The sequence below is a fragment of the Hetaerina americana genome, unplaced genomic scaffold, assembly GCF_022747635.1.
Source record: "Hetaerina americana unplaced genomic scaffold, ioHetAmer1.1.p SCAF_7, whole genome shotgun sequence".
Classification (NCBI taxonomy): domain Eukaryota; kingdom Metazoa; phylum Arthropoda; class Insecta; order Odonata; family Calopterygidae; genus Hetaerina; species Hetaerina americana.
Window position 1 is genome coordinate 39,898,936 of NW_027287316.1, and position 72,089 is coordinate 39,971,024.

Below are 72,089 nucleotides of genomic sequence, written 5' to 3' on the forward strand. Positions count from 1 at the left end.
AGAGAGAGAAGGTGAGGCAAGAATCTTCCCTATTTATTTAAGTTAAAGAAATGATCAATGTTTTAGATGATTTTTAAGGTATTTCATATTATTCTTATAATAGTGCACGGGCCACAGAGGCTCTTTCCAGAATTAGTTCAGTAAAAATTATGCCTTTTAATGTCGGTGTGTATATTTCAGCACAGGAAGTTGGGTGTACGCATGGCCAATATATTATTATTGCGGCTCTTGAGGGCTCACAAAATTGGAAAACTGGAAATGGTTCAATTCACATTATAGTTGAAATACATTAAAATTATCATTTAAAATAGGTACTGCCAACCGTAATTAGGAATGTGATAAAATATAAAAAGGTGCATTAATTGCGAACTTTCTTCTGATCCCTACTCTCCTGAGTAATACTGTGTGTTTCTACGGATACTGTATTCATTAACACATGACATTCTTGACTATTTTACGATAATACTTGAATATTTGTTAATTGTATCTCAACTATTGTATGATAACACAGGAAAAATACAGTCTTAAAATTATTCTATTAACTTAAATTTCAATCATTTCCTTCCGTTATATACAAAATTATAGTCTTTGCTTTTATCTCAAGTTATTAGAACTGCAATCAAAATAGTGATACCATATGAAATGTAATATAATTACATTATGACTCCGACTGTAATATAAATTTAAATTAATTTATCGAGATCTTAGAGAGTTTTTGATCATTCAAATCCATTTTGTTTATTCCCTAATGGTTAAATTGTATTTTTTGATTCATTAAAAATTTGAGAACGCTTTATTAATCATTAAAATTTATGGCTAATAAATAAAATTGATATTTTAAACCGAAATACGATTAGACTTTGGTGATTGTAACATTACCCCAGGAGTCCTCTAATGGCGCGCTATACTTATTCCATTCAATGCTACGGCAAACGGCTTTCGAGCGATGGAGTTCAAAGGAGTGAAAGATAACGATTTCAAAATGCATGTTAAATCCCGCCCCTGTATATACGCAACACACCACACGCCGGGAAATTCACTTACTGAGGGGGTGGTGGGGGTTGGCATTCGATATCCACGCACTCCAAAAACGAAAACAAAAATACGGTTCATTGGACCTTAATAATATTGAAGAACTGAGGCGACTACTATTCTTCGAAGTAAAAAATCCTAATCTCAATAAGTAATGTGGAAATTTTCATGTAGAGAAATAATTAAATTTAAAATGTATGTGTGGTATTATTAACTGATGGAATATTTATACAATATTTTACATTAATATTTATTATAAATCACAATAATAAATTCAGGGCAAAGCGTTTCATTAGTATTAAGGCCAAAGGGAGAGTAAACATAATTTAGGTGACCGCGTAACCCTGAATTCGGATTACTTCGGGTGACCATTTTTAAGAATTGATAGCTATAAGGAAAACACTTATAATCGTTCTAGTAATATTTCTTTCCTTGCGTGATGCATAAAATGCCATATAAAATGCGTGATTCCATTGTATTATTTATTACACCACTCCTGCCTCTGCGATGCGAATTCTAAAAAAGCAATAATTATATAGATATTATTGATGTCCGAATGTCTTGTTGCGATCAATGTTAATTTCAAATGTTAGACTCTGCAACGACACACATGACTGGAAAAAACCAAGATCATCAGTTTTAAACATTGCTTTTCTATTTCGCGCTATACTGATCTTTAGCAGACAGGTTGAGTGGTAATCCTTCATTCTCACATTTTACGGGATATGTGCACTAAAATGCATAGAATGAAATTAAAGATCGAAAATTGGGATCATGAATATTAAAGAGTCAACAGAACACCGAATGCCCTTGTTCACTTACAATACGTACGCTAGGGCCGAACTATTGCCGAACACATGTCAGGATGGCCGAGCGGTCTAAGGCGCCAGGCTCAAGATTGCTCTTACTTGCCAAAAGCAAGTGCTTGTGAATTCTGGTCCTCGTAAGAGGGCGTGGGTTCGAATCCCACTTCTGACAAAATTTTGGCAAACAATTCTTATACGCAGCTGAATGAGAGTAAATTTATTGATTCGAGAAACTAATAATATTAAGAAAATAGGCTTCAGCATTTATGTTTACTTTATTTATCGGGCAATTTTACATTTTAGACATGGAGATTCATTTTCTACATTTAAATAAATAAAATATCGAATGCAACGGAACCATACTGTTCATCAAAACATCATTCACCATGTTCCATTAAAAGATGCAGAACAAATCCTTCTTTTGAGAAGTTCCAAAATGTTCCTGTTTTCTTGAAGAAGAACAGATAATCTACAAGTCTAAAATGTAAGAATTAATTGTCAGATAAATAAAGTAGACAAATGCTGAAGTCTCTTTTCTTAACATTATTAGTTTATCGCATCAATTAATACTACTTCTCACATTCTGCTACTCAAAAGAATTGTTTGAAAAAGTTTTGTCAGAAATGGGATTCGAACCCACGCCCTCTTACGAGGACCAGAATTCACAAGTACGAGGGTCATCCGGAAAGTAGTACCCGTTCGTGAAATAAAGACACAAAAGTAAATATTAACAAACATAAAAAATTTTATTTGAAAGAGGATACTTTAAACTACTTCTCAACATAATCTCCAAGCAAATTAAGGCATTTGTCATAACGTGTGACAAGTTTCTGTATTCCTGCTGCATAGTCCTTCGCCGCCAGCTCATTGAGATACGCGAGGGACCCATCTTGCACAAATTTTCGCATAATGCAGATGGTGTTTAACAATTTCATGAACAATTGTTCGAGAAACATTGGGAAAATGCTCACAGATGTCATCAATTGTGACGCGCCGATCGTTCCTCACGAATTCGTCAACTGAGCTCACCAGTTGGTCTGTAATGACAGACGGTCTCCCCGAACGCTCATCGTCGTGTGTGTTCCCCCTCCCCATGTTGAAGTTGCGACACCACCGCCGAACAGACGACTCGTCCATTACATTGTCTCCATACACCTCCTTTAATTGGCGATGAATATCACATGGGCGAACGTTTCTTGCATTGAGGAATTTAATCACTGCCCTCACTTCACAACTGGCGGCGTTCTCAATTTTTTTAAACATTGTAAACAATCACAGAAACAACACAGGCAATGCTAGCGTCACGCAACTTGGCTCAGAGAAGGCAGACAAGCCACTGAAGCTATCTGACCTTGTCCAGCGGCTACTCGCGTCGTCAGCACTTCATGCGGCACGAACGGGTACTACTTTCCGGATGACCCTCGTACTTGTTTTTGGCAAATAAGAGCAATCTTGAGTCTGGCGCCTTAGACCGCTCGGCCATCCTGGCTACAAATTGAAACCGGATCTGGCGTTGTGTTGTCTCAGCATTTACGATCACATTTTTCAATCTTTAAACTCATTCTATGCCTCTCGGTGTACATACGCCATAAAATTTGAGAATGGGAGATAAAAACTCAGCATTTCAGCTAAAGATCCGGATGAGGTGAAAGAAAAAAGCAATGGTTAAAACCAATTGCCTGTCTTTGTTTCCGGTGAGATGCACCGTTGGAGAAACCAACATTTGTCAGGCACATTCATCGAAACAAGGTATTCGGACATCAGTGACATGACTTGGTAAGGATTCGCAATCTCGATGCAGGAGTTGTGTGAAACATAATTAAATAGAACCTCACACTAATAACAAATTTTATGCGTCGCTTACCAAAATAAATCTATACAGTTACCGCTTTGAGTATTTAATTTAAACTAAATTAATTACGACACTCTTTACTTTGCCTTCTTAGAGAGGAAATATATTACTTTTATAAATCACAGCTATAGATAGAATGATATTTTAAGCTCATTTAAATGTGCGTTATTTCCAATACTGGCGCGTGTCAGGAGCGCCTGGTAGTCGGATGAACCCGAACAGTGCCTTTCCGGAAGACAAATATCGTGAGCCATATCGTGTTTTTCAAATGCCCAATGGTCAGGGAATTAATTGTATGTTTTATAAATTCTGTATTATAATTCAAACACAGTGTCGTAGTCATTTAGTTTGTGAGTCATACCTCTGTCTACTCCAAAGAGCATCTTGTAGGCTAATCTCTTAGATATTTGGACAAAATATTGGATTGGAGTAAGAAATAGGGATTAGTACTGAATACAAGCAAATAAGCAGTTTTTAAATTGTGGGAAAACAGAAGTGATGAGCAGGACATACATCATACTATATAATAGAGGGTCCAATGCTAACTACGGCAGAATATGTTGAATATTTGGGGCTGGTCCTATCACCACGTCTTTCATCGAGTGAACATATCAAGAGAATATGCAGGACCGCCTTAAAGAAGCTCGGCTTCATTTAATGGGTGGTGGGGAAATGAAGTGCGAAAGTTAAAGAGGGGTGTTATTTCTCTTTAGTTAGGCCCCATTTGGACTACGCCGCAAGTATTTGGGATCCTTGGGAGAAATATTTCATAAAATAATAAGATAACGTTCAAAGAAAATCAGCTAAATTCGTCAAAAGTTGTCACGATAAGAAGGCTAGCGTGTCAGGCCTTTTTAGATGAATTAAGCTGGGAGCCGCTTGTGACGCGAAGAGAGAAGGCGAGACTTTGAACAAGACTCAAAACCCACGAGTGCCACTGTGACACAAAGGAAATCATAACGGCCCCACACTATTTAGGTAGGTTAGATCACAAAAATAAGATAAAGAAGAAAGACTCCAGTACAGTACTCGTTATTTCCTCAGACAATCAGGAATCATAACATTAAAAAATCGAATTCATAGAAAAAATAGTAAAAGATTCAATTATAAGCGAATCTAAGATTAAAAGCTGCGTACACGTCTATTGAATTCGTAGATGCATGTGCTTGCGTATATTAGTTGCTTGTGCATGCATTAGCATGTTTGTAAGTTAAAATAAGTATTTCACGAATATCGCCTGTGCGGGTGTGCATTAGCATGTTTTAATTTATTCTGCATGAAATTGCATTCCATTTTACCGGTGGTGTCCCAACAACACACGCCATTTCGGCAGCTTGCGGGGTATTGTATGGATGTAGATGAAAAACTACTGTAGAAATTTGCACAAAAAATAAACAAAATATATTATTTACAAATACCCAGATTGTTTAACAGCTCCTACGATATAAAATTCGGGTGTTGTCGCTGGGTACATTCGCTGCATAGTGGAATCGTTTTCAGGGGCTTAATTTTGTGTGCTTTTACAGTGAACGCAATTTGTTAATTTTAAGCATTAACGCCAATTTCAGGCGACAAAAATTGTTTTTCCCCTCTGATCTACATCTTGTGAATAAACGGATAACACCATACCCAGTGCAAGTTTTTTTGCCGCGCGAAGTTATTCCTAGATTTTTTTCGAATCCTGCCGGCGAGAGAGGACAGTAGAATATCACGTCATAGAAAATCTCTTAAATTTCAGCCAGCCTTACGAAATAGCCATTTTTGACTTATAAATGGGAGATCACTGCCATATATAGTATAAACAAAATTGGATGCAAAAGATTAATCAAGGCACGATTGGTTCCGAAAATTCCGTGATATCTGAGATATTATTATTGAAAATTGTAATTTTCTCCATTTGTTGACACAAGCAGGAGGATTATTACTAAATGCCACCAAAGCGGCTGATGTTTCAAGTACGCATTATTACTCTAATCGTCCTGCTAAAAAAAGTGCCATGGAAATAAGCTATATCAGGAGAAGGATCTGAACTCAGGCTATTTTTCGAGAATCATAAAACACAAGACTTTGCACAGAAAATAAAAGGCCTATCGTGAGACTTACACCTAACACATACGCCTTACGATACTCCACTCGGCCATCCAGATTCTTTAGACGTCAACGTCCAGCTCAAGATTACATATTAAGTACAGTGCACGCGCATTTATGATGTTCTGTCAGCACAGATAATCAGTTCTAAGAATTGCTTTTCTCCTCCACGTTATCCGCACCTTGAGTAGAAATGTTGAGTAACATTGATTAATCGTCACCTCACATGGTAACTGCGTGCAGTAGCGTAGATGGAGTTTAGAGATTGAAAAACCTTGTAATAAATGTTTACGAGATAGCAGAAAGTCATAGTAGAGTATACACTGTTCACATTTAGTCCTCAGCCAGAATAATCATAAAAAGTGTCGGCATGTCTGAGCTGTCTCAGGCGCCAGATTCAAAATGTACATCGTTTGTGAAGAGGTTGTGATTTATGGTGACGGTAAGGGACGGGGCTTCAAACCTCACTCCTGACAATACCATTTTATGTAATTCTCCCAGCAGATTGCAGAAAGAAAAATATGTATTGATGCGAAATATTAATTACTAGCCATCTATCTACTCTTGTTTTGGTAAAACCAATTGCGATGGTATAATATTTTTTTGCTATACACTAATATAATATCTCACCTTGCTCAGATCTCCAGTGATATACTGGCGATGTTGCAGCAAGTGTTATGCCTTTATAGAGCCCTTAAGTCCTGTCTTTGAGTTCATGATATGGGTGACCTCTGTTTTTTTTCTGTAAATATCTTCCAATCTTGATAAATAGGATATCTTCTACGTCAGGACCAAAGTACCATTTGAAAATATTTATTTCCTGCTTTATGTATTCATCTAGTTTCTTTGTCTCCTGGAAGTATCAATGATACCCTGCAATGATAATTTTTACTGGAAATATTAAATAGGCAAAAATGGGAAAGTCATTCAATAGCTCGTACTTAGTAATATTTTCTACTTTTCTGTAAATGCTTATGACTTGCTGAACATTGCCTTTTGCTAACCAACCAAATTCTGTCTTCCTACTTTGAGAGGAGCTACCAAAATATTCAGCTTATCATGGTTTGGTTTCCTATTTTTATTTTATACTTCTATGTTCAATTATTTTAAAATAGCATGTCTTACTAGAAAAAAGCCATTGGTTATCAACAGCTTAGAATTCTCTTGTGCATGTTTTGGTTAAAGTGGAGCTGTAGTATTGATACAAAAATAAAAAAACAACAGCTTCATATTCCAAAAAGAAAAGAGTTTATTTCAACCAGTATTGTTACCCTAATGTCTTCAGAAGTGGCGTTCTATATGGTTATTTATTGTCTTCTCTTATTCGCATTTTAGAGAAGACAATAACCAATCATGTAGAACGCCACTTCTTTACACATTAGGGTAACAAAACTGTTGAAATAAACTTTCCTCTACTAAGTACATGGTATTTTTAAAAACTTGTCTAGCATAACTGTCCTTGAATAGTAGAATAATAAACACCACAATGAAAATTTCAATGATGTGCATGCAAATAAATTCATTTTTATGAAATTAAAATATTGATTCCTTTGAAATAGTTATTCTGTATACATTGGGCATATATATTATATACATATACATATATATATACATATATATATATATATATATATATATATATATATATATATATATATATATATATATATATATATATATATATATATATACATATATGTGTGTGTACCCAAGCTTAAGTGATTTTTCAGGTACCAGATCTTCCTGGGAAACCATAACCGGCACAGAGAAAAGAACTGGCCCCCCTTCCCTTACGTGTGAATTTCACATGCCTTCGGGCTTAGTACTGGGTGAAATCTACCATCTCCTACCAAACCGACCTTCGGGTTGATTACTGTGTTTATGTTTTTTACATGTCTGTGTGTGTGTGTGTGTATATATGTGTCAGTAGTCCAACGCTCTACTCCCTGGGCTACCACGACCCATGTATATATATATATATATTTATCTTTTTTTCTTGCTGATTAATGGTTGTAAATGGGATGGGGATTAGCTTGTTTTGTGAAAGAGATTTGTGTTTTGAAGTCTGATTTTATCTATTATCTTTTGCGATTATTTGAGACTTGTGTGCCACCTGACAATGTCTATCAGCACATGTGTATTTTAATAATAATAATAATATATATATATGTGTATATATATATATATATATATATATATATATATATATACACATATATACATTATATATGTAATTATATATATGTATATGGTCTAAAAATCTACCTCTGTGTTTTTATATATTTATGCGTCGCCGAAGAGCATTCAATTTCGAAGATATTTTTATATATGTATATATATAAACCATAAACAATGATCAACCTGAAGGTCAGTTTGGTAGGTGATGGTAGAGTTCACCCAAAACTAAGCTCGATGGTGTGTGAAATTCATATATCAGGGTAGGGGGGCAAGTTCATTTCCTGGAGCTGGTTATGGTTTTTCAGGAAGATCTGGTACCTGAAAAGTCACACAGCTTGGGTGGAGCTGCAGGTGCCCATATATATATATATATATATATATATATATATATATATATATATATATATATATATATATATAGTTATTTACAAAGAATTTTAAAAGGTAGAGTTCCAATAGTCACAATCACCAAATAAAATCAGCACAAATAAGAGTGAGAATAATGCTTTGTTACATTGAGCTGACATGCTACTTTGACTGCTATCTCACTCTCAGAACATTTTTTATGTGTTAATCTTGACAATTTTTGCCACTGAGAAGGACTTGCTCTCAACCTTATAATTAACTCCTTGGTAGCCTCTTGAAGTGGAGAGGCAAATTTGACAACAATCACACTTCAATAGCCAGGACACCATTGTGTCATTATAGCTTGTCTCAGCTTATGTTGTGTAATTTCAGCAACTTTTTTGCAATGAATTATAATGCAAAATGCTCCATCATTTTCTGGCCTGAACAGATTAGTGGCATTTTATCAATGACACTTGCCAATGAAGTGAGCAAGAAAAGCTGTGTCACTTGAGACATTGCATGTCAGGTTACATGATGAACCTTTCTCTGGTCAAGGACATATGAACATTTAGAATTAGGCTAGTAATCCAAGACAGTCTTCAGAGTGGATTAAATACAAAATTATGGGATTGCAACTTAATCCATTGTGAAATTCCTTACAAATGAAGAGACATTGGTACATTTTCAACTTATTTGGTCTTATTCAAATACATCAAAGTCAATATTGGTTTCATCATGTAGGATATATTTGTGCGTGACCGGACACAGTCCAAGAGGTTAAAGCCAACTTTTAAACACATAGGTTGTTTATACCTTGACAAATTCCAAAGAATTTGGAATTTGTCCATGCACAACTACGAATGCTTGTGACATTGTATGCACGGTATTTCGTCACAACATCTTGTTCCTTTAAAGCCCCCAAAATTTCTGAGTTTAGGAGGACACATTGATAGCTTAACTGGCTAAAGTACTCGACCGGACATTGAGAGATCCGGGTTTTGAATCCCGGTCAGGGCTAATGATTTTTACACTCTGAAATTGTTGCATTGAAATGCACATCAGCCGATGACTCTGTTAAAAGTTACTGTTGCAGCATCGCCCACAGTTTCTTCAGAATCTTTGATGCTGATAAACTGTGAGTGTGGATTGTTTGCATTAATGGCCAATGTGTGAGTTACAAAAGTAGGCATGCATCAATGCAAATATTTTTCGGTATTCAGTCAGGTGCACACAGTGTGTCAATCATTGTGCTTTATAAGTGATTCACACAGAAAATAATTTCATGAATAATCGCTTTTATTACAGCAAAGAACACATTCCTAAGGAAATCCAGTGACAACCCAAGGCTTATATAGCAAATTTATACTGAAAGAGTACCAAAAAACAAGCAGCCAACCCTTCTTGGACCAATAGTCCTACCAGAGCAAATTCCAAATATTTCCAGGCATAACATAACTGCACACTGTTTCATAAGTTCTGGCAGAAAACTTGGATGTTTTAAGTTATGAGTAACCTAGACCAAATGAATATTTATTCCTTTTCTTAGGCCAATTCAATTTCTGTTGGTTTAATCTATTGGAGGAAGCTGGAAGCAGACCGTTGTCCATATTGGCTCATGTACATCCCTGGAATATCCTGAGTATTTTGTATGTTAATGCTTGGTCCAAATAATAAGCTTTTATTTTCCTCCGTCATATTACACCATTAAATTCATTTCAATTAATCATAAATATAATAATATCCTCATCTGGTATTTTATTATTTAAACACTTGATATTTAAAGTATAAAATTATTAAACAGACAACAATGTATCCCACTGCTGAGATAATAAATAAAACATTGATAATTAATTAGGTACAAATAAACATTTCAAACTAACCTATCTAATATGTAAATTGCAATCTCCAAAAATCACTTCCTTGTTTCTTTTCCTCAAATTTATCAAAGAAAGGGAGTATTATCACATTATATATAATGAAAAAATGGAACCAAACTTCAGTCTTTTCATAACTTTCACAGTAATTATTGCATGCATCTAGGAAGCCAATATTTCTCAAATTATCACTTACATCTAAATTAAATTATACATTCTTTTAAGTGCAAAGAATAATGGCTTCCTCATTAACCCCACAACACACAAATAATCTATGTAATCTAATTTAAGTAGAGTTATTCAAATCATTAAAATTCAGATCATTAATTGGCATTGAATCATTGGAGCGACCATTGTTCTCAGTTACAAATACTAGTAATTTCAACTTGTAATCAAAATATAACTAGGTATTTGGTTTAATTATTTTCACTAACAGTGCAGCCTTAATGATATGAACATATTTAATGAAAAATGTCCAAGTCATTCCATGCATCAATTATTTCATTTTAGAAATAATCCATTCAGTACTTAACACCCACCAATAGTATGATCATTTGGTCTTCTCAAAAGAATATTGAGGGCAATTAATTTGTCTGAAAAGAGTTTAACACCATTGTCCATCTGATCCTTTCAGTAAAAATGGGCTTTCTTCAAGAGGGGTGGCCAACATTTTTGTCTGCTTCTTGGTCCTTCTTAGCATAGTAATTAACTGGTGGGCCTGATGAAGAAAATAATTAGAGTAAAACATAAAAATAAATCCTTTCAACTGAAAAAAATCTGTATATTCTTAATATGGATATCTTTTTTATAAAATTCATGTTCAAAAAGTATTTGGAATATATCTAGAGGCGTAAGATGGGGAATCATATGAGAGGAGAAAAGAAAGGGGGTAGTGTAATTATAAGAGAATGGACCTTATTCAATTGATAGTTAAATTTGAAAATAATGCATGGGTAATAAATCACAGAGATTAAACTCACAACATTAGGTCCATATTGAATTTTCAAACTAATTATTGCTGTTCTTAGACCATTTCCAATCATCCCAGAAACAACTAGAATGGAAGAGTGAAACCAAAAGCAATCCAGAAACAGTGGATGTAAAGGAAAGCCATTTTATTTTGTAATGTCATAAAAGAAGAAATGAAAAAGGCTTTGGGAGAAAACTGAGGAGAGAGTGTTAAGCAATTGAAAAACTGGTGTACACAATGTGACAAACTGTGACACCATGGGAAGAATCTGAAATAATCAACTGCAAAAAACTGTGAACAAAAGCAGTCTTAGCCATCAAAATCAATTCTAGAAAATTACATAATAATGGCTCTTACTCACCAATTAAACTTAGCACAATGGGTAAGAAAATGAGCCCATGGCCAGCACCAATCAGGACAATCCCCAAGTACATGCGGAAGTAGAATATTTGGAATATCTGAGATTTTGCAAATGCTAACACGACAATTCCAGCAAACTTTGTCAGTGTGATGCCAGATAAAACCTGAAAGATGCAAAGAGGTAAGAACTTTGTTATTTAAAAGTGAAAAGGAATGAAAAATACATATCATAGATGCTAATGAGTCTTAATTTTATGCATTTCATCGAAAACTTATCATATTTTCCCTCTGCAGATCAATAATAATGTCAATAAAAGTATTTCATTCAGTACTTATTTTCAATAGGCTAACTGAAGCATGCAAAATAATTACATTTGAAAAAGATTAATTACATTTATTTTACAATCTTTAAACAAAATGAACCCCTGCTGAGCTTTCATAATGTAATGTGAAAACATTAAAGTAAGAATATAATAATTATGACAGTTTCATAATTTGATTCATTTTATGATTGGTACAATGACCATCCATTGCCTATGTGCATAATAATTACCTGTAACCTTAGTATTAAAAATTACAGCCTTTATACCAATAAAATGTGCTCAGTAAATACATAAATACCTCTTTGTATGAGTGAGTGGTGAATTCCCTCGATAAACAAATTTTGATATTTTTTTAGAAATATATAACAAATGCTGATTTTAAAGAATTTACATGAAAAGTATGAAAACTTATGAATCCAGATTTCAATATGAATTTCTGATTTTTATTTTTGATGATAGATATCATGAGAAAAGTATGAGATATTTTTCAGACTGAATTTCCATCTTCCTTGCAAAATAATGCATTAACTTTAAGAAAAAAATAGGCAAAGCACAACGGATCATTATTGACAAGACTACGAAAAGCCTATCAGGTGGCCTGTCAACTATACTTTTCAAACAGGCCTCCAGAGTATCATTATATTTATGCTGGTTACATTTTTACTCTAAAATTTTCTTATCAGTCTCAAGTGAGGTTTTTGATAATTCTAAGAAATAGAAATGTTTCCAGTAGAACATTGGAATGTGCCAAACTACCAGGAAAGACTAGCCAAATTATTTGTCATTAGACTGATGACTTTGAAGATTACTGACAGCCAGCTACAAACCTTAGTGGCTTATTGAGACTGTTCAACAAATTTTGCATGATTATGAAGGTTCCTAGAAAGTAATCCCCCCTTTGTTCAACTTATATATGTACCTCAAAGGATCATGACAAATGTCATCAAAGCTGCGAAAATCTCTCACATTAATCAAGATAATTATCATAAATTATTTTCAGAATTTAAAATCTTGGTTACTGCAATTTCCAAAGTTCAATTTTTATGAAGTATAGGTATAATTATATTTTATATTCAGAGATGACCTTGTTATAAAATAACTATATGAAACACCCTAGGTTTTTAGCCCAGAATGAAATATTGTATCAGCATTATAACATATATACATCTAATCCATAATCTATAAGCTATCCCTAGTATATGGATTTCCTTACAGAAACTCCAGTCTTTACAAGAGCAACTTTGGCTCTGTTCACCCGGTCTCCATCAGTAGCTTGACTAAATGAGTGCAGGATATGGCTGCAAAACTCCACACTTATCCCAACAGCCTAAGAGAGATGTAAAAATGAAGTGAATAAAAATTAAATGAAATTATTTGTGGTAAAAATGATGTACCCACCCTAAAAGCAATAGCAAAATAATTGGATGCACATACAGCATATGAACAGTAGAATACCTATGTTAAATCCAATACTAATTTTAAAATGCATCTCCTCTTCTCACTAATATATATATGATTATTATTTCAGCAAGGGCTCAATATTGCATAATAATTTTGCCCTCTACTTGGCTTGTTTATCTTAATTGTCAAAATTATGTGGTGCTATCATTTCATTAAGCATCTCGGTACCAAACTTGGGAGGTAACTCTTAATAGTTTGATCATATTATCATTTTATAAAATTTCTCAGCACTATTTAAAGTTCCATACACCTGGGAGATAATGTTTGAGAGATACATCACTTGATTTAGAATATGTAATGATTGAAGAAAGATTATGAGAGGGAGGGATGGAAAGGTGAGGAAATGTAGGTCTGTTACATTGAGGATTTCCTAAGCTTATTCAATATGTGATGCATATTTCCAAATATATGAATGTGCGCTCATTAAAAACTTGCAAAACCAAGACTCAAACTAGTTCCCTATTGTTACCTACCCAAGCCATCATTCATGAGAAAAATCCTTTGATAAACAATTTGATTGAAATACTGTATTAATTAATTAAATTTACTATTTGAACATACACTCTATAGGCTAATACACTCTTGATAACCATGAATTAGTCCTCCATCAGGAACATACACAAATTAAAGGAGAACAATTTTTAGCTAGAGCATGGGGGTTGGAAAGCTGAAAGTTTCTGAAGTGAGCAGAGAAATGTAATCCAATATTTTTAAAATCATCACTTCAATATGATATTTTGATTCTCCTAGAGAAATCTGAAATTTGCATTTGATCATGGCAATTGTTCTATTGTGTATCATGGCAATTTTGAAAATTTGTTCTTGACTTTTTCATAAGTTTGATCCAGTTAATACTGAGTTAAGTATAGGTGAACTATTGACTATGGGAATGCATCTTTTTTGAGATGCCATTGGTTTGATTCTTGATGCCTGGATGATTTCCCATAAGATAAAATGAGAGGAGTAATCCCATTGTTCATGGAAATGTATGAGTATTTGTAAATTAATAAGAATGATTCTTTCCATGCAAAATTCTAAGAGTGAAATCCAAAGTTTATTGATACGTTGTTTATTTATAATTCTGTAAGTAATTTACTAATATCCATGGTATATTAGATATAATACTGAAGATAGAAAAGTTCTCTTTCAACTGCTTGGACAATTTTTTTCATGTGGTTACAATAGCCCTTATGGTTCTTACAGCTAATAGTAATGATAGAGTTATTTATTTCAAACAAATAAGTTTTGCCATCTCAGTGACGAATTTCTTTCATAAGGTTATGGAAAAAATTACAATTTATTACAGTGTAAAGTGTCGCATCAGAGTAATTATATATTACAGAGAAGCTCTTTTCTAATGGTTTTCAATTTGATCAGTTGGATGTAGTAGGTCCCTACATCTGAAAAAAAATTAATATAGGTCATAAAAATGAGTTCCAGGGAAGTTGCAATATTTGTGTAGACTTCACTTCTCTACAATTTATCCTTAAAACAGTGTTGCAACACATTTTGTCATGTCTTTACATATAACTTTGTGCAGAAAAGTTGTCATTTTTATTGAAAATATGGCTCTGGGACTGGAAGTGGAATGTATTGAGAAGGAAGGATGGAGAAGAGAGTGAACTAACTAGTGCTAATTTTGTGTAGTAAAAAGAGTGAAGGCCACCTGTGTGGAAAGATTATTTCCTAGACAGTAAAAATTTTCCCCGTGATGCATCACCATGGAAATGTATTTAATTTGCATGCTACCATGGAGTTAAAAAGGCTAAAAAATGGATTAAATGCCTTCTTTGTTTTAGCATGACTACAACAATTACAAAATATAACTTAAGTCCTTATTTCTGCTGCATATGAAGGGTGTGAATGCAGTTAAAATTATATTGGAGAGTGTAAATACTGTTTGTATCACAAATAATACATGGACTTCAAGGATCCTGGAGACATATGACCCAAACAAAACTCATTTCCTCACCAATAACTCCTAACTACAGTCTATGCTATTGGTGGTTGAACAAGTTAATGCAGCACAAAAGCAAGAATTTAGCCGCCGAAATCAGGAGAATAATGGAAGACTTTTCTTTTACCCAAAATTACACGGTGGAATTAACCAAAAATGATGCCATTACAAGAAGTGCTGTCACAAATGAGTCAGGGAGAAAGCAATTTGACTATTTTCTCTTCATTCATACACCATGTTTTGAGCAAGCACTTTAATGGGATTTGAACACCTCTGTTATTATTAACAAATATTTTTGAGACTGAGGGGATGACCCAAGTTATTTGAGCAAAGGATGATTCTGGTCTCTCAAAAATTCAGTTACTCTCAGACCTCCATTGTATTCAATCTGTGAATATGTATGCTCTGCTCCCAAACCTCTATTGCCTTCATTTGCTTGATTTCTCCTATGGCTTTTCCCATACTTAATCCTTTGTCTCATATTATGTTTCCTCCATTTCCTCATCTCCCTACTTCCTTCTCTCTCTCTCTCCATTGTCTTTCCTTAACCTTTCCTCTTTCTTATCTATCAGTGTCATTTGCTTCATCTTCTTGTCATCAGGAGGACATTTCTTTAAGGGGCTATCAAGGCTCTTTTAAATAATTTATCAAAAGAAATCGATGACAGACAGCAGATTCATCTGCTCTGTTTGGAGTAAAACAAATCATGTTATTGCAAGGAATATTTTTATAATATTTTTGTGATCATTATTTAACAGAAAAAAGTTATAACTTGAGAATTAAAAATATTTGCTTAGATTTCATCAAGAAAATTTCTCCTGAAAACCCAATTTCCCCTTAAGACTCATTTTACTTAAAAGATAAGCCCCAACTATTAAAATAAACAGCAATTATTCTTGTTATTTCATCATCCTGGAAACCACATGTATCTCTTCATATTTGAGCCATGGGATTGCTTCTATATGATACTATTTCTGTGGACTGTCAAATACTACATCATTAAGTGATAGTCTCTTCCATGTGCATCAGATATAGTATGCACGGCAACATCAAGTTTGATCTGTCAAATAGGAAGTTTACCCTCCCATTTCAGCATTAGAGCCACCCAAACAAAAATGAAGACCCAGTTAAAAAGATAAATTGATAAAAATCACTAATGATTAAGAGGCTTGCGCTTGAAAATTCAAATTAAATCAATAAATGCCTACCAGTACTAGGTTAACTAGAGAGACAGCATTGAGGGTGATATTCCACCAGTACATCATTCCAAACAGGTCCACTATCACACATACAATGGTGCATAGAAGAATCACGGAGGATATGATGGAGAATCCTGTTACAATCAAGGTAACAATTCCAACTGCAGCCAAGGAAATACCCAGCGAGAATGCAGTATCATCCCATATGGTCAAATATTGCTCATAGAAAACGTAGAAGACACTGAAAAGAAACGTGTATGGATTTCAGTAATTATGGATATGTCATGTAACACTAAGCCAGCACTATACTGAAACTTGTAAGATATTTTAAAACTGAGGTTATTTATCTGTACTTATTATAAATATTGAAGTAATTTAAAGGGATAATAATTGTGAGTAGGTCCCCGAAATACATATAATTCTGAAAAATGTTAAGTATAAACGGGGCATCAATTTCTAAGACTGACAATGTTGGGCCACTCACTCCAAGTGACGGAAGAAATAATGTGGTTGTGGTGATAGTCCAAATGCATTTTATTATATATTCTCTACCTATAAGGAAATACTGAGACAGGATTCCCACCATCTCCATTCCCACGAAGACCATCATTTATGGTTACAGTGATATTTTTGGCAATTATTCTTGCTTGTCTCATGGCCTCATAATAATCCTTGGATGTCTTCAAAATTGTATGATAAGCCATAAAAGAGGAATCAGTTACTTTTGCTTCAGTTCCAGTCACTATATAGTTCACACCCTGGAAATGAGGAAATCTTAGAAAATAAGATGGGCATTTCATCATTCAAAGCTAAGCAATCACAAATGTTCACTTATTGTTCTCAACATATGGACATGATAATTAAGTTGATGGAGGATATACAATGCAATACAGCAAACCCATAATAATTCAGAATATGTAAGAAAATGTTAGGATGAAATTAGGTGAATCCAGACTATGCAGGGATTTGGTGCCTGCTATCCCAATTGAGTATTTTCCCGACTATTCTTGTGCACATTTAATGATTGATGACTTCCAGTAATTCTGATTGATACACTGAAGGCCCCATGGGTAAAAAGATGCAATTTAAGAATAAAATAATGTTATATGGATATAATAAATTAAAGATTTCCCCAAAAAATATTAAATCAGTATTAATTTTTGAGCAACTTCAATCTAAACAATGTTAATGTACACTTTGGTTGTTAAGTTATCCTCTACAATATATACAATATATATATATATATATATATATATATATATATATATATATATATATATATATATATATATATATATATATATATATCTACGTGGCTGTTTTGAAAAGTTTCTTACCACCAAAATTTGAGAAAATTTCAGAAAAAATATCTTGCATCTTTGTCAGGTCAGAAACTTTTCATACCACCCATGTATATATATATTTATAGACATGGATCGTGGTAATTCAGGGGTAGAGCATTGGACTACACACAGGAGGGCCCAGGTTCGATTCCCGGGCAAACCTCTCTGGGCATCCTCAGCTCCACCCAAGTTATGTGATTTTTTAGGCACTAGATCTTCCTGGCAGGTTTCCTTGAAACCATAACTGGCACCAGGAAAGACATTGGCCCCCCTACCCTGATGTGTGGCCCACCGTTGCGCTTAGTGCTGGGTTAACTCTACCATCACCTACCATTGGGTTGACTACTGTGTTTATGGTTTTCATATTTTTTATTGAGTTATCTACCTGTTAAGGTAGGTTTTGCATGGACACAACTACCAAATTAATATTTTGTTTCTCTTAACAAAACATAACCTAACATCCTACTCTAAAAATCCCTCTTCATTTCTGTGTATTTTATTCTTCCCTTCATCCCATCCAATATCACTATCCTATTCCAGCCCTTTCCTTGTTCTCTCCTCTATTACAGTCTTCAAAACCCCACTGCTGATTGATATCCTTTTCATCCATTTTTCCTTCCTCCTTATGATTTCTCCCAACAATCCCCTCTCCTTGCCCACCATACCTGCCTGCCCCGTTGGTGGCAGGTTAATTTTCTCTCCTACCAACCCTGAGGTAACGGGTTTGATTCCCGCCGAGGTGGATTTTCCTCCATCTAGGGCTTGGTTGTATGTGATTTTCTTCAATGTAATGTCTGTAATGAAAGGGTTAGGTGGTAGAAGGGACTATAAGTCTAAACCTTGCCCAATTAAGCCGATAAATAAATAAATAAAATAAAATACCTAGCACATTCTCATTTGTATTCCTTTCCATCCACTTTACCTTCTCCATCACACCCAAATTTCAAAAGCCTTCAATCTATGTACATCCTTCAGCTCAATTGACCATGTTTCCACACCATTCATAGCTACGCTCCAATTCAAGGTTTGGCAAGTCTTTTCTTAACATTCTAACTCAGTGTCCCTGTCATCAACTCCCTTATAAGAAGGGCATTTAATCATTGCCTTCTTAGTTCCCCCTTGTAAAAGCCTCTTTGCAAGTGCAATTTTTCTCCTTATGCCCCTATTACTTTGACCATGTTGGTCCTGAACACTTCCAAGATACGTAAACTGTTCTACCTGCTCTCGTTTTTGTCCTCCTATTTTAACATTAAGCTAAGCTTTTCTCTTTCTTGTTCCTTGAATGATCCTTATCCCATAGCTATCACACTGAGTTTCCAATTCAATCAGCAATGCTTGCAACCCCTTGGCTGACTGAAAAACTAAAGCTTGGTCATCAGCAAACCTAACTGATTTTATGAATTCCTCGCCCACATTCATTCCTACCTCCAATTCTTCCAATGCCTCCTAATCATTTCCTCTATATGCAGGTTGAACTGCAATGGTGATAATGGGCAACCCTGCCTTACACCTCTTCCTAACATTGCCCATCCAGACTCCCCGTTCCCCACTCGCACCTGAGCAGTCTGAGACATGTAGAGGTAGCAGATTAGCCTCCTGTCCCTCCAATCTATTCCTATTTTCTTCAATATAGTATACTCATTAGTTTTTCCCAATATATATATATATATATATATATATATATATATATATATATATATATATATATATATATATATATATATATATATATATATATATACATATACACACGAGGGTCATCCGGAAAGTAGTACCCGTTCGTGAAATAAAGACACAAAAGTAAATATTAACAAACATAAAAAATTTTATTTGAAAGAGGATACTTTAAACTACTTCTCAACATAATCTCCAAGCAAATTAAGGCATTTGTCATAACGTGTGACAAGTTTCTGTATTCCTGCTGCATAGTCCTTCGCCGCCAGCTCATTGAGATACGCGAGGGACCCATCTTGCACAAATTTTTGCATAATGCAGATGGTGTTTAACAATTTCATGAACAATTGTTCGAGAAACATTGGGAAAATGCTCACACAAGCTGTGAGAGTCAACGATATTTGGTAACAATTTAAATAGAGTAATTATTGCATCAAATTCACTATCTTACCTGGCCATAGGCTGCATGTCCACCTTTTGCACAACTTGCATCAGGATTATCCATCAAGAAGTATGTTAAATAGTGATCAAATGCATTCACCGGTGGTCTCATGTTATTATCTAAGATCACATTGCAGTCCTTACATCCAACTGAAAGTATGCCATAATATGTTCAGTAAAAAGTTTGAGATTATGCATGAATGTGGAGCCTGATAGTCTCCACATGGAGTGTAGAACAAGGTGACAGGACACCAGAGTTATATTATGTGAATATGAGTACATAATTATGAAATATCTTAGGAAGAAATGGTAGATGGTGGCAATGTATCTTCAGCTTTACTTAAATTATTTGAATTGAATCATTATTTATAAGCTGTAGAGCAGTCATATCATAAAGATCAGACTCTTACATTTGACATGCGGACAGAAAGTATGATTTTTAGTAACTTTGCAGCATCCATCAATTGCAATCCAATCTAAGTAGTCATCAACCCAAGAGGATGCTGGAGAGGCAATGTATGTGCTGAAACAAACAAGAGTGGAAGGAAATTAAGACACGATTTCAATTGTGCATTTTAAACATGAACATTATATTTAAGTGAAGAAATTTTCTAAATATGACAATTATAAAGTTAATTATCTGATTCAGCAATAGAAAAGTTAGCCTCAACAAAATAACACATCAATTAACAATTAATGGGCAATTTGTTTGCTAAAGAAAACTTTTAATTGATTGACTTATACAATTTGAATTAAATTGTTTAAATTTAATTATTTTGAAAACTGTTAGTGTTTAAAGTTATACAATTAAAAAAATTTTAGCGCAACAAAACCAATTTATAAAGCTAATTATTTTCATTCTTGGCATAGACATAAGTAATTATCATGGTTGTTCCATTTCAAACAAAAAAATGTGTTTTTCTTTCAATTCATTTCTACCTCTTCCTTCTCTCATTGAGAATATATTTCAGTACTTTTTTACTGAGGAACATACTTCCCCATTAAGATAACACACATACTTCATAGACATTCTGGGCTAACTTTATTTATTAAAATCAATGTATTGTGAATTTTAGAATATTTCATTCCATGCAAGCAGCATAGAAGTATGTAAATCCAGGGTCCAATCAAGGTGTCAACCTAATCAGTAGACTACTGCTATGAATGATCAAGATGTCAACCCTTATGTGTTTGTAGGGAAGACAACTAAAATGTTTTAAAAAGTATTTTAATGAGTTAAGAAAAAAGTTAAGCTTCAAAACATCAGCCAGAATGGAGACTCACCCAATGGAAGACCCAAGAAATTTCTAATAATAATTAGTTTCAATCAATTCATTTGCCTTGTAACAATCACAAGAAGAAATATTAAAGAAATCCATATGAAAAGTTTAAGAGAGACATTTAGGTTTGGTTAAACTGGATAAATTTCCTGCAGTTGTTTGATATCTTCTTTTAAAAGCATTCCTTTGACAAGCATATTCATTCATACATAATATGTATTTATTTTGTTGTACTTTCATGGTACTCATTATTAATTCAAAGAAAATGTCATCACTTTTTTGAAAACATACTTACATATTTGATTGCCTGGATGCCTGGTTTATTTGGGCACTTAAGGACTGAAGATCACAGTTCTGTCCTCCACAGATCATATTCTGTACGCCAAAATTTGAATAATTTAGACCAGATGTGACCACAAAGTAAACTGGTGGACCAATAGCTAATAGGTCTTTCATAAACTGTAAATGCAAACAATAGTTCCAAATTAATGCTTATTTCAGATATTTCTTTTTCTTTAAAATGCTCGTTTTTCCCTAGTAATCTATTTGGTAGCACATGTAAGTAGTAAGAAAACGTGTATTTTGAGATATAAGTTGCATGGATTTGTATTCACAGAAATGTACTTCCAATTTCCTGCACTTGGATCTTAAATCTTAAAAAAATCAAAGGTAATGAGAGTCTCAAGAGTCAAGGAGCCAAAGATAAACAATAAAATTTGGGGTTATAAACTAGAAGAGTTAACACAATCCATATATTTGAAAGTGTTTTGGAGGAGGGTGGGCGAAGTCATATATATATATATATATATATATATATATATATATATATATATATATATATATATATATATATATATATATATATATATATATATATATATATATATATATATATATATATATATATATATATATATATATATATATATATATATATATATAAAGCATCAATGGACATTTTAGGCTAAGAAGCATTTACAATGAGGCTGGAGTTAATGAGAGGTGCCTTGAGTGAATATTAAGGAAAAGACTATTGAAAATTAAAATATTGAGCATAGTTTTGTACGACTCGGAAATTTGGTCCTATAGGCAAGAGGATAAGCATGGTTGGGAGACTTTTGAGATGGATTGAGATGGGCGTAGAGAAGAATGGAGAAAATAAAGTATGTGGAATGGGAAATAAATGATGAAGTCCTTGGCATGCTAGAAGAAGTTAAATTGTTGGCTTGTGTTACATAATCTTAATTTAATACACAAACAATTTGGAGAGTTGCAGGGTGATAATGGGAGGGTTGCATTAATTGACTTCTGCTGGAAGGAGGATTTGTGGAGAGGAAGAGAATCAATTGGCAAGTGAGAAGAGGGCAAGGTTTATGCTAGGGGTTGAAGAGGTAGACAGGATAAGGGGTTTAAAGAGTATGAAAAGGAATATGAAAGAAGTTGGAGGAGTTTAAGTCTGGAGCTGAAGACATTAAATCTCATGGGTTGGAAAGAAAATTCTGTTGTGATGAATTCAAGAGTCACAATTCTCCCACCCAAAATCTTCAATCTCTCTTTAAAATATGAACTTGAAAGAGACTCAGTAATCATCATCAACCAGGGGCGTATTTACCAGTACGCCAACTACGCCATGGCATAGGGCGGCAGATCCCAGGGGGCAGCACAAGTCCTGGAATTTTTATTTCATCAATTTATTCAATTTTTTTTAATGCGAACATATTGATTCAAAATCCCGTGAGTTTTCTTTTTTAGAAAAAAGGTTCCACCATAGGCAGCCAGGAGCACGAATCGTGTGTTAACATTATTCATTGTCTTGCGAATGATCACGCTATTCCTTTTTTGCTAGTTCCTATTGTTAAGTACAAGGACCTTGTGGACACATTGAATTTGGTTCGCATTATTCAGAAAATTAATTCCTTAAGGGGGCGGCAGACATTGACTATAGTGTAGGGTGGCAAATGGGGTTAATACGCCCCTGTCATCAACACACCGATTGGGCTAAGTCATTTAACCCTTCATCCTGGAAATCAATGCCAAAAGTAAATGGTTCTTATAAATATACATGTGATTGAGTTTTAAAGAAAGATATTGTTAGACTGGAAGATATAATTTTAAACTCACCAAGAAATACTTCAAAACAAAAGAGTCCTCCGGCATTGACAATTCTTGATCAAGACCAGGCTCTACCTGTATGAAAAACAATTTTCAATTGAAATCAGTGCAATGCCTCTTTCTGTAGCTGTCACATTTCGCATGTCAAAATCCAAACATATCAACTTACAATATAAATATTCACAGTTATTTATTTCAAAGACTATATGTATGTTTTGGCAGTTTTTATCTCAGGCTATTTCGTTTAAGCTCCAAATAAGTCATTTAAAATTGGCCTTCACAATGTAAGAATTTTTATGTGGGTTAACACTATTGAAATATAGTTGCTTGCAATGAAATCCAAAGCACCATAGACATAAAAGAGTTATACCTCCGCAAGAAATCAAAGACATTTTGTCAATTCAGTTTACTTAACCATTGTTATTCCATGGTCAAATTATCACTCTATACTTAAATATTTAATCCATAAATTTAACTTATTTTCATAGATTTTTGGGAAAACTTGTTTAAAGTGACTCATCTTTGTTTCAATCATTACTCTATCGAACACACTTAGTATTATATCTATGAACATATGAGATGATTTACGTGATCAAATGCCTTACACATGAGAAGAGTACCACCTGAAAACCATATTTTATCAAGTGATAATTTAAGGAGATAGGCATGGATATCAGAACTTCAAACAAAGTAATGTGGTGCTGTTCATGCATAAATAAAGAGGTTTCTAATTAATCAACATACTAGAGACTTGAAGAGACTATTCTACCTTTTTAATCAAATGGAAACAATTTCAAAACATAAATGTACTCACCTTTGTAAGAACAGAGAGAGAAACGAAGAACCAAGCAACAAATAATGTGCCCAGAATGAAGCGAACAACACCTTTCATAAGAAAAGGTGCATAGATTTTATGGAAAAAGGCACGGAGCAAGCCATCTTGCTGTGCATCCTTTAGCCAGTGCTTTGAGGATTTTCCTTCATTGGTGAAGTTTGGAGAAGTACTCCATACTTGAGAAGATTTTACTGGTGTTTTCAATTGTAAGAAGCAGAGAATATCAATGCGATTGGACTGTAAAATCAAGAGAGTTACATAAATATCCTTCCCAATATAAAATGACATGAAATTTATTTGTGTTCCCCATATAAAATCAAAAAGGGAGTTCCTAGATTGTTCACTAGGAACTCAACAGGCAAGATTAGATACAGTTGGCATATTTTGCATCTATTTTTGAGTTAATATTTTTAATTCATATCATTTACACATCTGTAAGTACTTACAGTTTGCCTTTGGTCATCCAATGACATGAGTGCAATAAATGCAGTTATCTGTAAGAAGAAGTCTATGAGGAGGGCCACTGCGGCATAAAGAGCAAAGGTTCGGACAGCTGGCATACCAGAAATTCCACCTAAAAGTGCACAAAAAGTAAAGAATGCATAGTGCTAATCCTATAATAAATGACTGTCAAAACATTCCATTTAAAAACTGAAACTAATTAGAGCACTAAACTACTTCCCTTAACACATAACATGCTAGAAGACATTTTTTTAAATATAGACTGGACTACATTCCAAAAAAACAGTAATGAAAACTCAATCACCATTTTCCAAATGCATCAACAGCAAATGAAGATATATGTTCCACTCAGTGATGGTATGAAATTATTTTATGTAAAAGGACCAGCGTGGAATGTAAACTAATGTCTCGTACGTTAATTTGCAAAATATCTCATTGTGAATAATTTGTGAAATTGATGAGTGATTTAATTTGAAAAAAGTGAAATTTAAAAAAAAAATATGGGGTTTCTAAGTACCTAACAGATTTACAGGGAGCAATGGATGGTTTCAGTCATTCAACAGAGGTAAAACATTAAGGGTACATGGCAAGGTACATGAAGAAATTAAAAGGCATGTGAATGTCTATAGAAAGATTGTTGGTAGTATATATGGAGTTATAAAAAAAAAGAATTTTTGTCTAAGCAAGCAAAGATGGTAGTACATAGGTGTGTTCCTTCACACATAACTACACAGAAGCGAACAATTAGGATTCCAGGATAAGCAGGCATAAAAGTCATTAGCATTCAATGAATAAAGGGTATTTGAAGAGTGTGTGTGGCAGAAATAGGATAAATAGGGATATAAATGACAATGAAATATGGTCATGAAATAGTGTTGATTAGATATACCAGTAATAAATAAGTATGAAAGAAGTATGCTTTTCTGATTTGGACATATTGAGGGAAAGGATGAGAGTCAAACCATGAAACAGATGCATGAGAAGAGTACATGCATGGTTTGAGAGGGGGCTGAGGGCTGAGAAGATGGAGAAAGTCATGGATGAATGTGATTGAAGAGACTCTCAAGACAAGGAATATCTCCAGTCTCACGGTCAATAGAGCATGCATTTAACAACATGCATGACAATCCATGAATGTAAAAATGGCAAAAGAAGTAGAGACCAAAATGGAAGAAGTCTTTCAACTCAGCAGGAAAACATGATTTGAATGGCTTAGTTTCTCACCCCCATTGAATGGTGACTATTGACACAGAGTTTCCTGCAGTGCTCTGGCTTAATAAAGTTAAATTTCAAGCATCACATTATGCGATCACTGATTTGAATGAGGGATCTACCCTTAGAATTTAGTGGCATAAATAGCATAATTAAACCTTTTTTGAACCAGGTTGGATTGGAATCAAATTAATAATTAGTTGCAACATATAATGATTGCTATACTTGTGAATTAGTTATGTCTTATTAATAGATGTGCATGTTAAATCAACCCTGTCATTGATCATGCACCTTATTTGCTCATTGGGTGGAGACTATCAATGCTTTTTATCTGCCCCCATGCTTCTGAGACTGGCTTTTAAACTAGTATAATGGGATTTTTAACTGTTTTGTGCCACTCCTGAAGTTTTGTCTCAGGATTTGTCTAAACCCTAATAGTGCATTTCAATTCATACTGGGATGTGACGAAATACAAGTATTCTAGTTTTGTTTCACTTCAGGTAAAAATTCATTTATTCCATTTCGATTTCCATCACTAGAGTGAAGTTTATGCATATTTGCAAGAAAATTTTAAATGAATAAATCTTATCATGGGTGTATATTTTATAGCTAATGGGTCTTTATCTCTGCAAGTCTATACAAGGTCTCAGTATGTTCCTTCAGCCATTGCTGAGACCTGAATTGATATCAAAGTTTTGTCAGTTGCTAAGTAGTTTTGTTAATAGTTTATAATATTCATTAGTAGAAATTAGTAGAGCATAGGTTATTTTTTTTCATTTGATATTCAATGACATACATTAAAAACATAACATGCATGAAAAGAAGATACAGGGTCCATACAATAAGTATTGGGACTGGTTCCAAAAATCAAAATTTATTGCAGTTAACATTACAATTACTTATTAATCTTCAAAATGCATTCCTCCTGCATCAATACTCTTAGTTCAGCGCATCTGCCACTCGTCAAAAGCCTGCTGGAAGTCGGTTTCCGGAATACTGTTGAGAGCCTTTGTTGTCACCACTTGACCGTCTTGATGGAGTGGAACCAACATCCTTTGAGCTCCTTTTGAGCTATCCTTTGAGGTAATATTGTTGTCGAGAAAATCATCTTCCTGTACGTAGTCCAAAATTTCTTGCAAAATTTTCACCCGCGACAGTTTTTGTTCCTCCCTCAAGACCTTCGGCACCAGTTTCGCACACACTTTCCTCATTGCAAGATCCTCTGTTACAATGTTGTGGACAGTTCCAACCAGAAGGCTGGTCTCCTCACTAATTAGGGTGATGGTTAAACGCCTGTCAGAGTTCAAAACTTTTTTCACTTTGGCCACCTAAACATTGGTTCGAGCGGTTGTCAGGCATCCGATGTGGTGGTCATCTTTGATGAACTACCGGCCTTCCTTAAACATATTGTGCCACTCAAAAACTCTTTGTGCGGCTTAAGGCATTGTCCCCATAAGCCTGTTTAATGAGCTCAAGAATCTCTGATGTGGATTTTCCAAGTTTTATGCAAAACTTCACAGCGTAGCATTGTTTGATGGTGCGCTCCACGCTGGCACGACGACACCACAAACAATCACACATCACAAAAATCCACCTCCTGTCTCAACGCATGCCCGGAGGACACTGAACTAAAGTGCGTCTGAGTGGTGGGGGACCCCTCTACCAAGCTGACTGGTTAGACCCCCATCCACCTATATTTTGGCGTACCCAGTCATGATACTTATTGCATGGACCCTGTACATGTATGTGCACCCTCTTCTTTTCTATTTTCAATAAAATCTTTCAATTATTTTGCCAGCAGTGAATAAAGTCTTTTATCATTCCTAAGGGATCAAATTGAATTAAAATGGTGCTATCAGAGATTAGTAGTAGCACACAATCAGCACTGTTTGAGGTGTGTAAGTATGGTTAGTATGTATGCTCCCATCCTTACTTTGAAACACTGATTAAGATAACTAGAATAAACCAATTCTGTGAAGGTAGGTAAATATATATTTTATAAAACAGGTCTTAATTGGTTGGGAAATTGATTAACTTAATACAACCTTAAAGAGGTATGGATTAGGAGAAGGTAAGTCAGGGATCGACTGGATATCTTAATACTTTATAAGTATTAGCCAAATAATGTAAAGGAAAAAAAATGTAATAACATACCAAGAAAGAAACAGCAGACTTCAGATGCAGTGGTTAATAGCATTGAAGGTCCAACACTCCCTAGTGTACGTCCCACATGGTCAACAATAGTCTCTGTGTCTCTTTTACCATTACTCTGATGAGTCTGAACCAAAATGAAGATATTGTCCACACCAACGGCAAGTACCAGAAAAGGTATTACCTTAAGTAAGAAAGAGGAACTTTTTGAAATCATTTAAAAATGATTACAACTCTCCAATATTTCTGTTATTTCAATTTTTTTTAAACTGACTTTATCCAAATGCACTGACATAATACTTGCCACAAATACAGAGGAGGTCAATACAGAATTTAAAATACCTAATAATAATAATATGATACAGAACTCGAGGTTGCTCACGAAAGGTAACCAGAGTTTATGCAAAATTCTAATACAGTTTTAACCAACTGCATAGTGATTTGAGAGACAATCCAGGTACAATGATCATCCTTCATTACAGCCTACAGCATATTTACCTCAATAGTAAGGAGTGTAGTAGGCTCTCCAAGATATCCAAAGAAGCCTAATGAAGAAGCAACAGATAGCATCACAATAATAATTCCACCCAAGCCCAATGTGATTTTGGTATCAACCTGAAAGAAAGAAGAAAGTGCTAACAGGACAATATCAGGCATAAGGGTTTTTACGCCTTAAAATCTCTCCTGTCATCCACGTCAAAAAATCTACAGTTAAAAACTTAACAAGACCTGTCACAATAACCCTTGGTTAAATTTTCTGGTAGCTACATGTTTGTATAGCATGTACAACATGCAACCACAACTTCAACCCAATCACAAGATTTTGGAGTCATTTACCATTGAAATTATTTTAAGAGTTAGATAAACTAATCTGTTGAAATAACTTGTTTTCCAATTAACTGTACATTTCTTGTGGACACTGCAAACTAATAAGATGACTACATTCATTGATTTAATTCATTTTAACCACAAAAATGAAATGACATGGTTTGAAAACTCTTTCTAATATGGCATCAAGTTAATGAAGGAAGCATGATATTTACAGATCCATGACTCTTATTAATGAAATACCAAATTTTCACTTCCACTTCATACTTCATGAAAATAATATGTATACCATAAGATTAAGATCTAAAAACTAAGATGAAATGTTTTCTTTAGTTGTTGTTTGTTCAAGATAAATACCACCAAAATCAGTCAATTGAGAGTTATTCCACTACATGGATCTTCCCTAGTAATGCCATCAAAAGTATACTTAGTATAACATTTATAGCAAATCTTTGAACATTTATTTGAATACTTAAATGAATAGAACTCCAGTGCTCTTAATGATTTGGAACATCACATGTAATAGGGCAAGTTGCAACTAGGCAGAAAATATGACTAAAACAATGCAGTGATATCCAGAGGAATAACCCTCAACAGGGAATAATGCACATTCTAAAAATGAAACCAGACATTAGTTCCCTGTGGTTATTTACAGAAGAATAATCACACATGCAATCCACCAGCATGTACCATGGTACAACATGACCAGGATCATTCCTCAATAATACCATTGCCACCAAGTCCCTGAGGAAAGGTCAGGAGATTGTCTCGGAACCTGGCAAAGAGTTTATCCTTTTGGAAACAATCATGGGATGCTAGTGCCATACATGAGCCCCTAGTGAGGGCTGACTTCCACAAATCACCACATTGATCTATAATATTTTCTGTGGGTGAATTCAAAGTATATTTTCCTTGTATTTAGGATCCTTGGAGTAGGACAGAATTTCCCAAAAATCTTAAGGTAGGGCTGTAAATACAATTCATTTTGATACATTTGGTGTTCCATATTTTCATGGTCATTGGAGTTCATTTTATTTAATTTAAAACAGTCAAACAAATGAATTAAGTCTTATTTTACTGTTATCATTTGAATGTTAATAAAAATAATTTATTTACAATTGCTGATGCTTGAAGATAATCCTCTAAGACTAATGTATATACAAAACTATTATAAAACAAATGCACTGGACTAGCTTTGGATCAAGCAGAATCCATCTTGAGCCTACTAGGTTCCTTGTTTACTATTGCAATAATTTTCAATTACTGGTCACTATTAAGAGTTGATTCTTTTAAACTTTCCCTAAATATTCAGGTGAGTTTTCACACGTTTTTTATTTACAAAATAAATGTTTGGCAAAGCAGTAACCTCAATTTTGTGGACAATTTTCATTACTGCAGCTATGCATAGAAAGTGATATCATTATCGAAAGAATATTGACAGATGACTTATTAGTCATAAAATATTTAGCAAGTTTATGGCCTAAATATCAACATTCTACATTGTAAATAAAAAACTATACTGTAAAATACATAGTTATCTCTGGTCGAATTACGACTCCACATGAAGAGAGGAAAATGGAAATAAAGATATAAATCCAGTAATAAGCAAAAGCAAAATAGTAGCCTAACATGCACAGCAGGTGAATGTTTCACAGGGTTAAGTGAAAGTCTGCTTAGCACCTGATGATGCATAGTTAATTATATTTTTTTAAGGCGTACAAACAGAAGTGTATGCCTAATAAGTCAAATGGGTGTACTTTAAAGGGTTTTCCAGTCAGAATTAATGAAAAATCTATAGAATATTTGTGATTGCTTCCTCTTGTTAATTTTGAAAATGCTGATTTAATATTTTGCGGCCTATGTAAATAATATTTTTTACATTCTTTTACATAGATTTTAATGCATTTACACATAAGTAAGTAAGGCTGATGATAATTCATTTAAATATAATCAATAAATAATGTATGCCATACATAAATGCATATTGAAAATCATGTGAATGTCCAAAGAACAAGTTAAACCTTTAATATGAATGAAATGAATAGAAATAATGAAACAAGGTGCCAAACTATTCTACATTGGATTCTCATTCAACTGGAAAAACATAAATTTGTCTGCAATACTCATAATTCAAATTTGGCGGCATTTACCAGTAATGACCTCCAGCTTCCGATTTTCCCCAAAGCCAGGACAATGTAGACAAACATGGCTGCATAACTGATAGCAACAGTGGAAATCTCGGCATCCGAAAGACGATTAAGCTCATCCTGAATAGAGCGTTCAGAACTGAAGGCCACATCCATAAACTCAGGTCGCTTCCCTCCATCATCCTGGCTCCTGGTCCAATTTTTCATGAAATTGATGAATCTGAAATGGAAATTAATTTGTGCCAAGAAAATAAGGAAGAATTCTCCCACAATCAACTGAATACATGGATCCTGGATGCAGTCCAGCACCCTTTTGCAGGGATGGAACTAAGGAATTTTTCAGTTCACTTTGAGTAAAATTCAAGACAAATACCGATTACTCATATGCATGCAACTAATTTGAATACTTGCTGTCTCCCAAAGTATAAATTTATTGACTTTAGAGTTAATTGTGGTACATGAATGTTTTTAGTGTGTTGTGTTTCTAATTTAAACATAACTTTCAACTTTCTTTGAAGGAAAAAAGAATGTTAAAATGTTTTTATTCATGCATAGAAATGGTTCCCTCTCTTTTTAGAGACATTTAAGATGCATTACTTCTCCTTTGATAAGTGATAAGTAGCCTAGAAGGATGTGGAAGAAGTTGAGGAAAGAAGACAGAAGAGGAGAAATCAAAGAGAGAAGGAATGATGTCAGAGTAATGAATGGAGAGGATTTGATTCTCACCTCTTCTCCCACTGCATAGCTCCCACCAAGTTTGCTGGATTATTATCATTTTTCAAAATGTATGTTAAAACTAGGCCTGATGCCATTTTATAATCGGGTGGCTCCCCTTCCTGGACTTGAGGAAAACCTCCAACTGCAAGACCTGGCAGTACAGGTCCACCCCAAGGAGACAGGCACTCAGGATTGTAACTGTTCCTATAAATGTAATTTTAAAGAATGAATAAACAAGTAGCTTTTCATTCCAATAAATTTTGTCTTCCATTTCAAATTTGAACCACTACATCTGAAGGCATAAAGAAACCCTTTTTTTCTAATGCGAGGGTAGGCTGAAAACTTATGCACACATGCATGTAGACCACAAACAAAATGACCTTAAGAAGCACACCTGTTGGAATGTAAAAATAACATTCCCCCTAAACATGCATGAGCAGGTTTGAGGTCATTTCATTCTTGCAGTGTATCTCGAGAAGTGGAAGCATGGAAATGTATTCTAGTGCTATATCAGCCTGAGTTAAACAGCATGCTGTTATTGAATTTTCAACTGTTGAAAAAGTGACTCCTACTGAGATTCATCATCGTATAAAGGCAGTTTATGGTGAAAATGCTGTTGATAGGGCTACTGTAAATCAATGTGTAGAATAGTTTTGTGGTTGTGAGCCTGGGAAAGCCATAATTGTTGATTGCCTTCTTTTGACTGTGTTTTGGGATGCTTACCGAGTTTATGTGACAAATTTTCTGGAACGAGGGGTAATGGTAAATTCTTCAGAGTATATATAGACTTTAAAACACCTCCGATGTCAAATTTGTCATGTTAAAGGCAGCCTGGTGCCAATAATCTTGCAACATGACAATCACACCTTGTGTGCAACTGGAGTGGCTCTAGGAAACCTGAAATTTGAACCGATTCCGCACCCTCCTTATTCCCCCTATCTTGCGCTTTGCGATTTTTATTTTTTTCCTCAACTCAAGAGCAACCTCAAGGGTAATCATTACACCTCGGGCAATGAGGTGAAGGCAGCTGTCAAGTTCTAGATTCAAGAAAAGTCGGAAGAGTTTTTCAGTGACAGAATGAGAAAACTTGTCACTTGTTGGGAGAAATGTGTTAGCCTTAACGGTGACTATGTTGAAAAATAAATGTATAATTTTGAAACTTAAGAATTTTACTTTAATGTACTTTCTGCCCGATCTCACTTTTAGTTTTTCCTTGTGGTCCACAAGCATGTGTGCATTATATTTCAGCCTACTCTCGTATAATGACTCAACAATCACCCCCAGCTCTTGTATGAGAAGGCAAAGCCATCAAAGCAGGGTCATATCATCACTGACATTCCCTTCTGTAGGCTGATTTTACCCCTACAATTTAAGACTACCTTGGTCTTCTCCAAATATTATTGCATAAATTATTTTGTTGTCATCATTATTAATATTACTAGTGGAGAGAATAACAAAGGAAGAAGTAATTTATCAAAAAAGACCACACTTTTGCTTGAATTATTAAAACTTTTTTCTTGAATATGTCTCACTGAAATGGGAATGCATTTTATATGCCATCAAATATGATATATACTGCTAGGAGTGGAGCCCCTTTGAAAGCTCAAAAATAAATAAATTCTTAGTGACTACTCAAAGTGAGTGCAAGCCATCAGTTTTAATCCACAGGCTAGAGGATCAAATATGTGCTTATGCTAAAAGTAAACCAATGCAGTGGGAAACATTTTAATAAGCAAAAGAAAAAATTTTCCTCAAAAAACACATTGTCAGAGACTGAATTTTTGATGACCTATGCAACTGACAATGTGAGTAGATCATAAACTAGAAGTGATTTCAAATTCATGCCTTGAATTTCATTTACTGAGGGGAGTTTTATTCTGGGTTGGTTTCATTGCAAGAGTCCATTTAAAAAAAAGTAATGAGATGATTGTAAGTGGAGCGAAATATGTAGGATTAAAATCATTCATAGTTTCTTTTCAGTGGTTTCCAAACTTTCCATGACAGCTTCCCAAAAAATGGTTTCCTTTTGGAAAACAAGCTCTCCAAAACAGCTCCACTTGTTCTTTCATCAAGTCTTTATTTTTTTTGAAATGTTGATATCAATCTACTTTCATGGTGAATCCAGAGAATAACTTTTACTCCTTTACCAGGGCCCCATGAAGGGCCGAGGGGGTAAAAATTAATTATCCTAAAGTGGAAGTAGCTGAATTAACACTTACATGAGGCATATATTGATATGGTCCAGGTAGTTCACTATGTGGTGTGAATCATCAGTTTTGTTTGTATACAGTTGAGACAAATCATTTTGAAAATATCCCCAGACACTCTGCACAGTACACAACGATTGCTTCATAGGATTGTATGTAGTGTTCATTGGAGCAAAGCACACTGTCTCAAGGCCATTTCCTTCTTTTTGCCCCAGCTGTGTAAAAACATGGTTTTAATTAAATCCATATAATAAAGTCATACTACATTGAATTTCACAATGAACAATGCCTCACTACAATAAGGGCACCTCCAGAGTGCTTTCAATTCTATTTGCATAAATCCCAAAATCACAATGTGCACAGGAGGGTTATCAATACTTGGCTTCTTGGAAATGACTAGATTGAGGATACATATATGAATATGTCTTGAAATGCTTGTGAAATAATCTTCATTTTTAGAAATTTTATTTTTGGCAGAGGTGAAAGATATGACTAATAAAATAAAAAAAGTATTAATTCCACTTTACAATGAATGGATACCATGTCAAAAAACTTTTGTACAAAGTTACTAGAGTAATCTTCTTACCCTCCTCTTTCCCACCCCTAGCACCTTCATGAGAATGCCAAAGGAAAATTCTATTTGTCTATTTGAGGAACAATATTTACACCTGTTGAACAAATATAAAAAGGGCAGTTATCACAGTTACAATACCAGAAGCTCTAATGGCCATTGTCAAGGGTGTGTCTGAGAGCATGAATATTCATGAATGTGTAAGAACTACTAGAAATGTTCATGGATTTAAACATAAAGGCTTTTACCATTGATCAAAATTCCTAGGGATGTAGAGGGTCAAAAGAAATTGGTTGCATTTTAATTCAAACCAGGACTATTTACACAGCAATATGCCCTATTCCATTGATGAATTTTTTGATCAATTACCTCTAATTACTATAATACATCTATGCTTATCACATGCCCTATATTTGTACAATGAAATCACTAAACAAACAAATATATTATAGCTCTATTTTCAAATTGCTGATAAACTCATCAAATATAATTTGAATCATTTCATTGCTTGGATGCTAGTGAGCTTTGAATTGACAGCATAGCTGCCCAGACTTCTTTTTCATCAACTTAACCTACTGACTATAAAAAACATATGGGTTGAATAAAATAATTTTATCCACACACCTAGTAGAATGGTGCTATTATATGAGCTCCCTTTTTTAGGAGTCCCTCATTCTTTTGGATGATTGTTGGATTAAACAGCTGAAGAATAGACAAAACTTCATTAAAGGCATAGCATTTCAAGATTAAGGAAATCCCCTCATTACAATTATACCATTGGTATTTCATATAAATGATAAAATGTAACAACTAATTTATTTGTTTGAAAGGTATTCAATTTTCAATGCAATAAATGGGAGACTAAAACATATTGGCTTCATTATTTGTGCATGCTAAATCTGTGCTCAAGTACTTGTAATCCCTTGGAGAAAAATTTTAGAATAAACTATAGTTTTGTGAGTCACAAAACCAGATCATTGCCCTAAATTGTCTTCTGGGTATATTTCAATTACTTAGTATAAACAAGCATGTAAAGTCCAATGCTTTTGGTCTGGGACTGACTGCTCTCAGCTTTCAGCAACCTGATGTTTCCAATTCAAGAGGGGCAAATGGCAAGGTATTGCTGTGGTAAATGAATATCTAACTTCCATGTTATTAGGAAAAGAGATCTTGATTTTTAGTCAATATGCAATAATAGACTTACTTGACTTTTATCTAGGGATACTGTAAAATTAAAAAAAAATACACTTTCAAGAAGATATGGGACTTATTTAAAAAAATGCATTGTGAAAGGAGATGGACACCAATAAAACGAATTTTGATACCTACTAAAGGCTTGAGAGATGCAAGATAAGTTATCCCAATGAAAATCAACTTACATTCTCAATTTCTCTCTGTAACTGATGAACAACTTCCAAAAATTCTCGGGAAAATATTGGCCCAAAAGTAAGATTACCATTTGCTGTTTCATGGTGAATCTGAAACAATATGAACATTTATTGAAATATTGAATACATTATAAGCATATACCTTGCAGTACAATAAAATAATGGAATATTATTTGAAAATTAGTACATACCTCTGGTAGATTAACGGCCTTGATAAATATTTGCTCCGTCCGATAGAATGGTCCAAAGTGAGAATCATAAAAATCTTTCTCCAGGCGAGACTGTGAATTTGGTGCAGCCCAGATTTTTACGGGATCAGTAGTGACCTCCATATATTTCACACCATAACTAAGTCCGACGATTAACATAATTCCCACCAGCAAAGCAACAAATGGGTAGGATGCAATGACTGAGAAATAACATTTTTAATTATTATAAACTGAATGTTTTGGGAATAAAATAAAACCAGTGCTGGCATTATTTATAGCTAGTGAGCATTAATGATCTAATTTTGCTTTAACAGAAAAAACTACTGTTCTCTAAAATAAAGAAAATAAGAAATATTGAAAAGTATTTAATTTTATACACATGGAAAAAGCCTTATCAACAGGAATTAAACATATTCTCTTTTGTAATAGTAATTGATTTTACACATTCAATACCTATAATATTTTGAAATAGAAAGTGAAAAAGTAATTAGGCAAGTACTCACATTTCCCAAATCTCTCGAATCCTTTTTCCTGAATTTTATCCACCTTGTAACTTATTGAATCAAGGAGATAATATGAGTCAGAATCATTTCCATTCTTAGATGCAGCTAAATTAGATTGATATGAGTCACTTCCCTGATGGCTATTATGACCATTCATGAGGCCTTTACCTCCTGAAAAAATAAAAAAATGTTTTTTTAGATAATAGCATTAAATGACCCCTCCATTTGTCAATTAATTACATAAATTTATTTTAGACAATACTATCTATGTCCATTGGGTTTTAATTAAGCAATAACTCTTTTAGTGTAGTACCTCAGGAGACTTGAATCATGCCCATGAGTATTTAAGCTCCGTGTTACATTTGGTAAGCAATGAAGCATCATTTCTGTATTTTACAAATTTGATTTAAACCAAAAGTCAGAAGCATATGTCAGCCTGATAAGTAGGCAAGTTGTTAACACTTACCTTCATGTGCAGAAACAACTGGCTTTTTCCTTCGGCGATTGACGAGGTGAGTGATTAGCAAACCAGCAAGAACCAATCCCATGACTACACAGAATGAGATAATACATAGCACTGCCATACCATCTTTCCCATCAATTATAAATGAATCATCATCATTCGGTTCAACTGGCTTTTTTGCAGGACAGCTTTCTAAACAGTCCACACAACTGCAGGCATTGGTCTTGTCCTGTAAGCAATACGTCAATAGTTTTCATGAGCTGAAAGGCTAGAGGCAGTATCAAAACCATACCTCACTCTTAAATGGATGCCCATTTTGATGTAAGTACCAATAGAGTCATTAACAGGATTCAGTACTCTTGACATGTATTTTGGAGGAGAAAATGGATAGTCTGGAGGGTAGTAAAAAAATTGACTTGCTATTCTTGTCTTTAAAATTATGCATTGAAACAAAAAATTTACTTGCCATAAGTTCATTCTCTATTTAAATTACTTACATAAGCTACTGCTCAAAGTTGAAAAATCACCAAAAAACTGAAAATGTCCCTCCAAAGAGTACTCATACTGGTAAATGCCCTCAAATAACCTCAATGCTTATGTTACTTAGCCATTGTGATCCAACGTGTATTCAGTGCTTGACACACTGCTTCATGTCGATTTTGTAGATTTCAACTCATATCTATATTCTTAGTTAATGACAGGCAACACATATTTCACATGTGACACAGTAGATCAGTAATTCTAAAAATGTGACGAAGGTGATAAGAGTTATATAAGCTCACACCTCAAAAATGGAAATTTTGCCACCACATCTCTATTAAGGTGTGGCCTCCAGAGGTAGAGATTTTATTGATCTTTCCATGCCAACTACTAAAAAGATAAATTGTTTGCTCTGGTCCCCCTCATTTAACCTGAAAATGTCATTTACCATTTAGGAACGTCTTTAATGATATGCAATATGCATCTCCAATTTGGCTGCATCTTTTTGTTTTCATCCTGAATGAAAATCAAAATAGCTAAGGGAGGAAGTTGAGGCACAAGGACGGAAGTTCACATATAATCCAAATCATATCTTTATGGGAACCAATATTACTCTCACCCACTAATTCACAAAAGTGTATTAAGGTACCTAGTTACAACTGATATCTACCTCGCCTACCATATAATATCTACAATATTCAATCAATAATAAATTCACTTTAAACAGCCCCTTTCATTCCAATTTTCTCATATTAGCATCATGCAAAACCTGTGGTTGCCACCGGTCACCATTTAGACAAATATCTCACTCAAATTTGACTGAAAATGGGATGCATTTCCACCCTATTGAAGAGCATTATTATCTTATTTAAATAGCCATGCTTTATATTATATTTTCTTACTGAAGAGGATGGAAGTTCATTTCGCTTTTCTATTGGTGAACTGGTTTTATTTTTTACATGATAGCTAAGTAATAGTTCTCTTAGGCTGTCAGAATTTTGGTTTATTTGGGGCAAGGTTTGTTGAGGCACCAATTTACCTCAGGGGTCACATTTTTAAGTTAATTGAAATGGATTCAAATACTTCTGTTCAGTGGAATCACTCAGCCAATAAATGTACACTCTTTAATTCCTCAAGTCAAAAAGAAATATATATGATATGAAATATTGAATGCCACCCTGAAGTCATGAAGGGGCCTCAATAACATTATTATTATAAAAAAGCCCTGGTATACTTGAAGAAAATATCAAGTGAGGGAAGGAAACATCCCCACCATGCAATTTATTGGCTGAGTATAAGAGAACACCAGTATTTGACTATTTAAATTAGTCACACTAAGCAATAATCATATTGTTTGATTAAATGAACTTACATCATATTTTTCATTGCATTTCACTATACGACCATTAAATGGCTTGATTCCTGGGGTGTTTTCATCCGAATTAAAATTCATTTGAAATGGCACATATATATTGCCACGGTCCTTATATGCTCCCATGAATGCAAACCACCTGGAATGAGGAATAGATATATGCATTGGCTATAAATGTTATCAAGTTCTTTTAAAAATAAAATGATGAATGTTTATTACCATTACAATATCATAAAAAGAGTCTTCCACCATTACTGGGGAAACATTTTTAGAGTGATAATTTTAGATGATTGAAATTGTTTTGCTTCTGCACCCAGCAAAATAAAATGAAAACTTCTATAGCAGTAATAAGTTAGCACCACTTGTCCCACAGTGAAAACTAATGTTGTGAGATGGTTTACAGGAAAAGAAATTCAGTGACAGTGACAAACCACAACCTCTCAACCAGAATACCATTCAGTAGTAGTCTGCGGGAATGTTACTTCCTTGCCAGTGACCAACTAAAGACACAAAGGAGTTTTCATTTTATTATGTTAATATATGAGGCCATAGAACTCAAGTTTCCAAGACTCCCACACTTAAATAAGTAAATTTCAAAGTAGAAATTGACTTTTGCAAAGCATTACAATATCAGAACATTAATCAAACTATTACAAATTTTAATGGGTGTATTGACAAACCCTAAAAGTTTTAGTGTATCTGTGTCATGTCTTGTCAGGACAAGATTCTGGGCCCAAGCGTTACTACAGCAAGAACTATATATATTCATATTAGAGAAAAAGGCACCTTTCTGGTGTGCACCTACTGGAACCCCATGATCCACACAGCAAATCCATAGCTAGGTTGCCTGATGAAGGCACTACCACTTCCTTACAGGAATTATAAGTGCCATACATGTAATTTTTAGTAAAATATATGTCAAGTTCTGCCACTTGGTCTCCACTCTCTGAAAAGAAAGGTTACAAGTATAAGAATATATATGCTATTCCATCACACATTCCAGATTAATTCACCCAAAGGTTGCCTTGACAGCTGATGGATTTATAGCTCATATACTAACTAACTATCTAACTGAGTACTATGCAACATGTGAAACTGACACATTATAGTACAGAGGCTACACCACTGGGTTACTAACTGGAGGGCCCAAATTCGATTCTGGTTTATGCCTCAGGGCACCCTTGTTTTTACACAAATTATGCATTCTTTCCATTTTACCAGATCCTCCCAGGAAACTGCAACTCACCTAGAGAATGAAACTGGCCCCCATGCCCTGATATGTGAATTTTACATGCCATTAGCCTTAGCAATAGGTGAGCTCTATCCTCACCAATCAAACCAACTTTCTGGGTGATTATTATGGTAGTTTGTCACAAAATGATTCAGACATTCAGAAATACACAGGTATAAGAGGTATGAACAAAGATGCATCAGTAAATCATAATTTTATGCATTTAACTGAACCTTATCAATTATTCTAGTTCATGCATATACTCAACCACTGATTGCAAGTTTTAAGAAGATTGACATATCTTTATTACTGTAATTTATAGAGAACCATCTGAAAAGCGCATTCTAATTGGGAATGGGATTAAATTAATGTGCTCTGGTGAGGAGTTATAAGGCATCATGCATTTTTTCAATTGAATGTGGATTATTAGTATTTTTGTTTTCCCCAATGGTTGAAGACAAAACTGTTCATTCTTGCTCAAAGATTGCTATAGTAAAATAATTTGTAGCAACAAAATTAAATGCCAACTCCAATGAATCATGCAAATCCTGTGCGGAACTGTTTTCATTTGCTGACCTCAAATTTAATGATATGGGATTAGAAATTCCAACATCTTTCACCAGCAAGGATTGTGCATCAAACAAAACGTAAAATATAATGATTTCCACATTTTTTGGGCTGTGTCCGCGTATGTCGTTTAAATTCACAACAGTTTCACCAGCTATCCTGCTGGCGTCCTCAGGTCAAGGATGGAAAGAAGCTCGTTGTCCCGTCTTGCGCGGAATAATTCTTTTCCACGCACTGTGGAGTGGATATCCATCCTCTCTGTTAAAGTTTTCTGGCCTTTTAACGATGTAAATGGCCTCTCTAATTATCCTCGGGAAGTATTTTTCTTCTTTCGCTATTATTTTAGCGTCGTCAAACAGAATTTAAACGACATACGCGGACGCAGCCCGAAAAATGTGGAGATCACCTACATATCGCCGCGGAAACCTGCGAACGAACATAAAATATAATGTTGCAAATCAAGATTCTGCAGTAAACGTCTATGTAGCACTGGGCACACAATAAAGTCTATATTCTTTGAATAACACAAAAATTATCATTACCAATAGTATGCTAAACTTTTTCCTGAGATTATGAGGTTAATTTCGTCAAAATGAAACTCTTTCCATTAAAATTATTTTGGGATAACTTAGCCTTATCAACATACCTGATTTGTTGAATTTGGCCACCTTTGTGTAATCGCTCTGATTTGGTGAACATACGTAACCACATATGTTAGATACCAGATTCTTAAAACAAGAAGGGCATCTGTTGATGAGATTTGATGCCATTCGAATATTTATGTCCATGTCTTTCAACTGATCACCCCGGCAACATGTCAAGGAGTCTAAGAAAAATGAATTCATACACTTGTGAGAAGAATAAATTGTAGAACATGATATCCATGTAAGATGTAAAAAAAATTATATTTTATTGTAGTCTACTAGTTTAGGTAGGTTTTGGGTGCACACAAAGCCTGACAACCACTACATTTCCATGTCACATTTTATAGCACAGAACTTGACACCCTACACAACAAAGTCTTCCTCAATTCTGAGAACTTATTCACAGTCATTGATATGTCATTGCCAAACAAAATACTCTGCATCCACATTAATTGCCTCCTTTGAATTTCTCCCACCAACAATCCTCTCTCCTGGCCTGCCATACCTAATACTTCCTTGTTTGTTTTTTTATTCTGTCAATTTAACTTTTTCCATTCTTCTCCACACCCATATATCAAACAAAGCCCCTGCCTATCATCTTGTCTTAATGATGAAGTTTTCATTCTTTACAGAACTACACTCCAAATCTAATTGTCACTTATCTTTTCTTAAGATCCTTACCCAATGATCCTGTCATTAATCACCTTCCAGCAAAACCTTCTCTGTCAAAAGAATTCTTCCCCTTATGCACATACTCCTTTGCCCTTCATCTAAAACACTTTCTACATAAGTGAAATATTCCACCTAATCTAGTCTATACCTTTTAAATTTCATGTTTATCTAAGCCAGCATAATGCCCCCATTTAACACTTTCTCTGTAAAATTTCCGCTATTTCCAATTTTTCTGAACTGCTTCTTCCACCTATTTTTTGTTTGTTAGTTTCTCATCTTAGTATATAATTTATCTATTTGTACTTTCTTCAACCACTTTGTATGTACAGTCTTTAATTTCCTGCTCTCATCTATCTCCCTAATCATAACTCCTGTTATCCATGACTTTCTCTTCCTTTTTTATTAATGTTCCCATTGTATTGTTTTCAGCCCCCGATATCCCTTTTTGTGAGATGAATTCATCTTTCTGCTGCTGTCTGTATCCCTTTAGACTCAATCAGAAATCTTTTAACTGCCTCCAGGTACTTTTACCTTGTGATCCCAGTTACAGCTCCTGCATCCCATTTCCTAAACCTTCATCCCTGTTTATTCTCATTACTCTTCAGCAGATCTGCTAAATTCTGCCTTCCCCACCTCTCCCATGATGGCTTTCATATGTGTTCCCATCCCTTTTCTTTAGATCTATATCCATGTGAATGAATATTTGTTTGCCATATTCTCCTTTGGTAGGTGGAACAGCTCCCTCATGTCATCTCCTAGCCAAAGAATTGGGGCTCTTGGTTGCATTTACCCCCAACAGATTTAAGTGCAAATTAAATTTCCTCGATACCTCAAGTGGCTACAGCATTGGCTCACCAATGTCAAAAGATTTGTGATTCAAGTTCCGGTTAAGGAAATATTTTTACACATGTGATCTCCTCACTTCTACCTTCCCTACCTCTACCGTGTTGTCTTTTATGTGTTTCTATCCCTTTTCCTTATATCTATATCCATATGAATAAATGTTTGTTTGCCATATGACAAGTTGTTTGAGTTTTTAATTTGTAGGTAGTATCTAATATTGAAGGGCAACAGCAATTGTGAAATCATATTAAATGATCAGATGCCCAATTTTTCAACAATGAATAATAAAATTCAAAGTATGTATGTACCTTCAAAAAACTTTAAAAAAGGAATGACAGCTAATGATCTACTTTTATCTTACTTTCACCATCTTTTGCCAGGTCTGGGCAGTACTTTTTCAGGATATCAAAGCCTCCATTCACCTTTTGTGCTTTTATGTCTACTTTGCAAGGTAAATTTTGATTATATGGATTTAATCCACAATTTCCATACATAACACAATCTCCTCGGACCTGCCAAGATAGAATGATAATAATTATATACACTGTAAATGATTCCAAAGTAATCTTGAGTCAATATCAATTTTCAGGAGAACTTCTGCTGAATTATATTGGGTTCATTTTTGAAACTCTTATTCTCAAGCATGAATTGAAAATGTAGGGAGTCAGAGAACAAGTAACATGATGAAAACTCTTAGCATTATTGTGGGACATGTGCCAATTGCATGTAATCTGAATCTGCGTCAATTATTTCAATTAATTCTTAGAAATTGAATCAACTATGGTTTGTGATGTCACTCACACTGTTAAAATAGTCTGCTAGGTATTAGATAATATTGTTTCCTTTAATATATCTTAACAAATAACATGGTGGCAGTGGTAAATAATAGGGAAAGGATATGGTCTCCCAAACCTGATGTGTGAATTTCATATGCTAGGTATTGAGTGAACACTGCCATCATCTACCAAACCAACCTTTGGGTTGATTACTGCGTTTAGGGTTTTTTTGGAGGTAAAATCATAACATGTCAATATAATTTGATAATCAATGGCAACCATAAATAAAAGTGTGTTATTGCATGTCATACTGGGAAATGCCAGCAAAAAGAGAAAAATTATTTAATCCTTTGCAAATTAGGGAAGTTGGTTTGTTGTAATTCTTGGAATTTGTAGAGAGTGGAACAGGCCCGGTGGAGGCAATGAAAAAGTTTGAACAACATTTTCTGTCTATGGTCGACGATACCACTTCAATAGCATGTCTTATGCTCATGGAAACAGTGATCAGGTTATACTGATGACCAGTAATTAGTTGTGATGAAAACAGCGAATCATCAAATTTTGAAAAGATAAGGTAATTTCATTATAGATACAGCTATGGAGCAGTTGTTGAAGATTAACAGTTTAACCATGGAGGTTGCATTGGAATTGTGTCACTCTAAGGAGCTTGCACCAAAATAACTAATGGAGATTTTCACAGTCGGAGCTGTTAGAGGCAGATGCCATTTTCAAATTTGGATATTGTAACAACTAAGAATGATGTTAATGACATCAATGCATCCTATTCATCATCACATTAGCATGGAACAGCCCAGGGGAAGATGAGGCTGTAATTTTAATTTTATAAAATTCTATAAATAATCAGTCATTAATAACTGCTTGTAACCCTTTAAATAGAGTCTAGGGTTTAATATAAGCCATAGTTCATAGATAAATGTGAATTAGTGGGAGAGCAATTTAAGAAAATACTATTTGATGCACCAAGTTCCAGCAAAATGGGGACAATTAAAAGAAACTATATAAATCAGCACTATATTTTTTTCACAAAATCATTTTGGGATATCACAATTGAGATGAAAAACTACCATTCCAGTAATTTTGAGACAAATGTAAGGAGTCAATGGGAAAAATATGATGAAGGGCATTCTATGACAAAAATGTCATATTTGCAAATTAACTTTTAATTTTTCCCCTTTTGCCTGTAATTTGGAGAGGTAGATATTCTTTTAATTGGGTGAGTTTAAAATTTCTAAAGTCGGTGGGAGAATTATGCTGCTTATTAAATCAACACATGCTACTTATTAAGTTTGAAAGGTTATGAACAATTTGTAATTTAAAGTGACTTAAAAAATGAAACCCATGTTAATAAGGATCTTATGCCTAATATATATGTGCAATGGTGATGAGGAGGCCTATAATTTTCACGCTATAACATCTTATTGATAAAAAAAACTGATAGGGTCATTACTAATATTTTCCCCATGCAATAATTGCCACATTTATGATTTAAGTGATTGCCCAATGATGTGCGCAGATAAACCACAGAACAGATTATTGAAATTTTTGAAAGCATTAATTTACAACTCACTTTTAAACTTATCTTTTTTTAATTTTAGTTGAATTTTATCACAAGAATTACATCAACAATGTTGCATTTGTACACTATTGAAATGAATATGTAGAGGAAAGTATATTTAAGAAATGAAAATTCTAAAACTGTTAAAAATGAAAACCCTCTACCAAGGGTATTCAACACTAAACCAATAATAAGAGAAACCCCAATCCTTTACAAATTAAGTTGTAAAACTCCAAGGTTATTATTAATAACATTGTTGTTGTTAGTCTTATTGGACTAGGGCATCACTTTAAATGCATAGCAAAATGAATGCACAACGAACTAATTATGAAGTTTCCTCACTCTCCATCGTTTGCACAGAGCCATGGCGCAGCCTGGGTCATAGGGTTGGTGGCACTCACTGATGTTATGTAACCCATGGTACAAGCAAATACTGTACATTAATACCAACTGAACTGAATATGTACTATTATTTAATAGACTATATTTAAGGTGGTCCACAGTTAATGGCAATGATCATTTCTCCACAAATTCAACATACCTAACTTTTCATTGTTTAAAATAGTAAAAGTTATCTGGAACTATGTCTTTTGCAAAGCATTAGTGGCAACAATTCTGAGCATATTGTGAATTAGGACCCAATGTCATTAATCATGCCAGTGGTTTGCAGGGTATCATGCAGTTGTAAGGTTTTTAAATGGTAAATTGATTCAGAATAGAACTCAGAGAATGACATTAAATAGTAGTCAATGCAAAAGTTTCGTGCCAAAACCCATGGTGATAAAAATTAAATGGCCAGTAAGCATCACAAAATCACAGGTATATTTACGTACATTTTGGAGAGTGATGGGATGTTCATGACAGGGATGCATAAAGTGGCTTCTGCCGGAGGGAATCTGATAGCAAGTGAGAGAAGGGGAGGGGGCAGGATTTGAAGAAATCATATCTTGTGGGAAGAAACTTTTGTTGCGACTGTTTCCAGTTACTAAACTGTCTCACCTAAAAACTTCATGCTCTGAGTAGGACAGAAACATTAAAGTTACAATGTAGCCATCCTGAAGGGCTTGTGTGTTCTGATGACATACTGTTTAGACTGCTAAAGTGAGGGTGAGGGATGGGAAGTTTGGATGGGCAGTGTTAGGAAGAGGTGTAGGCAGGGTTGTTCATTATCACCGATGTTGTTCAACCAATATGTGGAGGAAATGATTAAAGAGGCATGGGAAGAACTGGAGGTTGGAATGAAATTGGGCAAGGAATTCATAAAATCAGTTAGGTTTGCTGATGACCAAGCTTTAGTTTGTCAGTCAGCCAAGGGGTTGCAAACATTTCTGAGTGAATTGGAAATTCAGTGCGAGAGATATGGGATGAAAATCAATATAAATAAAACAATGGTTATGCGATTTTCCAGAAATAAAAAGGCCAAGCTATGTGTTAAAGTAGGAGGGCAAAAAGTAGAGCAGGTGGAACAGCTACTATATCTTGGACGTGTTTTAGATCAAACTGGTCCAAGTAGTAGGGAAATAAGGAGAAGAATTGCATTAAGCAATGAATCTTTCACGAGGAGGGCATTGTTGACAGGGACGTTGAGCAAGGATATTAAGGCTTGCCAAATCTTTGATATGGAGCAGAAACATGGCTATTGAAGCAGGATGATGGGCATAGATTGGAGACTTTTGAAATGTGGGTGTGAAGAAGGATGGAGAAGGTGAAGTGGATGGAAAGAAAAACAAATGAGAGAGTGCTGGGTATGGTTGAGGAGGAAAGGAAATTGCTGGGAGAAGTCATAAGGAGACAGGAAAAATGGATGCAAGACATATTGCTTGGCAGTGGGATGTTGAAGACAGTGATAGAGTAGAGAATGTTAGGCAAATGAGGAAGGGGTAGGGATAGGATAGGGATGTTGAATGAAATGAAGGGAGGAAGGAAGTATATGGAGTTCAAGAGAGGCTTACTGTAGAGGAGAATGCTAAGCTCTATCCAAAACCTACCCTAACCGGTGGATTACCTATAATAATTATAGACCAAGACATTTAAAATCCCACCCTGAAATCAATGTCAAAAGTCAGCGATGGCAGGATACATGAAGTCGGACTTTGGACCCTGGGGGCGTCAGCCTCAGCTTCCCCCCTCTCCCATTCCTACACCCCTGGTATAGAGCTGTATCTCACAACAAAAATTGAATTTAGTGTTCCTAGCAGTAGAAAAATACTCTTTATTAATTGAGTAGTGATTCATCGATAATACAATTCGCATTAACCTTCACACCGGAAATATCCAGAATGCACATTTAAAGATGGCAACCGAGAGTGAAAGAAACTATTCATAAATTAAGGAAAATGATAGGTTCGCATTTAAGTGGAAATGTTCCATCCACTATTTAACAAAATAAACCACCAGAATAACATTCTAAAATTCCAATTCCAGTTTATTCGAGTTCATTACTAAGAAACCTTTACAACAAATGCTTAACCGCGTTGAAACCCATCGGATATGATAATCAAACAATACTGATGCGATTGCCTTAAATTGTACTTGCAAATACCTCAGGCTGGTACCAGCTTCAGTATCTTCCAATAGGAGAGAAATCAAGATCAAAATGATGAAGGTTGATCAGAAAGTGACTTTGATCGAAAATAACCAGCAACGCTCAGCGTCCGAAATCATACAACACCAAAGCCGATACTAGGGCTTGTAGCTGGAGGTGTAAGGACACCAACCACGACAATGGGACTGGGAGTATGCAAATGGGAAATACTATCCGAGTTTTCGAGTAAATCCTGAAAACTTTCCGCTTTTAACTAGCCGTATCTCACAAAACGGGGAAATTTACTCCGCATTTATCGAATATCTGAATATATTCATTCCAATACGGATCCACATTTCTCACAGAATATACGATGCAAAGTTCATTGCACGAGAAATAGCATGCCGTTATCCACTTTTTTTATCCCCATATTTTCCACCACAGCGTTTTACGAATGCTAAATCCTTCAACGTAATGCATTATGAATTTTGTATGTGTTCCCCTGTTCCGAGGTGTGGTGGCCTGTGTTTATAGTCGTCTACCAGCTATGGGATCTTCTAAGGGGTATCCTACATTCAAGTTTCTCATGTGAAATCCAAGCGCTTGGAGCTCATGCCAAAAATTACATGGGAAAGTGTGAAGGAGACCCGTCAATGTCTCGTCAAAGTGAAATTTAACTTTAACCTGCTTTAAATGCCAAAAAACAGCTTTATAATCGCTGGTTAAGTCGAAAGCGTACCTTTAAAGTACTCACTGGCTGAAAAAGAAATTCTGACAGCACGTCCATGTCAATTCAAAAGTAGTCTGAGTTGTTTACAAAATTGGAAAATTCGGAATCGTCCTACTAAAAGTAAAAGTCCACGTTAATAAACGATTGTGTTTAGCGAGGTACTATAAAACCGGACATACAGGGATTACCTGTAAGAGTGGGATCACCTTTGTAGTGGTGGTGCGCGAGAGAGTTTTCTATGTTTTCCAAATTGGGGTTTTATCTTCACAGTAGTTTGGCTACTTGAATATACTGAGGAGCAATTAGAAAATGATACTGCCTTCGCCACCTAATCATCAACACGATAAAAAACAGCCACGATCGGAAATTTACATTCATTGAAGATGTAGAAGCCGCAGTGATCAAAACAAATTTTGATTAGTTGGGTGATGGAATAGCGTACCTTGTACTAAACGAAAATAAAAACTACGTGTGAAATTCACACATTCTGGGCAAGGGAGGTTGGGCAGTTCCTATCTATTTGCTGCCTATGGTTACCCTGGAAAAAATGGTACTCGAGCAATTACGCGGCGTGAGTTAGGCTGAAAGTGCCCTGAGGAGTCACCATGGAATCGAACCCAAGACCTACGACCATAATTCCAGCGCTCTACCCTTTGGGCTAGCACGTCCCCATCGAAGAAATTCAAATTAAAAACAGTTTTTACGATGCTACCATTTTATTAGATGTCCCAATTTTTATGACACCTACTTTTTCAGAGTTTGGCTGGCAATTGTACTCGAGGGGGCAGCAAAAACTTTGAGGCACTGCGGTTGGGCGTGATCCAAAATGGTTTTGGAAACTGGGAGAAGACTATTAATACGGACTATTATGTTATTTAAACGCTGTCACCCCGTTACTATTACAAGGTAAGTGCTTCTTCGAGGGTGACAAAACGGAATAAACCATCTAAGTAATGTTGATTCCGCGGGTCGGGTCCGGTACGGTGTCAGGACTCACCGTAGCGACCGCGTCGAGGGCCAGCAGGAGAAACATCCACGCACCAAACTGTCCCCACACTTCCCATCTTCCGACCGACACGGGCGATCTGGAAAGGACTCCCATCGTAAAGTTGAAATGCACACCCGACACACCAAATGTAGCGTAAAGAAAGTCCACCGGTTCCGTCCCTCCTAGAACTGTTCACCACACCTTATCCCGCGAGCCTCCAAGAAGCCTCGCCTATCTTGCAACTTGTCTCTGTCCGCACGGGACAGGCCGTTTTATACCTACGCACACTTAAGGCAGTTCATCAATGGGAAATCTCCCTCACACCGTTATCTAAACTGCACACCCTCCATCTGACGAATGCATATCTGATTACTTCTCAATCCTCACGCCCGATCGAATGACATTTCCACATCTTATACTGCTAACCGCTAAGAGGGAGTGTGGCGGAGGGTGTTGGGTCACCGGCCGTTAAAATACTTTACGATTAGCGGTTTAAGTGGCTCCGGCCTTGAGGCCATTAATTCCCGATATTCCGAAAGTTACAATATCACCATTTGGAGTCCCTTTTACTATATGGAATGATCGAATAATACGCTTCACGAGCTTCTTTTTTTATGATTATTCCCTTACTTTCGGCGATTTTAACGTCGGCTGTTATAGAGGCACTCTCTACTAGTGCCAAGGAAAAAGTTAATTTGAATAGGTAAATATATTCCAAATACTAGGAAAAAGAAATAATGAAAAAACTTGATCTTTTCTGATCATGTTGAGTGATTCAATTGTACCTGTATACATTAACGTTTTTTAATTCACACGCATGCATAGAAACGCTTTAGCGGACAAAATATAATAAAAAGATGTGATAAAGAAAACACTCACTTAGGACTTTTTAAATTTCGGTAGTTCCAGCCGACTATAGCCTAGCACCATCCCCTCCATCATAGTCTTCGGCATTATATCACCATTCAAAGTACTCTGTATCCATCCTTCCTGCCTCCTTTGCATTTTCCCAACAATCCCCACTCCTCCCCCAGTATGCCTAGCACTCACTCGTTTATTTTGCTTTCTGCCCACTTCATCTTATCCAACCTTCTCCAAACCCACATTTCAAAAGCCACCAATCTATGCCTATCATCCTGGTTCAGCGAGCATGTTTCTGCGCCGTACACAACTACGCTTCATATCAAAGTTTTAACGAGCTTTTTCTTAACATCCTTACTCATAGCCCCTGTAATAAATTATTTCCTCCTTATGATAGCTTCTTTTCTTTACGCAATTCTTCTTCTTACGCCCATATTTGTCCAAAAGACTTCCTAGATAGATAAGCTATTCCACCTGCTCTAGTTTATAAACTCCTATTTTAATATTAAACTTAGCTCTCCTCTTTCTCGAAAACCGCATGCACTTTGTTTTGTTGACATTTAATATCTCCCCATACCTATCGCACTGACTTTCCAATGCGCTTAGCAATGCTTGAAACACCTTGGCTGACTTTCAAACTAATGTTTGATCATCCAATAATAAAAATTTGAAATAAACAAAATACACAGAACACATAAACTGAATGCCCCATTTTGAATCGACACGTTAACTCACGAGCTCTTTGCGCCAGAATATAGGATGGTATATCTTATCCAGTGAAGTACTTTACCAGTGCGTGTACAGTCAATAAATTACCACGAGGAGAACAATTAAATATATCAATTTTTTAATTATTAACAGTAGTAGCATACCGGTTAAGAGAGATTTTGCATGCACACACTGACCAAGACTCGAAACTTTTCTAAGCCCCAGCTAAGAGGATGTGACGTGAAACCCCATAGTACCCCATAATCCTTCTTTAATTCCGCATACGTTCTGTGTCCCTTCATTCGGTCCGACATACCTGTTTCCTTCCCCTTCCTATCTTACCTGCCCAACATTCTCTCCTCTATCACAGTCTTCAACATGCCATCACAATCAAAATGCCTCGCATCCACTTCTCTTGCCTCCTGTGTATTTCTCCCAGCAAACTTTCCCCCACGCCTTACACTTCGTTTGCTTTCCTTTCCATCCATTTTCCCTTTTCGATTCTTCTCTATGCGCAAATATCTCAAAAGCCTTAAATCCACATTTAGCCTATGGCCTCAACGACCAAGTTAACGTGCCGTACAAAACTTATCTCCAAGTAAAAGTTTTCTTTCATCTTTTCTAATCATTCTTACTCAACGTCCCTGTCAACAATGTTCTCCTCCTTTTGGAAGCTTCTTTGTCTAACGCAATTCTTCCTCTTCTTTACCCACTATTTATCATTTAAAAACCAGTTAACAGTTATTCATCTAATCAACTTTGTTCAATAAACGGAAAAACGGGAAGCATTTGATTTCTCGAAGTAGCTGTTGTAGGGGAGGTATTTACAGATTTTTGATGTCGCTGACTTATGAGTTAGATGACGGAAGGTGGAGAAACGACAAGCTGAAACTTTCTGTTATGACCTTAAATGACAGCCAGTGGTTATGATCGAGTTCACATTGTGTCGCGAATGTAGTGGGAAGGTAAATCAAAATTCTATATGATGAATGGGATATGGGATATGGGATGAGACTCTTGAACGCCAACAACGCGTCACAAGTACCCCGAACGCCTTGAACTGGCATGCCATGTACCTCAAGGATTATCATTTAAATGAGTTCCTGTATGGCATCACATTCCGAGTCCCAAAGCTATACTTGTCTGCTACGATATTCACAATTTAATTGATTGGATAGATTTTTGAACATGCACATACTACCTTGATCAAAAATTTCCCGGAATTTATTCAGAAAATTAAAAATACAAGTTTATTCATCTAAATCTATATTGTCCCCTTCAAAGTAATCCCCATCGACTGCAACACACTTATGCCAGCGCTTGATCCAATCCTCGAAACATTTTTTATATTCGGTTTTCGGTATGTCCATCAGTGCTTCCTGCGATTTTTCCATTACTTCCTCTCGGCTGCTAAAACGCGTTCCCCGTAATGGTTTTTTAACTCGATTGAACAGAAAAAAGTCACAGGGAGCCAAATCAGGTGAATTCGGTGGCTGTTGGATGGTATTTGTTGCATTTTTTGTCAAAAAATTACGAATAATGATAGCACTGTGCGACGGTGCGTTATCATGGTGCAAAATCCACGAGTTTTCTGCCCACATTTCTGGTCTCTTTCGGCGAATTTCTTCACGCAAACGTCTCATAACGCCCAAATAATACTCTTTGTTTACTGTCTGGCCTTCTGGCAAAAATTCATGATGCACTACACCGTTGTAATCCATGAAAACCGTCAGCATTGCCTTCTTTTTTGACTGAAAACGACGTGGTTTTTTTGGTCTCGGCTCATTTGGTGAACGCCATTCACTTGCCTGATGTCTGGATTGCGTGTCGTACTCATAAACCCACGTCTCGTCTCCAGTAATGATCCTTTTGATGAATGTGGGATCGGATTCAGCCTCGCAAATCATGTCTTTTGCGACGTCAACACGGTCTCTTTTTTGCATGAAATTGAGGTCTTTTGGCACCAACTTTGCTGCTACACGACGGAAACCCAAATCATTAACCACAATGTCTTGGGCGGATCCATAGGCAATGTTCAAGTCCTCCGCTATTTCTCTGATGGTTAATTTGCGGTTATTGACCAACATTTCTTTTACTTTATCAATTTTTTCACCGACTTTCGATGTCGATGGTCTGCCACTGCGTTCATCATCTTCGATTGACTCACGACCACTTCTGAACCGCTCGTGCCACTGGTAAACGACCGTTTTTTTTAGAGAATCGTTGCCGAAACACTTTTCCAACATTTCCAACGTCCGTGCGCCACTAAATCCGTTTTTTACGCAAAATTTAATACAAGTTCGTTGTTGCAAATTTAAATCCATTTCTGCAATTGTAAAAAATCGCCAACACACACAGAGATAGATGTACTCTTGGCTACGTAACTTTTGCAAATGTCAAGTTATGACACTAAGATTTAAAGGGAATATCAACAACAGATGTACCAATTTAACAAAAAAAACAGAACTCAAATCGGAACGATGGGAGCGCCACACGGTGGTTCTTCCGGGAACTTTTTGATCAAGGTAGTATTTCGATTAAATTAGCAAAGTATTGCCAATAAACCATTGATGTGTTCAAAATAGGAACTATGACGTAGGCAGAATAATTTTAACAGCAACTCGAAGTTTAAAAAATAATCCTAACAAACGTACCCTTATGAGGAGAGCAATTTTTTAGATCAATTCCGCTCTTAGTATTTATATTTTTACTGAAAAAATACATAAGGTCCTTCTAATCATAAGGATAATAATTACTAAAAAGCGGTGCCGATCACCTAACTTAATTTTCATATAATGTCGCTTCCAAGAAACGTCTACAGAATCAAAATTCTCGCGGATTAACTGCAGTTAGTATAGCATACAACCAACGCGAAAGTTCAGTTGAATTTCTAAATTTCCTCAATCACTAGAATAAGCGTCAAGGTATTTTCTTTAAATTATCTATTTGTGATGAGAAAAGAGAGGCTCTCATATTACCTAATCAAAAGCGAAAAAACAAAAACACTCATGGACTCACAAATGCTGCTCTAGCTGTCTTAAACAAGGTTTAGGGAACACTGAGGGGAGCGGGTGGGGGTCATTGCTGGCGTCTGGTGCTCTGCGGCTGAGGGAGGTAAAAAAGTAACCATAACACACATTACGTAACCCTTTACGAGATTCCTTAGTTGTGAAATGTTGCTATTTTACGATATCTGTCTGTCTGAAGTCGACCGCGAGGGGTAGTAATGCTTCTATTAAATGTTCAGCGTTGCAGATTCATCGATGAGTCCACAAGTGGTATATGTAAATTACTTGATGCTCCTGAATGCGTGATGTCACACGTCGTTATGCATGCGGCGGTAATTCCTAGGAAAAGCCTTCAAGCGCATACTTTGGCTTTCCAAACCAACCTTTAGTTAGATATTCGAGGACCAATTTGTCAGGGTTGATTGAATATTTTTCGTTGTTATCACCTCTTTGTTATCGCCGAGCAAGAAGAGCTATATCCCCAAGTTCTCGGATGGCTTAATCTCTCAACCTCGCGCGCTAAGAGTAATGGGGTTCAAACAATTACCAAGGAGGGCGATAAAAAATTAACATTGAGTTATTTCTCGAATGACGACATGGGAAAAGAGCGTACGGCAAGTATGCTCGGCGCCCTATGCTCAAATTTGGATGATGCATACGGATAAAACAATACCATAAACACAGTAATTAACCCGAAGATCGGTTTAGTAGGTGATGGTAGAGTTCAATCAGAAAAGAAATTCACACTTCAGGATAGGGGGCAATACCTCTGCCTGCGCCGGGTATGGTTTGCCAAGAATATTTCGTATCCGAAAAATCATGCAGCTTGGGTGGAGCTGAGGGTACCATAGTGGGGTGCTCGGGGATAAAACCCAGGCCCTCCGGTCAGCAGGTCAACGCTCTACCTATGGACTACCGTGTCTTCCCCTATGCATACTACAATTTAAAATATCTGTGATATTTTCACCTCCACAGCCGACATGTTACCCAGCGAATCGCTACAATGGCAAATGGCAGGGAGTGTTATGCTACATTAGTTCCTTAATTCGTGATTTTTACAGGTATCTCACAGAACGCTAATTTACTTCCAACATGATAGACATTAGCTTCAGGAAACAATTGGTCAAAACATACGTATGTTTTATGAAAGGTGAAAACATACCGCTGAATGGAAGTGAGACCTGGATACTCGGGGAGATGGAAGGAGACGAAAGCATTCGAAATGTGATGCTATCGCAGAATGTTATAAATCCCCTGTTTTGATAAAATATCAAATGAAGAAGTTTTGCAAAGGGTCGAGGACGAAAAGTCATGTTTATGGGATATGGCAAAGAGAAGTAGGACAATACCAATCGGGAAACTTATTAGGCACGAAGGACGTGTGTCAGGGGTTCCCGAAGGTTCCGCGGAAGTTAAAAACGCAGCGGGCAGATTAAGGCTTGAATTCATCGACCAACTAAAAAGGATAAGGTAGGAACGAATCTGGTACTAAGACTCAGGTTAATCGAATTTCAAGTATAGCTGGATACAAGCGGCATGTTGGCACATTGGCTAGGGCATTCCCATAACATCAGGGTCCCCCGAGTGATACTCTTGAATAACCTATTTCAAATTCAACGGTACGGTATTCTGGTTTATAGAACTTAGTAGAAAAGATAATGGTGGCAGAGTGGGAAGAATTGTGCTCCGTTATTAATAAATACATATTCGGGTTGTTTTTCGATTTTCCCTGGGAGTACACACTACTTTATACATAAGCTCTGACACAAAATATCCATAAGCTCCATGCTGCAAGTTACAATAACTTATTCTTTAGCTCTGTGTACTTAAATAAACAAATATGCTGAGAGCATTGGAAAGTCAGTACGATATGAATGGGATAATATATAAACAAAAAAAGGCTATACCGTTTTGTATTTTTTTATTTATATTTTTTGGTATCGTGCAAGCCACAGCTGGAGTGTATGGCAGGAAGTGAATACACACCCAACTAATTTTGACCAGAATATTTTTACCCCTGAGATAAATGTTAAAATAGGAGTTCATAAACTAAAGCAATTGGAACCGTTTACGTATCTCGGAAGTGTATTGGACCAAAATGGTCAAAGTAGTACGGACTTGAGAAAAAGCCTTGGGCAAAAAATCATTCTAAAGGAGGATGTTGATTACAAGGAAATTTAGTAAGGATGTTAAGAAAAGGAAGGTCATGACTTTGATATGGGGCGTGGTTTTGTTGCTGCTAAAATATAGTAGAATGGAAAATATGGGTTGCAGTAAACGAATCCTCGGATTTAAATACTGATAATAATGATATACGTGCATATGCATGTATAATAACATATGCACACTTAGTTTTCTTTTGCTATGCAAAATGTCATCTAGCAATTGGACTGTATGTAGCTCAATGCATCGATTTATAATAAATGAGCCTTATTACTTTAAAGCTGACTCAAGACAGTTCAATGGTAGGTACATCGGCAGTTGGCAACGTCGAATTTCAGTCAATTCTTCTCTTGATTCTGAAATCAATTTATTATTCCAAGTTACAAAATGTTACAAACAAAAAAACTTTCATTTTCACTCTCTTCCTTCCTCCCTCATCTGGTATCAGTGTTATTATCGGGTTCTTAGTGGCAGGTGTTTCAGTAGATATTTCATTGTTTGATACTTAAGATATCCGATAAGGAAGGAGGAGTGGAATTTGACATTGTAAGTAACACACGTGTTGGCTAGTTAATGCGTAACGTTATGCTCAACAAGGATAAAAACCTAGCAATACTCATCATGCTCTGTTCTCTGGCAAAGATATATGCAGCTCAGGAACTTTTTGATCAAGGTAGTCTATATATGTATACATAAAACACAGTAATCAACCCGAAGATCGGTTTAGTAGGTGATGATAGAGTTCACCCAGTACTAAGCCCTTTACGGCGTGTGAAAATTCACACATCAGGGTAGGGGGGCCAGTTCCTTTCCCTATGCCGGTTATGGTTTCCCGGGAAGATCTGGTACCCGAAAAATCACTTTAGCTTGGGTGGAGCTGCAGGTGCCCAGAATGCCTTGCCCGGGACCCTCCGGTAAGCAGTCCAACGCTCTACCCACTGGACTACCGCAACCTATATTATATATACATATGCATATATAATCATATATATATATATATATATATAATCATATATATATATATATATATATATATATATATATATATATATATATATATATATGATTTTTTGGGTACCAGATCTTCCTAGGAAACCATAACCGGCACAGGGAAAAAAACTGACCCCCCTACCCTGATGTGTGAATTTCACACGCCGTCGGGCTTAGTACTGGGTGAACTCTACCATCACCCACCAAACCGACCTTCGGGTTAATTACTATGTTTACGGTTGATATATATATATTTTTTTAAGGTAATCTACCGATTAAGGTAGGTTTTTGGATGGACACAACTAACTACCAAAAAGATATTTTATTACTCCTAACAAAACACAAAATCCATCATCCTACTCTACATCAGGTCCCTCTTCAGCTCTGAGTACTTTCTTCCTCCCTTCATCCCGTCCAACACCCCTATCCTGTTCCTTCCCTTTCCTCGTATACCTAACATTCTCCCCTCAATTACAGTCTTCAGCATCCCGCTGCCGGTCAATACCCCCTTCAGCCACCTTTCCTGCCTCCATAGGATTTCTCCCAACAAACCCCTCTCTTCGCCCACCATACCAAGTACTTCCTCGTTTGTTTTCTTCTCTGTCCATTTCACCTTCACCATTCTTCAGAGCAGTCTGAGACATATGCAGGTTGCGGATTAGTCTCCTTTCCCTCCAATCTATTCCTATTTTCTGCAATATACTCATTAGTTTTTCGTAATTCACTCTATCAAACGCTTTTTCGAAATCTACGAAACAGGCAAATACCTCCTCGTTGTGTTCTATATTCCTCTCGATTAATAATCTCATTACTGCAATGGCATCACGCGTACCTCTCCCCCTCCTAAACCCAAATTGATCATCTCCTAAGTAATCATTTGCCCTACTCTCTATCCTTTTGTTTATGATCCTGAGAACAACTTTAGCTGCGTGGGATATCAAACTTATCGTCCTGCAGTCCTCACATGATGTAGCCTTTACCTTTTTCGGAATAGGAACTAAAACTGATCTCACAAAGTCTTCCGGCCAGATACCTTCCTCATAAATACTATGGATCAGCCCATATAGCCTCTTCCTCCCACATTTTCCTAAGCATTTTAAAAGTTCCACGGGAATGTTATCTACCCCCACGGCCTTATTTAGTTTCATCTCCCTCAATGCCCTTTCTATCTCATTGTCTAGTATGCCTGGACCTAAGCTATCTTCCTCTACGTCATGTTCCTTTTCTATGTCTAACTTTGCTGGTCTAAGCTCTTTACTATACAGTTCTTCTATATATTCCTTATATAACATATATATATATATATATATATATATATATATATATATATATATATATATATATATATATAATACACACATACAGGGTACGGCAGCATAACTTCCTTTATTCAAACGCAAAACGCTACTTCACTCCACGGGTTAATAAATCAAATTCATTCATTGGACTTATTCGAAGCTGTATCTAAGATCAATCATCAAAGATCATCTGCATCATTGAAGATCTATCTGCGACAATGTAACGCAGTTAAATCTTAGAAAAAGAAATCTGATGACAATAAACAGAACCTCTCAAGTCTTTTGATTGATAAACAAAGAAATCGAACGATAAATAATTTCCGCCAACGTCACGTACGAGCAATGCGCAGCCATAATGAGACTAAACCTATCTCGACGAGATGCGTCCATCGGAATGATGGTCAATGATATGCGCATCTATTGATGTGCAAATAATTGACCATTTCCCTTTGCCACGTACATTAAAAAGAAACAAGTGAACGGGATTTGTAAAAAGAGTGCTGGGTAAATTCGACGAAAAAGTGAAGGAACGATGTCTTCCTGTCCTAGTCAGGCTACTCATAGAGTATACTGCCAGTATATGGGATCCTCTAGAGATAAATTTGATTTCGGAATCAGATCGAGCTCAGGGGATGGGGGCTAGATTCGTCAAACATTGTTATGACCAACGCAGCAGCGTAACTACTTTGCTAGAAAATTTAGACCTGGATTCCCTTACACAGCGGCGTTTACAATATAGATTGCACTCATTAAAAACATTTAAAGATAGGTCCTTCTCCGATGAAATCAAGAACATAATTCGATCCCCAACGTATTACGGGCGGAGGGATCACGAATATAAGATTATAGACTGCAAGGCGCGGTGCCCGTCGAAGGCGAGCACCGCGTCGGACGCCCGACGATCTCTCGAACCGATGCTCAGGTGTTCAAAGTGAAAAAGTTTTGGACTCTGACAGGCGTTTAACCATCACCCTTACTAGTGAGGAGACCGGGCTTTCAGTTGGAACCGTCCACATCATTGTAAGAGAGGATCTTGCAATGAGGAAAGTGTGCGCGAAGCTGGTGCCGAAAGTCTTGAGCGAGGAAAAAAAACTCTGTCACGGGTGGAAATTTCTCACGAAATTTAGGACAGCGTTTCAAAATGGTTAAGGTTTAGAAATTAGAGAATAGGTTTTTTGTCTTGTGATTATTTTTTTCGTGTGGAATGGGAATATATGTCGTTGCTGGAGGTAATGAGAGACAATTTGATGATGACAACGGTGATAGGTATGGAAATGGGAATGTTTGGAAAGTGAAGTTGATGGGGAAAATAGTAATGATTGTGGATGAAATTAAGTAAGCAAAGCTGCAGGTGAATTATTTAAATTTGATATTTGTATGGGTTTGAGGATATTTTGTTTAAGATCTGAGAAGAAACGTTTGCGAGTACGTATTATCCGGACCCATCGACATTTTACTCTAACCTCATAGACTAGTGCTAATAATTAATAATTAAATCAATCCTTGTATTTTGGTATTGAAAATTATTGAAATAATTTAATTTAAATTTTTTGCTCAAACACCATTAGCATTTGCCACAACAGTTCACCCGAAACATTTTGCAAATTTTGAATATTCGGTTTATATAAATACTCCTCCTTGTAATCTTTATGAGTTTGTTTCGTTTATTTGCAGAGTTGGTGCTGAGCAAAAAGAAGCTTCAAAACAACTTTTTCTTTGATCTAAGAAAACCTTGTTTTCAGCCGTGCTGGAAGTTGTTCGTTATTGAAATGATTCACTTTTATGGATTTCCTTGCTCTCAGCTTGATGCATGGAATGATATCAAATCTGGTTCAAAGAAATAATGCCAGCGTTTTTCTGTTATATTAGGTTAAGCGTCCTACATTGTTTCTCATTGCAACCTCTCTTCTAAGTACTTATTTACGCTTATTACGCTGTTCATCCCCTTTATTGTCATCATTCTTCGGTGGATAAATCATTTTAATCATTCCATTCTTTTCTCTGGTGCTCCTATCGTCACACCCGAGGATAATTCATAGAGCTAAATACTCATTGCTTAACTTAAAATTATTTTACGAGGATAGTCAAGGGTTATTGATGAAATACCATCACGGTTTCCATAAAAGTTGATACTGGGAGTCCCAACTATTCAGAAAGACTCAAATGAGCGTTGCTAATCGCATGAAATACGTACTTGAATAAAAAAGTGGAAAAATAAAACACACAAAAGTACCTAAAATGGAAATAAACGGACAGAGTACATGCCTCGTACCCTGATGGCCCGCAAACCCAGACATTCTATATGCGGCACATCCAGGAAGAAAAACTAACATGCTTTGAATATGTAAATAAGTGATTTGAATACATACGATGAAAAAAAGTGAAGGATACTTGCTATTTCTCTTTACCATGAGCGCGCATCTTGTCATTCGAGTAATAGGAATCCATCACATTGCCCGTAAAACCTGAGTCAAGACAGGAATAAAACGCATTGAAGAACCAACAGGCTCGTAAACAACTGCAAAGAAATGGTCAAATGCGTCACGCGGTCATTTCAAAACCAACGAAAGAAGCATTTCAAGGCATGAAGACAAAATGTTATACATAGCTAATTTCAAAAGTATTGATCATGCGATTTTACTTGCGACTTAGCATTAATCCACGTTCTGAACTACATCTGCAGGCCTGGAAATAGTAGCAAATTAATCTACACACACCAGCGAAGTAACGATATTCTTCCTCTCCTTTTCCAAAGTCGCTGTCTCAACGAGACCTCATAAGCGTGCAATTATACATAGATGGGTACGCCTGTAATTAAGCCTTCCCGTGTGACAAATATTAATAAAAAACGGTCTTTCACTTGCGTCGGTGCTTGGATATAAATATATTTCCAACTAGAAGCACATTTAGGCCAAATAAACGAATATTACCCAATTTATTTAATATAGCTATATCAGTTCCCAAGTGGCCTCACGACGGAAGGCCTGTCGTAGCTCGCAAATAAATATGCTGTGCAACGTGTGACGACGCAACCTCAATTTTACGCTGTCATTAAACAAGTCAATCACGACAAACATCCAAGTTTTTTCTTGCAGCACAATCTGCTCCGTAGCAACAAGACACTGACGCCTATTCATCACATACTATGTACAAATTTCCAGTTGGTCTAAATATCCTGCCTGTCTCAGATCTTCAGAGAGGTTCAAATGAGCGTTCATCATTGCCTACAATCCTAAATACAAATAAATAAGCCCAAATGGTATAATCTTAATAAAAAAGCCTTAATAGGACATCTTTTACACCACTCAGAAATCCTAGGATAGATTTTCGGTATCTTCCCTCTGTCCCTCGGTCAATCTTTTTTTTTGTCTCTTCAATTGCCTTTCGTAATTCATTCATTGGCTAACTCAAACCCCTATATCCCTTTAATATTACGACTCTTGTAATCACGATCTTTAAAAAGACGTCTGTTATTCAAAATTTGGCCAAATTATTGTCCTCTCATTCTAGTTTCAGACTTTCCTATAACGAGATGCCTCCAAGTTCTATAATCACCCTATATTTTTCTCAGGACTAGGCGTAGATAGAACATTGGTGTTAAGCGTAGGCACTCAATATAAATACAAGACAGAGAAGGCTGCATCATACAGAGAACAAAATGTGTAAAGTTGTTGCTAGAGTGAGTAGAGTTTTTAACACTTAAAATGGTGTCGTTAAGTCTACAAGAACAGCGTAATCATGCATGCTATCCCCTTTCGTGATTTAGCACCCTTCGGAAGTCATCGCCAATAGAGTGATACATTGAGTATTGGAGTTATGGATGCGTATGAAATGTGCATTTACGGGTGAGTGACAGTTTGAGGCCCAATGTCTTGTGATGACGAACCCTAAAAATCTCAGCCACTGACCAGTCGGTTTTCCATTGTGACCCCTGCAGAAGCGTTCTCGGCGGCTATTGAACAATGGCGTCGACGTTATAAAAATATATGTTAATTCGACAAGGAGATGATGTTGTGCAATAACAGAAGTTTCAATTTCCTGGTGTGAGTAGATTATCAGAAAAAATACCTCATCTCGTATTCTCTCTTCACCAACTTTCCGAAAGCATCTTCATCATCACGTTTTCATTGCTTATAATTTTGTTTTCTATCCTGTTTGCGCCCGCGTCCCAAAGCCTAAGGAAAATAAATTGCATCAAGAGGCTTCAATGAGCCGATGATATTTAGTGTAAATAATATCCGTGATCTTCAACGACTGAGAAGTTGAGTAGCTTCAGGCGTGATTTGGTGGAAGTCGAGCATAATGAATAACTGATTGAGGCACTTTTCCACTTGATAAAAATATTTTTATTTTTATTTAGGTCAGATTTCAGGTCTGATGATGATGTAATACAGCGAAACCCGGTCGTAAATAAAAATAAAAATATTTTTATCAAGTGGAAAAGTGCTTCAATCAGTTATTCAGACTGAGAAGTTTATTAATGAACGTTGGTAAGTTTAAGCACTCTACCCAATCACGTAGATTTTGGACGATCCATAAAGACTTTTTATTGTGTATGTGTGGTGAGAACTATCTTTTTTTGCACTTCATTATTTATTTCTTCATTTCTTCGTAACTTCTGCTTGCCTTCAAGCCGTCTAATAAGTCACTCTCTTCCCTCCTCCCCATCCCACTTACCTAACGCCCTCCCTTCTATTACGGCTTCGGCAAAACATCTCCTTTCATTTATTCCTTCATCCACTTCTTCTTCACCCATTCTATTTGAAACCTCGGCATTTTGTCTTCCTCTCTTTCCAACTCAATCTTATCGGCAGATCTTTACTTAGTGCACCTGTCGTCCATTCTTTTATTCCAGCAAATGCTCATATCGACAAGAGAATATTTTGCACTACATGCATGCAAGTATAATATGAAATTCAAATTGTAGGCACCACTCATAAAATAGCGAAACAATAGTGATACAAAGTCATTCTATTCTGTCTTGAAACTATTCAATGGCGTAGTCAGCAAAAACGGTCGGCAGAAACGTAGGTTATTTGCCGGCGACACAATCCAACACACCACCCGGATCCAATATATTTTTCTACGCAATTTCTCCGAGTTTTTCTGAGACTTTTTACGCCAAATATTAGACTTTTCTTTATTTTTCCGCATACAGTGAAAATTTTTCCCTTGAGTAAACCATTCCCACACACCCTTGTCACTAAATGCTGTATTTCTCCTCGTTCTGTTCTTTCCACGCACTTAACTAATCTACATTTCTATTAAATATATCCAAGATAAAGGATCAATGCCACCACTATCTTTCCCCAAATGACTGGTCTCCTAATTATCCATAATATGATATATTCTTTTCGGATTAAAAGAGAATATGTAGACATAAATAACAGATTTCTCGGTTTTTTTACACACCTCTATACTTCAGCTGGGTTACTCCGTATGACATACACATTCCTCCCTCTTTATACCCACGGTTTAAAATTTACCAAAATATCTCAGATTGACCTTTTAGCCAAAAACTATCGAGATTTCGATATTGTGCGTTAATTATTCGTAATATATATATTCTGCGTTCAATCGAGTAGGTACTAATACTGATTCTCGGCGTCTTAAATGGAAAAAGGAAAAATACGGCTGACATATTTGCACATACATCATTGCAATGCTCGTTCATTCGTGACCCTTATGTTTCAAAATAAGTTAATCATTAAAACAGTATGAATATAAAATTACGAATTCCTGCGTAGTTCAAACAGATGATGAAAACCATATATTCTCTATTTCCAAGGCGTCTGAATACAATGAGTGTCGTACACAGTACAAAAAAGAAACACATATAGTATACTAAATATCATTTGACGAACAAATTTTCAAACCGTAAAACTCCACCTGCTCGAATTATGTCAACATTATTTTGTTCATAAACACGTAAATATCAACCTATAAGTAAATAAACATCCAGAGCATTAATTCCGTTCTCTAGGATCGGACATCGAGTCATTCACGGTTGCGCAAAGGCAAGCAACACCTGGCTCAGAGAGGATTGAATCGAAAACGATGTACTGAAAAAAATAACACGTGGATAACGCAACGTCGATTACCTAGAATAACAACGGCATGAACCACTTGAGCCGAATCACTTGATTGCTTTCAGTTTTCTGATAAGCATCTTCATCTGGTGAAAGGAAGGGCCAGGTGCCTCGGAAGAGAGCCAAATGCAGCGTAAGCGAGTGAAATGGAAATCGATACCCAGCAGTCTCCCACAGCATTCTAGAAGACATGGATGGATAAAAAAATCACCAAATCGATTTGCCTTAGATGCTTAAACACACTCTCGATTGCGAATATGAACGAATAAACTACGTGCCGGTCAGTTTTTTGCTTTTGAAACAAGTAGTAGTAACCACCCGAATCATTAAAATGTAAAATTTATATCTTTTAACGCATTTACGCGCGTATATTTTGTTTATTTAATCCATAAAAGGCATCACGCTAATTAAATTGGACACAAATGACGATGGAAAACAAGTGATATCATTAAAAACTTAACGGGTCAAATAAAATAGCGCCATATGAAAAATGAAGTTTGGTTTACGATACATAAATGAGAGAGACAACATGAGTAGTGAAGAGGAGGATGTTCCAAGAAAATTAGGCAGGAGAAAAAGCATGGCAGGAATGGACGACACAACGAGTTTGGAACGGGTCGAAGTCAGGAAGGCGTTTCATCATCGCGGTACAAAAGGTCGATGGAAGTCTAAAGATAAATGAGCGTTTTGTGATTGTGAGGCGATGGGTGACACAATGAAAGCGGTCATTCAACCGTGCCACAAAGACACTCGAAGATGCAAAGGGGTAAGAAGAAGTTCAGATAGCCTATAATTACCATTGACGATTTATATGGAAAACTTTAGATCATTCTTGGCATGGCGATCAGAAAGGGAGGAAATGTCGAGGGAAGACCTGAGCTCGTAATCTAGAGAGAATAAAAGGAGGGGTAAATGACGGTGGCTAATGATGGCGAGAAAGAAATTCATCGGGCGCTCAAGTACACGCAGGTTGGAAGAAGTGAGTGGAACAGTGGCCCAACATTTGGAAGAGTATTCAAGGACAGGAGAAACACAAGAAAAGAAAGAGTACAGAGAGATAGCAGATAAGATCCCCGTATGGATGTTGCTCAATTTGGTCAAAATTCCAAAGAAAGTGATACTTCGTCTTATACGCTGCCATTTATTGATTTTTCTCTGTTAAAAATTTCACAATTGCCATGATTCCAACATTTCGGTGCACTATCTTTCGATAACTCCTCTCAAACCAATGGTTTGGGAAATAATTTGGTTCGTCAAATTTGCTAGCGAGTTGATTAAAATACAACAGTATTTACATATAGGGGTTATGACAGTGGCTCAAAGTTGGGAGACGCCTAAGGAGGATATAGTATATGGTATATAGGTATACACACTGATATATTTTTAAAACATTGAAACACAAGGAAAGGACACTCGCATATATAGTTTTGACATTTCCAGGACACGGCCATCATCAGAATCATGGAACTGATGATGATGACGGCCGTGCTGTCGAAACGTCAAAACTACATTACTGAATGTTCTTTCTTTGAGTTTCTATGTCTTAAAAATCTATATCAGTGTTGTTATATATTTTTGCGTCGCTGAAGATTGTTCTATTTTGAAGATATATGTATTACTATTGATAATCTACCGTTTAAGGTAGGTTTTGGAAGGTTCCAAGCTACCAAACGGTACAGCGACAATTCACTTGTATCTCCTATACTAACATACATACACAATCATACACATATGTATAAATATGTGCATATATATATATATATATATATATATATATATATATATATATATATATATATATATATATATATTTATATATATATCTTCGAAATGGAACGCTCTTCGGCGACGCACAAATATATAAAAACACAGATGTAGATTTTTAAACCTTAGAAACACAAAGAAAGGACACTCACATATATTGTTTTGACGTTTCGACGGCACGGCCGTCGTCTTCAGAATCATATATATATATATATATATATATATATATATATATATATATATATATATATATATATATATATATATATATAATTAAGTAAACTCCATCTCTGGCCTTTTTTTAGAGAATAGAGTATTTTATCACAAACATCTCAAAGACTCTCCAAGTTTGCAAGCTCAACAAAATCATTGAAAAATAATTGAATGCATCATATATTTCACCCAACTATAAATCAATGAGACTCACAGCGGAATAAATGAGCAAAACGTTCAGGGTAACCAACCAACAATTCCATCATTTTTCAAAAGTATGGTTTTACACATCATTCTTAATCATCTCCAGGAAATAAGAACTTTGGGTAAAATGATACAAGAGAGGTTATTCTGCAAAGAGACAACGCGGTGAAAAAAAATGAAAAAAACTCATTTTAATTGATATGGAATTTGCTTTGAGATAAAAAATAACTTGACCCAGCACATTCTTTTTCCTTTGATATACCTATTGTAAAAACTAGCTATAGGTAAAAAATAGGAAATTAATAGTTATCATAAACAAATTTACATGTAGATGGGACTTTACCCATGCCTTTATTATGACAAAACTGGTAAAAAAAACAACGTTGTGTCCCAAATACTTCAAACACTGTGTGTTTTTTTTCGGAAGGAGTAATATCGTCTCTCCTTCTGGCTAAATGCAATGGAATTTCCTTCCGTTTATCTTTCTAAGGAGATTCTCGGGATAATAAGAGAGTATTTGATCTTGTCTTTTCACGCACTTTTACAGAATGTTCATTTTCGCCTACAGTATTTAAAATATACTCACAATTTTGAGATTTTGCATTCATTTTGACCTAAAATATATTCCCATTCACTTCATTGTATCAGGAAGGAAGTACGAGGGCTGCTCATCAAAGAATGATTATAAAATTTTTATTCGTGATTTATTGTACAAACATTTTAAAATTTTATTTTCTTTTTTATTACCATATTTAATCTGTAGTGAATGTGTGGAATAGCTCCCAATGTTTTGACACGACAGTATCATATCAACATTAGTCGTTGTGGGTGAAAACTGTTCATTTCGCTTACGATAACGATGGAGGTAACGTGCGACGTCGCATTGAAATTTTTCTTCAGATGTAGAAGTAAAGCTCCAGAAAGCTAATGAAGAGTCTAATTCTTCCTTATAGCTCAAGTAGAAGTTGGTTAAAAATATTTAAACAGGGGAAATAATCAATTTCAAAGGAAGGTGGATCTGGCGCTTCAGTCGCTGCTCTTACGGGAGTAAATATTTGTACTGCTACTGCCATTGTGAGATAAGATAGTCGGATTGCGCTGTGAGCACAATTAGAAATATTGAAAATTCCACGTTCATGGGACAAATTTTGTGCAAGTTTCCAATTGAAGGGGATGCTACAGGAATATTAAGAATTTCATTCGCGGATTATCTTTTCAGTTGACACTTGACTATACTATGCACGTGTATTTTGATTCTGAGAGCAAACAGTAAAGCTTTGGGAAGGAATCTCAGACAATAATGGCTTAAAATGCATGTTACAGAATTCATTTGCTCGTTTTAAGAAAGATAGCCAACACCGCAATACTGAGGACTTGGGAATCATGTACTTGACATCACGCGCCCAGTAATCAATAATTTCATCCCAAGTCAGTTCACGTATGAAATATAACGTGGAACTTAGATGGTACCACACAGGAGTTATAAAATCGTTAAGATGTGAAAGACAATGTCACGTCAAGATGACAAATATAGGGATTGATACATCAAGTGACGAACGGATTGAGATCACTTGCGCCTACAAGACATCCATGGCGGATGCTAAGTAGCAATTTTGGAAAGCAATTTTGACGAACGGATTGAGATCACTTACGCCTATAAGACATCCATGGCGAATACGAAGTAGCAATTTTGGAAAGCGTCCAGAGAATTCTCAAGGAAAAGATTAGCTGAAAATTAAAACAAGAATCCAAAAGCCACCGATGGGTTGTGTGGCAAGGGGTGATGTAACATCGAATATGCGTAATAAGAGAATAAATTTTCTTGATACTTAGTTAAAATAAATGTGTAAAAATAATTCAAATAATGTAGATTATGATAACAACAGATGTATGCGGTAACTAAGTATGATATACTTATTTACACATACGAGATGATTGCAAATAACAAGAAATACAATAAACTATGGTCAGACGAAATGATGACAGTATTGTAGGTTAATTCGAATGGAAAAAGAAGAATACTTCTCTCTCCCTCTTACTGCGGGCGCTTACAGTTATTCTCCATTATCGTTCGTGAGAAAATGACACCATAAATCATCAGAAAGGTGCTGACAATGACGTTTTAGGGTGATGGAATGATCCCTGATCAGTTTAATATGGAAAGCTATCTGTCTCACATTCAACCTCTCTCAAAACTGAAAAGAAGAAACGATGAAAAATGCCCACGCTTCCGTAGAAATACATAAATTTTCCGCAAAGAATTGACAAAGAAAGGAGGCCAATCCATCATGAAAAGTTAAAACCTTTCCACGAAAATATGGTCATAATCCACTGGTGGAATTAGATGCATTTTTTTCGAAGAACCGAAATCAAATGCACCACCGCTATTTATCTTCTGGCAATCCTTACTTCCAAACAGGGACGGATTCAAGGTAGAGTTTCGGGTGGGGTAATTGGAGGACGGAGAGGATTCTGAAGTCGGTAAGAATTGAAATATTTTAGTTCGGTTAAAATAAAATTCATTCGGTTTTTTGGATGCTGGGTAATTTTAAGCAATTATAGAAACCAAATAAAAGAACTATCATATCATTGGAGTGGGCACGTGGTAGGGGGGAGGGGTAGGAGTCCCCCCCATATGGAGCCGTCACTACATCTAGGGGCCATGAAGCTACAAGTTACAATCCTTATAAAAGCAACCGTGAATCCACTTAAAAACTTTGTAAACCACCCAAACTGCATGCATGATAAGCGTAGGAACAGTTTTAATCTTACAAATTAAAGAAATCTATGAATGAGTCAAAGCGGGAATTGGATGAAGTGGTGGCTAGCGTACTGGCTTCCCCCCCAAAGAGCTCGGGTTCGACGGCAGATCTTTTGCAATGGTATCTTGATTCCTACTTGAGGTGCTTTGAGGAGAGAGCACTCACTCTAAGTGACTATGCGAGCTCGTCCCTTCTGATTTATGGGAGGCGAGTGACCTGGGGCTCGTTTCTCTAAGACGCGTGTCAATTTGCGAGCCATAATCTTTCGTTTGCTCATTCCCACAGCGGAAACACTCGAAGATTGATTTGTTAGAGAGGATGTGTTTCGTACTAAACCCTATTGTGTGAGAACTTCAAGCTTAATCCGTCGGTCAACATAGCTCTGAAAGTATTACTTATTTTCATTCTTCAATTTTATTTTCATAATCCAGTTGCAACATTAAAACCCCGTAATATATAAGCCACGAGCGTGTGTGTGGCAGGATTTGCTAGGTCACTAGCCATTAAGGTAATTATTAATATATTTGTGCTAAATTGTTTTCCTACTTTAGCAGTGTTGGACTGCGCGCAAGTTCCAATCATTAGATCTACTTTTTATACGATGGTGAAAGGGCAAAATAATCCAATTATTTTTTAAACATTTGGTCATCAACGGTGGAAGTGGTAGTCCAGTGAGTAGAGCGCTGGGCGCCTGACCGTAGGGACCGGGTTTGATTACGGTTAAAGCATTTTCAGATTCATCCTGCTGTGTACTGCTTTTGGAAACCAGGTCTTTTTAGGATACCATAGGCGGAACAGGGAAAGGAACTGTTCCCTCGATCTTGTTCATTTTCGAATTTGTCATGCCGCTGGGCTTAGTATTACGTCAACTCTACCCTCATCTATCAGATCAATCTTCGCGTTGTCAATTGTGGTTTTCGCGGTGGTATTCTATAGGTATCCTGTATAGTTTAAACTGGATTTTGGAGTAACATAGACTAAAGAATGCTGCACTTTTGAGCCTCCCTTACAATAATCCGATTGCAACCACACATATTGTATGTTTTATTTAACAACAATTCATCTCATACAAAAGCCTAATACACTGCATTACGTATAAGAAAGCCTTGCTCAAATCCGTATATTTTATCCCCATACATGTATAAAAACCAAAAACACAGTAATCAACCCGAAGGTCGGTTTGGTAGGTGATGGTAGAGTTCACCCAGTACTAACCCCGACGGCGTGTGATTTTCACACATCAGGGCAGGGGGGGCAGTTCTTTTCTTTGTGCCGGTAATGGTTTCCTAGGAAGAACTGGTACCCGAAAAATCACATCAGGTCCCTTTTCATCTCTGAGTACTTTCTTCCTCCCTTCATCCCGTCCAACATCCCTACCCTGTTCCTTCCCTTTCCTCGTTTACCTAGCATTCTCCCCTCCATTACAGTCTTCAGCATCCCACTGCCGATCAATACGCCCCTCATCCATTTTTTCTGCCTCCATAGGATTTCTCCTCACAAACCCCTCTCTTCGCCCACCATACCAATTACTTCCTCATTGGTTTTCTTCTCGGTCCATTTCACCTTCTCCATTCTTCTCCACACCCACATTTCAAAAGCCTCCAGTCTACGTCTATCCTCCTGCTTCAATGACCACGTTTCCGCGCCGTACATAGCTACGCTCCATATCAAGGTTTTTACGAGTCTTTTCTTAACATCCTTACTCGACGTCCCTGTCATGAACTCCCTCCTTCTTGTGAAAGCCTCTTTGCCTAGCGCAATTCTTCTCCTTACGTCCCTACTACTTTGACCCTGTTGGTTCAAAACACTACCGAGATACGTTAACTGTTCTACCTGCTCCAGTTTTTGCCCTCCTATTTTAATGTTTAGCTTAGCCTTTTTCTTTCTGGAAAATTGCATCACCTTTTTTTTATTAATATTGATTCTCATCCCATACCTGTCGCACTGAATTTCCAATTCACTAAGCAATGCTTGCAGCCCCTTGGCTGACTGACAAACTAAAGCTTGGTCATCAGCAAACCTAACTGATTTTACGAATTCCCCGCCCACTTTCATTCCTACCTCCAGTTCTTCCCGTGGCTCTTTAATCATTTCCTCCAAATAAACGTTGAACAACAACGGTGATAATGGACAAACCTGCCTTACACCTCTTCCTAACACTGCCCAACCGGACTCCCCGTTCCCCAATCGCACCTGAGCAGTCGGAAACATGTACAGGTTGCGGATTAGCCTCCTTTCCCTCCAATCTATTCCTATTTTCTTCAATATACTCATTAGTTTTTCCCAATTTATTACATAAAACGCTTTTTCGAAATCAATGAAGCAGGCAAATACCTCCTCGTTGTGTTCTATATTCCTCTCGATTAATAATCTCATTACTGCAATGGTATCACGCGTACCTCTCCCCTTTATAAACCCAAACTGATCATCCCCTAAGTAATCATTTGCCCTACTCTCTATCCTTTTGTTTATGATCCTGAGAACAACTTTAGCTGCGTGGGATATCAAACTTATCGTCCTGCAGTCCTCACATGATGTAGCCTTTACCTCTTTCGGAATAGGAACTAAAACTGATCTCACAGTCTTCCGGCCAGATTCCTTCCTCAGAAATACTACGGATCAGCCCATATAGCCT

At 36.1% G+C, this 72,089-nt stretch overlaps 1 protein-coding gene and 1 non-coding gene across 2 annotated transcripts; one reads left to right on the top strand and one right to left on the bottom strand.

Annotated features, from left to right (window-relative positions):
- Positions 1–1,891: 1,891 nt before the first annotated feature.
- Positions 1,892–2,010, top strand: TRNAL-CAA (transfer RNA leucine (anticodon CAA)). Its single transcript has 2 exons — positions 1,892–1,929; positions 1,965–2,010. It is a non-coding gene; the product is annotated as a tRNA-Leu (tRNA).
- Positions 2,011–10,828: 8,818 nt separating this feature from the next.
- LOC139696648 (NPC intracellular cholesterol transporter 1 homolog 1b-like) lies at positions 10,829–40,141 on the bottom strand. The gene is made up of 23 exons (XM_071595464.1): positions 40,090–40,141; positions 39,630–39,789; positions 38,844–38,982; positions 36,995–37,220; positions 36,529–36,699; positions 36,008–36,225; positions 35,808–35,906; positions 33,870–34,072; positions 31,660–31,854; positions 30,937–31,153; positions 28,457–28,573; positions 27,962–28,142; positions 24,580–24,707; positions 24,113–24,370; positions 23,308–23,373; positions 21,482–21,645; positions 20,317–20,429; positions 19,917–20,056; positions 17,001–17,206; positions 16,458–16,689; positions 13,045–13,158; positions 11,510–11,672; positions 10,829–10,896 (listed from the first exon to the last, which is right to left on the bottom strand). Exons 1-23 carry the CDS (start codon positions 40,139–40,141, stop codon positions 10,829–10,831), a joined length of 3,630 nt encoding a protein of 1,209 aa, XP_071451565.1.
- Between the last annotated feature and the right edge of the window lie 31,948 nt (positions 40,142–72,089).

Excerpts from the sequence above, each read along its gene's own strand:
- LOC139696648 (XM_071595464.1), bottom strand. The coding sequence starts at position 40,141 with ATGGCATGTAAAATTCACATATCAGGGCATGGGGGCCAGTTTCATTCT. Across the intron at positions 35,907-36,007 it reads AGGCCGTTAATCTACCAGAG|ATTCACCATGAAACAGCAAA; the intron begins GTATGTACTAAT and ends ATATTGTTTCAG. Across the intron at positions 24,708-27,961 it reads AGTCTGCTGTTTCTTTCTTG|GTGGAATTTCTGGTATGCCA; the intron begins GTATGTTATTAC and ends GTGCACTTTTAG.